The sequence below is a fragment of the Vulpes vulpes genome, chromosome 12 (assembly GCF_048418805.1).
Source record: "Vulpes vulpes isolate BD-2025 chromosome 12, VulVul3, whole genome shotgun sequence".
NCBI lineage: Eukaryota > Metazoa > Chordata > Mammalia > Carnivora > Canidae > Vulpes > Vulpes vulpes.
In genome coordinates this window covers 132386118-132455403 of record NC_132791.1, presented here as the reverse complement: position 1 = coordinate 132455403, position 69286 = coordinate 132386118, and the positions used below count along the sequence as shown (strand labels likewise).

The 69286-nt window shown below is 58.3% G+C and overlaps 1 protein-coding gene and 1 long non-coding RNA gene across 7 annotated transcripts; both read left to right on the top strand.

Annotated features, from left to right (window-relative positions):
* The first annotated feature begins 15297 nt into the window (after window positions 1-15297).
* LOC140594921 (uncharacterized) lies at window positions 15298-22635 on the top strand. Of its 2 annotated transcripts, none has more exons than XR_011996196.1 (3): window positions 15298-15629; window positions 20420-20527; window positions 22089-22635. It is a non-coding gene; the product is annotated as an uncharacterized lncRNA (long non-coding RNA). The 2 variants fall into 2 exon arrangements; XR_011996195.1 differs by lacking the exon at window positions 22089-22635 and adding an exon at window positions 20602-20800.
* Window positions 22636-36086: 13451 nt separating this feature from the next.
* Window positions 36087-66770, top strand: WSCD1 (WSC domain containing 1). 5 transcript variants are annotated; one of them, XM_072730008.1, is made up of 10 exons: window positions 36155-36188; window positions 43889-44044; window positions 44593-45272; window positions 49574-49688; window positions 50852-51036; window positions 52729-52850; window positions 60759-60918; window positions 61337-61501; window positions 62100-62300; window positions 63304-66770. In XM_072730008.1, the coding sequence occupies exons 3-10, from the start codon at window positions 44846-44848 to the stop codon at window positions 63654-63656; spliced, it is 1728 nt and encodes a 575-aa protein (XP_072586109.1). In that variant the 5' UTR covers window positions 36155-36188; window positions 43889-44044; window positions 44593-44845; the 3' UTR covers window positions 63657-66770. The 5 variants fall into 5 exon arrangements, with proteins under 5 accessions (XP_025861016.1, XP_072586109.1, XP_072586108.1 ...); XM_072730007.1 differs by lacking the exon at window positions 36155-36188 and adding an exon at window positions 37172-37310; XM_026005231.2 differs by lacking the exon at window positions 43889-44044 and having other exon boundaries at window positions 36087-36188.
* The last annotated feature ends 2516 nt before the right edge of the window (window positions 66771-69286 follow it).

Below are 69286 nucleotides of genomic sequence, written 5' to 3'. Positions count from 1 at the left end.
TCAGCTTCCTTCCTATGGGCCAACCCTGAGCCCAAAGGGGACTGGCCAGGGCATGACTTCCTCCCGGGGACTCCTCAGTGGGAGGGGTGGGGGAAGGGCAGGGGGCACGTTCAGCTTTGCCTGCACCCCTGCCGTCCTCTGCGCTCCCCGACTCTTCTCTCCTGAAGGCGGGACCTCATGCCTGCCTCCTATGAGGGCAGATGGACCCAACAGGGGGGCTTGCAGAGTCCGGAGTGGGGGCCTCAGCCCAGAAACGGCCCTGGGGCACCCCGCCCTGGCCTTGCTCCTGAAGATCTGACCTTGATGATCCATCCCATACTCTGGCTTATTAAATTTGGGGGTTCCCTGCTTTATGTCTTGTCCACCTTTCTCACCAGAACCCACACTCCGCCCCTCCCAAGGTTGCTGGTGGGGTTGACACCTGGTTGGGAGTCCAGGGATGGGCCTCAGCTCTCTGTGGTGAGCCCTGTTAGGGGTTGAATTATGTCCCCCCACAAAAAAAAATATGCTCAAGCCCTGACCCCGAGTATCTGTGAGTATGACCTTGTCTGGAAATAAGATCTTTGAAGATGTAACCACATAAGAAGAGGTCAAGGGGGATAGGATGATTGGTGCCCTGAGCAGGAGAGGAGGAGCTGGGCAACAGAGGTGGTGGGGATTCTGGGACGTGTCTCCACCCCAGGGATGGCTGCCAATGCCTGGAGCTGAAAGAATGGCCTTGGCCCAGACCCTCCTAAAGGAGCCAGCCCTGCGCACAACCCTGATCTCAGACCTTGAACCCTGGGTCTCCCCCTGGAGTGAAGCCCCCCACACAGCACTGGCCACTAACTTCTTCCATACATTTCTCACTCCTCTGCATCATTAATAGCACTATTGCCCCTCCCACACCTCATCCCACCCTGGGAGTGGCCCCCATGCCTCCTGCACTCAGGGCGAGGCTGGAGACCAGTGCATATCCTGCCTTGGGAGAACTCAGTACTCTGGGTTCATCTGGTGGTTTCGGTCCTAAAAAAATGTAGACTTCCTACAATTTCCACTTCCTGGTTGGGTCCGTCTCTCTGTAGGGTTTTAGGAATCGTGCACGATCCTGAGAAGTCAGGGACTTCGTAGGCTGTGCTTCAACTCCTCACCTCTGAGGAGCATGCTCTACCAGTCACTCTGGTCCATGGATCCCGACCCTGTTTGCCCCTTGGAGGTCCACTCCAGCTCTGGCTCCTGGAGGGAGTGGACAAGGTATGGACAGCAGGTCAGGGATACTTCAAGTAGGGTCTTGAGAGAAGGTGTTTTCAGAGGTGGGGGAGGATGGATGGGCGTTTCAGGCGATCGGATTGGTCCCAAGAAAGTGGGCCTGATTTCAAATTTTAAAAAACTCAGAGGAACAGATGTCTAAAAGTGGGCTCTAGGGGGTGGGGTTGTCTCTGAGACCAGGTCAGGACATCTGTAAGGTCAACACACCTTCCCCAGTGATGCTAAGATTTCATCTTCCCCCCCTTCTCACAGTCAGATACTTGTCGCCATGTTGCCAAAGCAATGTGGGTGAAGTTGGCTGGCATGCTTATAGCCAGAGCACCAGCCTGTGGCAATGAGCTCACACTGTTTCTTCCCCGAACACGCGCAGAAATAAAGCGTCCATATGCCAGTTGCGAGTGTCTTTCAGAAGCAGCTGTCCTTGTGCAGTCATTTTGGTTGCGAGCTGAACGAGCCCCTCAACTTACAAAACACAAGTTTCCCTTTAAAGAAATAAGGGATAGTTGAGTCGCGAGTACTCATTGTCAGGGATAATACTCAAGGTTTCAAAATGAGAGAGTTTTGGAGAGCCTATATTTCCACTTGGTTTGAACTTGCCTTTCCCTGTGATGAATGGCATCAGGCATCTTCTCGTGTGCTTATCTGACACTTATAATAGGTCTTCTTCATGTGATGGAGTCTTTGCCCATTTTTAAAAAAGATTTTATTTATTTATTCATGAGAGACACAGAGAGAGAGGCAGAGACACAGGCAGAGGGAGAAGCAGGCTCCCTGCGGGGGGCCCAATGAGGGACTCGATCCCAGGACCCCGGGATCACACCCTGAGCCAAAGGCAGATGCTCAACCACTGAACCCCCCAGGTGCCTCTTTTGGCCATTTTGGGGAGTCATATTGTTTATTTTCTTCTTATTGAATTGTTGAAGTTCTTTACATATTCTGGACACAAGTCCTTTATGAGACAGATGTTTTGCAAATATTTTCCACCGGTCTCTGTAGCTTGTCTTTTAATTTTCCTAACAATGACTTTCAAAGGACAGAAGCTTTAAATTTTTATGAAATCCCATTCATCAATTCCTGTTTCTTTTATTGTTTTTGCTTTTTGTGTCCTAAGTAATCATTGCCTAACTCAAAGTCACAAAGACATTTTTTTATTTATTTATTATTTTTTTTACAAAGACTTTTTTAAAAAACTATGCTCTCGTCTACAAGTTGTAAAGGGTTAGATTTTCACTTTAGTTCTCTGATCCATTTTGAGTTAATTTTTGTGTATGGTGTGAGTTAGTGGTTGAGGTAGGTTTGTCTATCATCTATCTATCTATCATCTATCTATCATCTATCCATCTATTATCTATCTATCACTCTATCTATCATCTATCATCTATCTATCTGTCTATCTATCCATCTATCTATTATCTATTTCTGCATAAGGATGCCCAATATTTCCAATAAGCATTATTTCTGGAAAAGGACATTCTTCCTCTATTGAATTTTCTTTGACTCTTTCATTGGAAATTGAAGAACTATACATGTGAATGCTTATTTCTGAATTTCCTATTATTGTGTCCCTTTGGTCTCCATGTCTCTCCTTGTGTTGATACCCACTGTCTTGATTACTATAATTTCATAGGTTTGAGATCAGTGTGTGTCCTCCATCACCGTTTTTCTCTTTTTCTTACAAATTTAATTTGTACATTGGCAATTTTAGCTCTTTCCATTTAAATTTTATAATCAACTTGCTAATTTCTCACCAAAATGTCTCCTGATATTTTGATTGAATTTGTGATGAATTTGAGGACAATCAGTGTCTTAATGCTATAGAGTCTTGGATTCATGAACATGGTATAGCTCTCCATTTTGTGGGGGGGTTCCTTTTACATTTTTCTCAGCAAATGTTTTGTCTGTTTCAGGGTACTCTGTCAGCAATATTGTTAAATTCATTTATGAGCATTTGGGAGGCAGGAAGAATGTTTTGCTGCTTTTTGAGATTTTTCTATATTGACAATAATGCATCTGCTAATAAAAAGTTATAGGTATTCCTTTCCAATCTACACGCCTTTTATTTCTGCCTCTTGCCTTTTGCACTGATAGAATTTCCAGAACAATATTGACAAAGGAATTGGTGAAAGGAGACATCTTTAGGGACACCTGGGTGGCTTAGTGGTTGAGCCTCTGCCTTCAGCTCAGGGCATGATCCTGGGGTCCAGGATCAAGTCCCACATCAGGCTCCCCGTGAGGAGCCTTCTTCTCCCTCTTCCTGTGTCTCTGCCTCTGTGTGTGTGTCTCTCATAAATAAATAAATAAAATCCTTAAAAAAAAAAGAAAAAAGAAGACATCTTTGCTTATTCTCAGTTTTGGAGGAAAAGCATTTAGTCTTTTGTCACTGGCATTGTTTTAGCTGTTTTTTTCACAGATGTCTCCTATTGGGTTGTGGAAGTTTATTCTGTTCCCAGATTATGAAAACACTTTAGAGTGTTTTAAATTATCATATATATGGATATTGAATATTTCCAAGTTCCCCCCTTCTATTTACTGAGGTGATTATACAATTTTTATTTTTCAGTTCGTTGTTATCAGGTATTACATTGGTTGGGCTTTGAATCAATCTTGAATTCATGGGGCCATCCTCCTTTGATCATACCATACTGTCCTTTTAATGGGTTTTTTAATTCAGTTTGCTAATATTTTGTTAAAGATTTTTGCACCTATGTGTATGAGGGACTTTGGTCTATAGTTTCCTCTTCTTACAATTTCTTTAAATGGCTTAGGTCCTGGGGTAACCACGGTCTCATAAAGCTTTCTCTCCTATCTTCTGGAAGAGAGTGTAGGCTCATGTTTTCTGATTCTAATGTTCAGGTCGTTTATATTCTCACTGATTTTCCACGTACATGTTCTATTGATTACTGGGAGTGTGATGAGGATTTGTCTATTTTTCCTTATAGTTCTATCAATTTTTGTTTTATTTATTTCGAAGTTCTGTTAAGTGCATGCACATTAAAGATTTTTAATTATGTAATGTCTCTCTTTATCATTGGTAAAATATCTTGTTCTAAAGTCCATTTGGCTTGGTATTAATATAACTGGCCCAGACTTCTTTTGATTAGTTTTCATTATAATTCCCATTATTTCCCTTTTATTTTTATTTATTCATTAAGATTTTATTTATTTATTCATAAGAGACACAGAGAGGCAGAGACACAGGCAGAGGGAGAAGCAGGCTCCTTGCGGGGAGCCTGATGCAGGACTTGATCCCAGGACCCTGGAATCATGACCTGACGTTCAATCAATGAGCCACCCAGGTGCCCCCATTCTTTCCCTTTTAATCTATTTATGATTTTATATTTCAAGTGTATTTTTTGTAGGTAGAGTTAGTTCTTCTTTTTTGTTACTCACATCTGACATCTATTTAAATTGAGTTTCTTAGACTATATTTAATTCACTTATTGATCTAGTTGTATTCAATATACATATTTAAATATGATTTTCTCTCTCTCTTTTTTTTACTTCTTTTACTTTTTCAAAACACCTGATTCTATCCTAAAAACATCTATATTTGAAATTCCATTTCAGCCTGAAAACAAACGTGGGAGTTGTGGGATGAGGGTCAGGAACCAAGCATGAAAGATGAAGGAAGATGTGGAGGTCTACGTCTCCCAGGTGGCATTTCACTTGCTAAGCAGCTCTACACAGGCCCATCTCCATATAATGGGCTTGACTCTCATGCACCCCTGATAAATCAATAACCTTTTGTGAAGAATCTGTAGCACTTGTGCTTCTCTGTTGCTCTGAGCTAATGGATAAAAGAAGAGGATCCACTTCCCCTCACCCACCCAATGGCCTTGGTACCATCAGAAATAATCCAGAGAATGCTGGGTGCCGGTTGAAGCAGCTGTGCTCAGAGGGTGCCGAGCTCTCCTCCCAAATACTGTGTCAGGCTCAGGGGGAAATAGTCAAGGAAAATTGTATTCTTACTAATATTGCTGGTTGTTTGCTATTTGTTATATCTGGGTTTTTTTTTTTTTTTTTTTGCCTTGTTCTCTTTTTTCTGCCTTCTTTTGGATTCATTGGATATTTTTCATAATCCATTTTTATCTCTGCTATTGGTTTATTTGTTATCTCTCTCTCTCTCTCTTTTTACTTTTTAGTGATTGCTCTGAGGTTTACAATATCCGGCTTTAGCTTACCCCAGGCTTCCCTTATATTATATTACCTTATATGTAGTGTAAGAGCCTTACAACAGCATATTTCCATGTCCTCACTCCCATTGTTGATGCTATCGTTGACATATACATCACTTCTATATATGCTCTAGACCCCAGATACATTATGGCTTTTTTTTCTTTTTTGCTTCAGTCAATTATATTTCAAAGCAATTTAAAAGTCAGTTTTGAAGTGTCTTATATATTCATCCACATTTTTACACTTTTTGGTGTATACTTCATTTCTTTGTGTAGATCTAAATTTCCATCTGGTAAATGTCTGAAGAATTTCCTTTAACATTTCCTATACTGCAAGTTTGCTAGCAATGCATTCTTTCAGCTTTTGGTATTCTGGAAAATCTCTATTTTAGTTTCATTTCTTTAAAAAAATTTTTACTTATTTATTTGAGAGAGAGACAGAGATGGAGATCACAAGAAAGAGCATGAGCAGGGAGGAGAGGGAGAAGCAGGTTCTGTGTTGAGCAGGGAGGCTGATGAGGGACTCGATCCCAGGACCCCAGGACTGTGATCTAAGCCAAAGGCAGATGCTCAAATAGTGACCCACCCAGGTGCCCCGAAGTCTGCTGAATTCTTATATTTATTTTTCTCTATATAATCTTTTTTTTCTATATTCACTATTATATTTTTATCTTTGTTTTCAGCAGTTCAGTCTCAGACTTCTCTGTCCCTAGGTGTGTGTTGTAATTTATTCTGCTTGATGTTCTTTGAACTGCTTGGATCTATGGTTTACTGTATTTTATTAATTTTGTGAAGTTATCCATTATCCCTTCAAGTACTTGTTCCACATTCTTTCTCCTTCTTTCCCTTCTTGGACTCCAATTACGGATATCATCTTGCAGCCCTTGGATGCTCTCCTCTGTTTTCTGCTTTGTGTTTTAGTTTGGGCAGTTTTCTGTTGACTTACATTCAAGTCCCACCAATCCAAATGCCCTCGGCTGCATTTACACCACTAAAAGCCCATTGAAGAAATTCTTCATCTCTGACATCCAATTTTTAGATTTATAACATTTTAATTTCCTACTTTTAAAATAGTTTCCATTTCTCTGCTGAAATTCTCCATTGGTTTATGTATCGTCTCCACCTTTCCCCACAGATGATTTTTGACTGTGGTGACGAGTCCCAGGCTGATGTATCCAAGTCAGCATCATCTTAGAGTCTGGTTCAACTGATTGTTGTATCTCTTAAGGTGGATCATCGACTCTTTCTTTTGTGTGTGTGTCTCACAGTTTTTATTTGTGTTGCAAGCAGTGATTTTACTCCTGGAAGCAGCCACACTTCCTTCTCTGTCAGAATCTTGGTTGGGGGATGAGTGTACCTCAGGAGGCATTCAGCTGGGCTAGGGCTTGTGCTACCTGTCCTCTCCAAAGACAGGCCCTCAGAGGTGTGGCCTGCTGCTGTCTTGTGCTCAGTGCCAGGCCTGGGGTGCCAGGGATGCACTTCCAGTCTTCTTGCTTCACCCTCAGCTTCCAGCAGGTCCTGCACACCTGCACCCAGGAGGCATTGCCCCTGGGCCCCCACCCTGACTCCAGCACTTGGCGCTGCTATACTCTGCAAGGCTCATGATGGCACATGAGCTTTTCTTACTTGGTGTCCATCTCCAGTCTTAGGCAGACCTTCTGCACTCTGGCCTCAGAGGTGTGGACTTTATCAACAGCTCTGCTTCTCCCCTTGTGGGCAACCAAACTCTGCCTTGTGTCTATGGCTGGCACAGGCCTCCCCCCCCTCCCCCAGCAGACTTAGTGTCCAAAGCAAGGTCCTAGGCCTGAGAGTGTTTCCTGCCTCTGCCCCAAGGGGCATCTACCCACCCCTCATGACCAGGTAGCTTGGTTTCCGCTTCTCCACCAGCAGTGGAGTGTTTCTGCTCAAGCCTGGGGAGCAGGAGTCTTTTCCTTCACTTCTCCCAATAGCATTGGGCTTTTGCTTTAGGAAAGAAAGTCCATGGGAGTAGGAGGGGTTTATGCCTCTGACCCTGCTGTGGCTGAGCATCACTTGCATGCCTGCACCACTGGTCAGGGCTTCCTCATGCTCCCTGCCCTGCTTCCTGCTTTTCCTGGGAGCCCACTGCAGGAATCTGCAGAAAAGAGCCTCTGAGTAAATGCAGATATCCCTGAGGCTCTGGATTCTACACTGTCACACCAGCCCATGCCCAACCTTTAAGAATTCATTCCAAGTCTAGCTCCTTTGCTCTCTCCTACTTTATGGCAGCCAAACCTGCTCCTCATGTTGTCCAAAGGTGACAACTTTCTTGTGATGAAGGGCTCACTACTGCTTGGGATTCAGTCCACGTGGCTGCCTCACGAGCTCGGCTCTCCAAAGGGCTCCAAAAGAGTTATGATTCGGTAGATTATCAGGCTTTTTCCCATAAGAGCAAAGGGAGGGACATTCCTGGGTGGGAGGGATTTCTACATTCAAAGTAGAAGCAGAGCTTCCCAAGCACATTAAGTCTGAAGTGATCTGGGGACAGTCAAGTGAGCACGTGCAGGAGGCAGTTGACCATATGGGTCTGGAAAGGAAAAACAAGGCTGGAATTTGGTCCAGTTTATCAACTGCTGTATAACAAACCACCCCAAAACACAGCAGCCCCAAACCCTGCTTATTTAGCTCAAGAATCTGCAGTGTAGATAGAGAGTGGTGAGGATGCTTGTCTATGCTCCATGTTGGTCAACTGAAGCTGGAGGAACCATTTCAATATGATGGATTCACACATCTGGCTGGCACAGGGACACTGCTGTCAGCTGGACCTCAGGCAGGCCTGGGAATGGGGGGTCTTCTTGCAGGATGCATGAACTTCCTCACAGCATGGCACAGGGCCTGACAGCAAGATCCCAGGAGAATCATGTGGACATGTTTATGACCTACTCTTGGAATTCGCTTGGCAACACACCCCACCAGGCATAAGGGGATGGAACATGGACCCCACCGCTGAGTGGGGAGACTATCACAATCAGATTAGCAGGAGAGCATGTAGGATGGGATATATTGACAGACTATTTTTAAAAAATACAACCTGCTCTAGATCCTAGGATTTAGATGCCGGCTGGTGAGGACAGGATGTGTCTGGACTGGGATCTTCCTTGGGGGACACACCATAGAGTGGATTCCAAGGCCATTAGTTTTCTGCTTGCTTGAAGAGTATGTTGAACCCCAAAAGATTGTAATAAATATGAGAGGGTGGTAAAGGGTCCCTCGGTGGCTCAGTGGTTGAGCATCTGCCTTCAGCTCAGGGCGTGACCCCAGAGTCCTGGGATCGAGTCCCACATCCGGATCTCCGCAGAGAACCTGCTTCTCCCGCTGCCTGTCTCTGCCTCTCTCTGTGTGTCTCTCATGAATAAATAAATAAAATCTTATAAAAAAAGAAAGAAAGAAGGTGGTAGAGCACAAGGGTTTGAATCCCAGCTCCACTGCTTATCACTGGAGTGGCTTTGGACAAAGGAAACAACCTCTGCGCACAATCTTATTTTCTCCAACTGTAAACCGGGGATGATGAATAGTTTCTACTTCCTAGAATCGCCACAGCATCAGATGAGATCACTCATGTTAAAGATCGTAGCATAGTGCCTGGCATTTAGAAAAGAGATGTTAATCACAGATAACAATATATAATAACACAGAGGAATCCTGATTCAAATGTCTGCTGTGAACTCACATTGGCCGGCGCACATACGAGCCTCCAAACCAAGTTTCACAATTCGGAGTTTGGAATAAAAATACCAGAGTACCTATTTCTTGGCTAATAATAACAGAACATTTGGGCAGCATTTTCTGCTTCAGCCTTGAAGCTCATTCCCTCATGAATTGTTAAAACAACCCAGATGAGAAAGTGGATGCTGGGGGAGGAAATGCGCCCATGGAGCCGCAGCCAGGCAGGGGCAGGAAGGGGCGGGAGGGCAAGGATGGGTCAGGCAGACGGTCTGACTCTGAGTAGCAGACGTCTCCCCCAGAAGAACGAAGACCAGACACACCCCCCGTGTTTTTCCCTGGAGAATTCCACTCGTCATTAATTATCTATTGTAATGCTTCGGGTTTACGGCCTCGGCTGAGAAATGCAGGATTATTCCAAGTTATCACTTTTATTAATGATGATCAAAAGTATCCAGCGATGTTTAATGAGGTTCTTCAGAGAGAAAATTACCAAGGCATTGAAGACTGGGAATAATTCATTACATACTAATGATAAAACTGGAATCGGCTTTAATGAAAAGTTTATAACTTCCAGCCTGAAAGGGCTGGACTCTGCACCTTTTCTCTTCTTGCTGTGAGCTTCTTTTTGGGAGCAGGAGAGACGGACTGGTCTCACTTTCTGGGCTGGGGAACAGTGGGCAGAAAAGTAACAGGGGGGAACCTATGATCTTTGGAAGGCCTTGCTTGGGGTCTTTGACACTGGGAGACAGTCCCTTCGTACCCCCATGGCACGTGGAATCCTGATCACTCACCTCCTACTGTGTCGAGTGTGCAGGGAGCAGTTTGGAGCAGTGTCCAAAGCAAGGGGCTCCCAGTCAGGAGACTGGGGTGGGACCTGCCTCTGCTAGGAAGGCCTTGGGGTTCCCAATGTCTTACTGGCACCCCGAGTTGGTTGTGCCAACCAGCAGGTGCCCAAGCATTCCCTGTGAACAGGGATGTGTTTCACCCCAAGGTCATCGCAGCACAGGGGCCTTCCATGGGGTGGGGAGGGATAGGTAATGGTGAAAACACTGATTCTCCACCTGCCCCACCACTCAGCGCACTCAGCCTCTGTTGCTATCATGGGACTGAGTGTCTGGCCAGCGCCAGCCACAGGCCTGCAGGACAGATGGGGCCAGGGAGGTTTCCTCGAGCAGCTGTGGGATCCTGGAGCACAGAGCTAACCGCTTTCCTGGGTACACGGGTTTGCGGTTTGTCCTGTGAGCGTGCTGGCCAGAGGAAGAAGAAGAGGGACTCCTACCAGGGCCACTGGGACACCCCTACCCCAATCGCCATGCCACCATTCACACCAGGGACCACAGGCTGGCTCGTCCACAAACTCATTGTGTGATCACCAGCACGGCGCTAGTCCTCCATGACCTATCTTCTCGCCATCCCAGAAAGAGCGCACGGCGGGTCGCCACCACCAAGGGCCGGTGACCCCGGACCTGGAGGGTCAGCCTGCACTTTGTTCTGATCCCCCACCCCTCGTGCTCGGCAGCCACATGCATGAACACCACACTGTTGCCATGGCAACACTGATGGGCCCTGGATTCAACCTGTACCAGCATGGTCCTTCCTGTCATATCTGCTGCCCTTGTTGCATGGCCGGCTCGGGGTCGGGCACGGAGGAGGCTGTCCTCTCAGTCCCCTTTTTCTAGGAAGTCACAAGAAGTTCCATCTTTGGTCTGACTGCTCCTCAAAAAAAGCAGAATGTGTCAGTGGAGTTATGAAGCCTCACCTGCTATCTGTGGTCTGGGAACCCCTGGCCCCACTGAAGGTGCTGCAGTGAGTGCCCTGACCCAGGAAGGACAGCCAGCCCCAAAACCTCTCCTCTGAGGCGACCATCAGTCTGACGCCTCTTTAAAAGCGCATTTTGCACGTGTCCCTACACGATCCCACCAACTCGTTCAGATTAAAAAAACCTGATGATAAAATATTTCATACATTCGGAAAATAACATGATGCCTGTGAATCCAATTGCTAGATTGGACAGAATTTCAACATTTTATCAGTATTGGCTTTTTCTCTCATCCTCAATGCCATGAGTCTAGACGTGGATTTACTTCTTTTTTTAAGTTTTTTTTTTTTTTTTTTTTGCATTCAGGATTCTTCAATCTGAAGATTGAGGTAGTTCAATTAGGGAGCATTCTCACCCATCCTGTCTTCTGGGGGTGTTTGTTTCCCTTCTGACCTCTGTCGTGACCTGTAGCACACACAAAGAAGCCCACACGGCTGGAAAGCACGGTCTGTAACTCAAGGGCCCTGGAGGCGGCCCTCAATCCCTGTCCCTCCAGAATCCTTCACCACCTCGCCGTTTGCGGCCATTCCTCTCCAGGTTTTCCGCACGGGTTTACCCCAAGGATGCACATGTAAATACCAGGGTCAGCTCCGTCTGTTTTGCAAGTGTGTCGTTCCGTGCGTGTTCTCCTGAACGATCCCATGTTCTGTAATCCGCCGCTCTGCGACATGCTTTGATAGCATTCGATTTGCGGCAGAAAGCAGGACACACGCGGCTGGGGAAGAGTGTTCGTGCTGGAAAAGCGAACACCCTCACCATCCATCGTAAGCGTTTTTAAGTCAAAACACGGCAATAGCGGTTCACAAAGGCAGAGCAGCGTCAGGCAGTGCCACCACCCCCCAGCCTTCCAGGTGTCAAAGCTTCTAGTGGGTGGAAACAAGCTGACCCCAAAATAACGGGGCTGCTCATCAAATTGAAGAGACACAGGAAACCCCAATGAGCCACGCGGTGTGTTTGCGTCTGTGTCTGCGGCGTTTGCACCTGTGTCTGCAGCGTTTGCACAACGGCCAGCACCCTGCCCGCGGTGGGGAAGGGGGTGTCTGTGGGAACGGTCATTGTGTAGGTTGCGGAAGAAAGTAGATCACGTACAACCCCAGAAATCCCGGAGAGTCGAAACGATAAAGAAAAACAACTCCCTGGCTATGATTTGCTAATATCGCAGAGTAATGATGATAAAATAGATCCGCAACAAGACCCATCAGTCGAAAAACAGGCAAACATCCCCCCCCACCACCACTGCCCCCAATTCTGTGTCGTGTCAAGAAACTCCAAGCAAGACAGCAGAGGGATCGATGAAGATGCCGCGAGTCTGTCCCCATGGGCTTCAAGCTCGAAGTCAGGTTCTGAAATACCAACATCATTCCTTTTTTTTTTTTTTTGAGAAATGAAAATTAATGAATTAAGGCCTCAGCTCCAAACGGCCGGGGGCGGGTAGAGGAAAAAAAAAAAGACATGTGAGAGGAACAAAATAAGCTTAAGAAAAGCAGAAGAAGGAGCTGCCGGAGATAAGAATAAAAAGTGATGCATTACCAACTAAAAAACCAATAAATACACAGACGAGCCGGCGCTTGGGGTGAGATGTGATAAAATAAGTAAACTGCTCGCTCATCTAATTAAGCAAATAAAAAAGAGCAAAAAAGGCAAATATGTTAAAAGAGAAACGAGAGAGTAAGAGGAATCTCCAAAGAGAACACGAGACGATGGAAAGAATCGCAGAGACAGAGGAAATTAAAAACGGATGATTCCCGGGGCCTGGCTCCCCTCGCGCCGCACCTGCTTTGGCGCCAGCACATCAGGGCCACACCCCCATCTGGGCCTCATGGAGATGCTCTGTCCCAGAGGACATGCGTGGATGTTGGCTGTGCACCTGCCACCCTGTGGCCGTGGTCAGGGGTGCTCACCCACCCGCCCCTCCATGGCGCAAGCACCTTCTCTCCTTTAAATGAACAGATAGCCATGGGGTGATGCACGGGGGTGGGGGGGAGCGCTGGCATGAATTTCCTGTTGCCCTGTGTCATGTCCCCCTGTGGCGCCGCCATCCTCTGTGTCCGTCCCTGCGGGGCTGGCTGCAGAATGCGGACTTCAGCCCCAGTTTTGAGAGATGTGGCTCGAGGAGGCCGAGTTCAGCTCCCACCCAGGCATGGGCCTTAAACCTGTGCATCCTGCCACTCCTCCCTGCTGCGCGGGGAGGGGGCGCTGCTCCAGAAACTCTGGACCCGTGAGTTCTGGGGCAGCTGCCAGGACACATGCGTCACCATCAACCCATCCCCTGGAGCTTGGGCTCCTGCAAGCAGAGGGGAGGGAAGCAGGGCTGGCGGGCGTGGTGGGCGGCAGGTGCGGTGAGGTCTGTGACCCACTAAGCGCTGTTGGCCGTGGGCCCTGCAGCCTGCAGACCAGTATCGGGGTGGCCGCCTGTGCTGGCGAGTCAGAGTTAGTCCCGTTGGCCTCTTCTCACGTCTCCACTGACACCTGTACACACGCAGGTGTTCACTTACCCCCTGGGTGCTTGTTTCAGTTGTGTTGATGCTGCAGCAAGATTCGGATATCTCACCATGCACGCCTCATGTGGCTCGTCACTTGGAACTAATGACAAATGTCCGGCGTTTGCAAAATGGTTTCATTTTAAAAAACTAATAAAAACTGGAGGCATCTGGGTGGCTCAGTGGTTGAGCATCTGTCTTTGGCTCAGGGCGGAATCCTGGGATTCTGGGATCGAGTCCCACATCGGGGTCCCCGCAGGGAGCCTGCTTCTCCCTCTGCTTTTGTCTCTGCCTCGTTTTCTGAGTCTCTCATGAATAAATAAATAAAATCTTTAAAAACTCCAATAAGAACTGGAGAGAATTTGAGGTTATTTTGGTAAGATATGCTTTCATGCACGGCTCTGGCGGTGAGATGGGAACCAAACCTACCAAATGCCTAGAAGGTACCCAGAAATCAATCTAATGAAAGACTTGTAAGAAGACAACCTGCCGTGCCGGAGGTCCTTAAACTGCCACATGCAGCAGGGTGACCTGGGAAGTGTATTCAGACACGAATGGGCCTGGGGCCCCAAGTGTCTGACACCGCTGGCCGGGGATGAGGTTGGCAACCTGCGTGAGCCCGATGCTCTCGGCCCCTTGTCCACGCTCTGGGGACCTCTGCCTGCCACTTGCCCTGGAAGCCCATAAGGCCTGCCCCCCTGCCCTCCACCCATCCCCAGGCCAGGCTGTCTGGGAGGTTCTGGGTCACAGTTTTGCCTGCACCCCAACACCTTCAGCTGGGTGCCTGGCTGTGTGGCCACAGCTGAGCATATGTCCATCTCTTGGAAACTTCTCCTCCCATATCATGTTTGTTGTTGTTGTTATTGTTTTTCTTCTGAGGGAGAGCTCCCCACCAACTGAGTCAGTCAGACAAGAACCCGGGGTGCAGCTTGGATAGCTCCTTGGATCCTTCCAGGGGGATTGTTGGGCGGTGGCAGGAGGCCCTGCCATCTCTAGGCTTTGCCTCTTGTCTCTGTGCTGAAGATGAGGTTGAGGGCAGACAACAGAAACCATACAGACGTCGAGATATGTCATCCACCGTATTACCAATGAAGATGGATCAATGAGCTCACGACAGACTGAGCCCCACACACGGCGCGGGCATCCTGTCTCTTGAATTTGATCAGCCACCCGGCGAGGGCTGAGGGCAGGAGCATCTCCCCGGGGGCAGTCCCATCCCCAAGCCTCCTGCGAGGAGGAAGCAGCTGCCGGGAGCACATGGGGGGAGCGGGGTCCATCACTGGTCACTGGCAATGCTTGGTCGGGGGTCTTCACCGTCATGTCTCTGATTTGATGAGGGTTTTCCTGTTCTCGGAGGAAAGGGCTGCAGAGAAGGATGCGAATGTTCCTCCAGCCCCATCCCATACTGGGAAGCCTCCTGTGCTCCCTGGAAAACATGAGAGGATGGTGAGCACCCCCTCCGCAGAAGCCCCTAGAATGAACCGCTGACCTGTGCTGAGCCCCGGTTTCCCCGTCTATGGGTGTGAACCTTTAGAACAAAGGCTGCGAGGGTCTCCTAGGCTTTCAGCTTTGATTGACTCCCGTGGCTGGAGGAAGGCTGCGCTAGCAGAGGTTTTCCAGAGGAGCGGGCAGGCGATTTGTCATTTAATTATGCCACGAGAATTTGGCAGCCCCACCCTCCCCGGGGGCCCAGAGAATATTCCAGCAAACCTCCAGGAGGCTTGCATCCTGTACAGTGGAAAAATGACAAGCGTCAGCACAGCGCAGGACTGTGTGTCATGCTTCCCTCATTCCTTCTTTGCCCGGGGCTGGGTCAGGCATCTGGGTCCCTCACTGGGGTCAGGGGGCCGCAGTCCACATGCAGCTGGCTGCCAGCAAGGTCACCCGCCAGCCAGGACAGAGCCGATCATCAGCAAAGAACGCAGGCGGTCAGGTCACAGGGGAGAACCAGAGGGTCAGCACCAGAAGGACAGCGCAGCAGGGAGGGCTTCCTGGAGAAGGCGACGTGTTAACTAGTGGCTGGCGGTGGAAGGTACCCGGGCCTGCGGGGTCCGCCAAGAGGGTTTTCCAGGGAGACAGAGGCTTGAGGACCAGAAGTCACCTGCTTGACTCAAACAGACGGTGTGGAGAGAAGAGTCGAGGCAGATCCAAGACAGGACATCGTCATCATTTCAGAAAGTTCTCCCCTCCACACTGCCTCCAGCCTGAGCCTGATCCACATGGGTGAGTCTGCCCAAACTGGGACCTCACGTCAATGGAGGCGCACGTGCACTGTGGTGTCTGGCTCCTTGGCGTGGGAGGAAAAGTCTAGCTTGTTGCAGAATGTGCCAGCAGGTGCGTAAAGCTACTGCTTTGGGCTGCCCTGAGGAAGCATCGAGCACTGTGCCCTCCTCGGGGTCGCGGCCTCTTTCCTTGGGGATGACCCCCAGGGGCTGAGAGAGCGGGTCCAATGGTCAGTTCTGCTCAGAAGAGGTCTGTGCGCTTCTCGGGCACCTGGACACACACTTCTTACCTTCTCTGGGCTTCCCCCAGGCATCAGCAAGAAAATGGAAAAATCTGGGAAAATGTCAGAACATCTCTAAAATCAGGTTTCCTTGCACCGTGCAGCCTAGCTGTGAGGCTCAGCCCTGAATCCCCACCTGTGCCCAGAACATGCCACCTGAACACCCCAGGGGGTTGGTGTGCAGCCTGAGCTCCTGCTCTCAGAGGAGACCAGGCAGGTGTGCAAGGCTCCCGTGGGCCCGTGCATGCCGGGTGGCCAGTGGGTGCTGAGTGGACCCCTTGGTGGCAACTCCGAGTCCCTAGAGAACCGGCCTGTCCTGCCAGCCTCAGTCCCTGCAGATCTGGTCTTGTCTGGTCTGACTCTACACGCCTGCCAGGCTTTTACCAGGCTCTCGGGCCGAGGTCCCTTGGGGTCATTGCCAGCCCGCCCCGGGGGGGGTTGTATGGAAGAAGAAGGGATTTGGAGCCGGGAAAGGTGCAGCGTGGTGGCACGGGGACTTCCTGGCAGGGCTCATCCCTTCCCTGAGCTGTCCCGCTTAGGCTGTTTCTCTGCTGCTGTCACCAGCGTCACTGACATGAGCTTCTAACCTGTGTGAAGACGTCACTCCGGGCCCTGCTTCTAATCACAGCTCATCCCCTGCACATCAGGGCTTCTGTCCCCACCTAAGAGCTGGCTGGGCCGTCCAGGGGGTCGTGTGCACATGCCCGGCAAGTGGGCCCCACAGAGGGAGGATCTAAATGCATGGCTGGTGGCCGCGGGCACCCTCGGCCGCAGCCTGTCCCTGAAGGCCGACCCTGGTGTCACTTCGATCTCCTAACTCCCATCCCGAAGGAGGTTCCAGAAATCTGGGCTCCCCACAGCCCCAGCACAAGTGGAGGTGGGTGGTTGGCCCTGGGGTCCTAGGGCTGGTGTCCCTCTGTGTCCTCCCAGGAACAATGAAAGCTTTGTACTTGTGACCCGGAGCGTAGACGGATTCGTGAATGGGCAGCCCCATGGACATCCCAGTGCCCGGTGCAGGCCGAGGGATGGACAGCTGAGCTCCTGTATCCCACATGGAGCATGTCTCCGGGTGGGCCGTCTGGGCAGGGTCTGCTGAGTCTCCCTCGGGGTCCCACCCCTCCCCAACCCACCAGGAGAGTGAGGGTCAAGGGTCAGGTGGAAAGTGGGCGCCTCCCTCCCCGGATGGTGAGGCCCTGTCTCCTCCGTCTCAGGCCAGAGCCCCCGTGCTCAGCTGTGTTCTCGGCCCCCGCTCAGTCTGCATTGTCCATGCTGCCGTGTGCATGACTGGTGAGCTGCCCGCCTTTGGAAGCTGCATGCAGAGGTCAGGGCAGCACAGGTGACAGGAGCACGAGAAAGCCAGTTGCCTCTGGGGCAAGCACACACCCAGTCAGAGGGTCCTGACCACCAGCCACCGGCAGCTGCACAGTCGGCATCCGCACCAGGACTCCCACGTGCTGAGTCTCGCCTGCCCGGCCTGCGATTCCCACAGACCAGGCCTCGTGGGACTTCTGGTGCCTGCCTCCAAAGGAAATTTCATATTATCCTTTACGTGAAGGTTTGTCTTGTGTTAGAGTCAGGAAATTGCACCCCTTGCTGAGCAGCCTCTGCGCAGATGGGAAGCCAGGGGCCGCCGTGCCCAGAGTGGTGCTGACCCAGCAGGTCACCACAGTCCCATGGACACAGGCAGCTGCCACACGCACATTGGCCCAGAAGAGGCATAATCCTCAGACTCCGGCTTCTCTGCCTCTAGGGAGGGGGTCCCTGGAGCCCCTGCCACAGTGAGGGCGGCCAGGAGTGCTGGGGTCCTTGTTGACTCAGGGCCCGGGCGGCCCTTCCCAGTGCACAGGGTGCTCGCCTGCAGGGCGGCTCCTCAGGAGGGTGCGTGGCCCCTGGCCACTGACCTTGCCAGGCCAGCTATGGCCTTCCCTGGGCACCGGCTGGACAACGGTGTGCTGTGGCAGGCATTTGTATCTGACAACTTCAGGTGTCCTTTCAACCTCAGGACTTGTCACCACAGGTGGAATATGAGGAGTACATGATGGAGGAAGTAACAAGTGCATAGGTGAGGCAGGCTGGTGGGGACGGGAGGACAGGTGCCTCACAGGGCTGCCCCGCCTGCACCACTCCCCCACCCGAGAGAGGGAAGCTGCAGATGCCAGCAGAGGGAGGAGCTGGAGCCATGAGGCCAGGTCCCATGCGGACTCTTCTTGATCCAGAGGTCATGTTACTGAGCCCTTATCAGCATCAAAGGGCATTCAGCTCTGCCCTATTTCATCCTGTGCCTGTTTGCTTCTGAAAGAGCCAAGGGGATCCAGAAAACTGTGGTCTGGGGTTTCAGTGAGGGGCCAGGGATCATTTTATTCAGTCCTTCATTGGGCAGGTGGGGAAACTGAGGCCAAGAACATGGCAGGAATTGGTCACTCAGCAGACAGATGTCCAAAGAGGACTCAGGGAACAATGGGGAGAGTGCAGGCTCAGAGTCAGGAAGTGTGTGCATGTGTGCATAGATAAGTACACGAATGTGCGTGTGTGCATCTCTGTGCATGTGTGCGTGCATATGCATACACGTGTGCATACATGAGTACATGCATGTGGGTGCAGGTGTGCAGAAATGAGTACATGAATGTAAGCGTTGTGTGCATGTGTGCATACATGTACATTTCTGTGCATGCACCTGTGTACTCACAGGTACTCACACAAGCACACACGAGCATCTGTGTGTGCTTGTGTGCATGCATTTTAGTGTGTGTGTGTGTGCATGCATCTTTGCATATATGAGCACACACATGTGAGTGTGTGCATGCACGTGTGCGCACAGGGGCATTTGTACAGGCGTATCTTGGAGATACTGTGGGTTCAGTTCCAGGCCCCTGTAGTAAAGCAAATATCACAATAAAGCAACGCAAATGAATCCTTTGGCTTCCCCACGCGTGTATGAGTTATGTTTGCATCGTACCATTGTCTATAAGAGCTCTTGTGTGCAAGAGCATCATGGCTAAAAAAACAATATATGCACATTAATTTAAAGATCCTTTATTGCTAAAAAATGCCAGCCTTCCTCTGAGCTTTTAGCAAGTTCCTGATTATTGATCACAGATCCCATCACACCAAAAACATAATAACAAAAAGTTTGAAATACCGTGAAAATTATCGAAATGTGACCCAGAACAGGATGCGAGCAAATGCTGTTGGATACATGGTGCGGACAGACATGCTGCATGCAGGGTGGCCTCAGACCTTCACTTTGCAGAACATGCCGCATTTTGCCTGCATGCATATCTTGCCACCACTGGAGGAAGAGCAGCGTCTACACTTCGTTCCACTGTCTGGACCCCAGTTCTAGAAACCGCTCGGCGACAGAAAGTCCCGCGGTCAGACCCTAAACCCTGGCGGCTTGTCCACCCCTCTCAGCGGTGGCTGTTTGGCCCAGAGCGTGGTGAGACAGTCAAGGCAGCAAAAAACAGGAAGCAATGCTCTCACCCCCATCGCAACGAAATCATGGCTAATTTGCTGGGATGCAGACGTTTATTCTCAACAAGGAAGCCATTCCTGAGGGCCTGTGGTGAATACCAACCGGGGAAGAGCCTGGCTGACGATTTCATGTCCCGGAATGTGGGGGAGAAGCCGGGGGGGGCCCTCCAGCCCCTTCCCCGTGTCTCTGCCATCCCACCTGGCCCCAGCCCCGGGACCATCTAGAAGCTTTCTGCTACCATACCTGCTTGTTTGCCTCACATCCAGATAGGTGCAGTGTGTTCTTTAAAACATACGTAGATAAGCCGAATTACCGGAGAAGAAGTGTGTTCCCAAAAGCACACACACGTGGCAGGCCATTTGTCGCACGTTCGCTCAGTGAGCATATCCGCACCAGCTCCACCCCACGGAGAGAGACGCCGCCGCCAGCCCCTAGAAGCCCTCTGTGTGTTCTTCCCTGTGGCCATCAGCCCCTTGGCCCCCCACGCCTTGGGTTAGGTTAGCCTGATTTTGAATTTTACCACAGAGACCACAAAGAAAGGGGACCACAGAGCACATGTTTTGTGTCTGGCTCTCTTCTCAGATTCCTTCATGCTGTCGCTGTCTCAAATCATCACAGTTGCTTGTGTAGTTCACCATTTGCTACTAGTTCACAAGACGAATATGCTGCAATTTATTTACCCAGGAGGATACATAGCATAAAAAAACAGAATTCCTTCTGTTCTACTGGACTTTGCAGTCGCTTCTAGTTTTTACCCCTCGCAGGTACCATATAGGTGGCGCTTCTGGTGGTAAATGGGTTTCGGTCATTTCAACTTGGGGAGGCCCACCAAACTGTTTCCTTAAAGGGTTTGCACAAACCTATGTTCCCACGAGTGGCGCAAATGCATCCCATTCCTCCACGTCTTTGTCAGGACCCTAAGTCTCTTTATTTTGGACTCAGAGTGAATGGTGGTATTAATGTGTTTCCCTGATTCCCGATGACCTTGATTGATTTTCAGTTTATTGGTCACTTAAATATCCTTTTTCTTTCCCCCAGGGAGGCTCCGTGCCCAGCATGGAGCCCAATGTGGGTCTTCTCATGATCCTGAGATCAAGACCTGAGCTGAGATCAAGAGACAGATGTTTAATCAACGGAGCCACCCAGGTGCCCCTAAATATCCTCCTTCTAAAGCACCAGTTCAAATACATTGCTGGTTTTCTCATCTTTTTCACTTACAGGTTTGCAGGTGTTGCCAGCGCATCTTCTCTCAGTCCCAAGTCAGTTATGAGTCGAAAACGTCTTTTCCACAGTGGCCTTCCTGCTTCCCTGTCCCCACCCCGATGGTGTCATTAGATATACAGAGCTCATTGCAGCCCAATTTGTCTGTCATATCTTTCAAATTTAGCGATTTTGTGTCCTGATGAAATCTTTGCTGACTCTGGCGTTATAAAAATAGTTCCAGCTCTATTGTATAAACAAGTAAATCTGTATAAAGTATATAAATAAATTCTTAAAAATAATCTTGACATCTAAGAGCATAAAGATCATCTTGTACGTTCTCAGCACTTTTAATTTCTGTATGAATTTTAGAGTTGACTTACCAATTTTTACACACTCACTGCACCTTCTGGGATTTTTACTGGCCTATGTTGAAACTGCAAATCGATTTGGGGGAAATAGCTGTCTTTATAATATTGCGTCCTCTGGTCCATAAACACAGTATGTCCCATCATTTATTTAGGTTTCGTTTAATTCACGTCAATAATATTTTATAGTTTATAGCTTGTGGCTTTTAGAGCAGAGGTCTCTCACATTTTCTGTTGGATTTTTATGTAAGTATTTGGGTTTTACACCATTATAAGTGGTAGATGTAAAAATTCTCTCATTTTCTCTTTGTGGTTAGCATATGGAAACATAATTGATTTCTGTGTATTGACCTTATGCTTAGTGATCTGGCTAAATTCATGTATTTACTCTAATAACTTATCTGTAGATTCAGATTTTCTAAGTATGCAATTATGTCATGGCTGAAAAATGATGAGTTGATATTTTTCTTTCTAATCCCACACATTTGGAAATACTTAACTTCCTCATTGCAGCAGCTAGGACCTCTATGCAGAATAGAGTTTTTTTAAAGGTTTATTTATTTATTCATGAGAGACCCAGAGAGAGAGGCAGAGACACAGGCAGAGGGAGACGCGGGCTCCTTGCAGGGAGCCCGATGCAGGACTCAATCCCAGGACCCCGGGGGTCATGACCTGAGCCAAAGGGAGACGCTCAACCACTGAGCCACCCAGGGACCCCCAAAATAGAATTTTTGATAGCAAACTATCACTTTGTTACTAAGTGTGATATTTGCTGGAGATTTAGCAGGTTCAGGACTGTCTTCTGATTCTTTTTCTAAGTCAAAATGGGTCTTGGACTTTGTGTGCATTTCTTGCATTTATGGAGATGATTATGTAACTTTTCTTCTATATCCCCTTGTATGGCAGCTTGATCCTGGACACTGACTGTCAAAAGCTCGGTCTGTTTCGGGTTAGCCATTTGTCCTTTGAAGTGTCCCCAATGATAAACCTGGGATAGTTGTGATCCTGGTGTACCCTGAGTTCCAATTTTTGAGTCCGCCAATCTATGAGGCCACGGAAAGCTCTTGACCTCATATTTGCTATTTTAGACAATGCTTTGGTGACCTTTCTTTTGCCTTTAAAGTCTTTTTTTTTTTTAGGGCAATTTTAGTTTCACAGTAAAATTCAGCGAAGGGTGCAGAGATCTCCCGCACACGCAGAGCCTCCCCACCAGAATGCCATGCTTGCTGGAGGTGATGAACGTCCGCCGACGTGTCGTGATCACCCACAGGCAGTCACAGGATGTGTTAGGGTTCGCTTGGCTCTTGTATGTGGGTTTGGGCAAACATGTAATGACATGTACCATGTACCATACAGAATATTTTCCTGCCCTAAAATCCTCCATGCACCCCGCTCACCCCTCCCTGCCCCACCCCGTGGCCATACCTTTCTGCAGGTCCTTTGTGACCTTGGAGAAAACTCCCATGGGTGAGGTTTGTGGGTTCAGAGCAAGACCCCCTGGAAAGTCTCTGTGTCCTCTTCCCATCAGTTCCCCAGAGGCGCTCTCCGGTGGGCCACGTGCAGGATCCCTGCAGGGTTCTAGCACATTCTAGGGAGGCAGCTCCAGAGAACCAGGTGCCTGCAGCTGAGGGCAGGAGTCAGGAGACACTCACCGGGCTCCGAGGTGTGGAGATGAAGAACCCCCCCCCCCCCCCCCCCCCCCCCCCCCCCCCGTGAGTGGGACCAGGCCTAACCCTGAGGCAACCCATCCAGGCGCCTCCCATGAATTCAAGCAACAAAAACATTCTGTTTTTCCGAGATAAGAAAACTATCCCCCCCCTCGCCCTGACTGGAAAAGTCCCTGAACATGGTCGTGTTGACCTTCAAAGAAATCAATCATGTCATAACCCGAATGCTATGCTACTCCCGCTGTTTTTTGCCTTTAAAAGATGCCTGTAATTGCTAATCGGGGCGCTTTGCCACCTCTGAGGCGGAGAGCCCGTTTGCACAAACGTTCAATAAACCCTCTTGCTTGTTGCATCTGCCTGTCTGGGGTCTGAGTCTCTGGGGCGTCCACCGGGACACGTTGGCACCCGTGAGCCTGGGTCCAACAGAGAGAAGCAAGCTCACGGCCTGGCCAGCGGAGCCCAGGGCTAAGTGACCACCGAGTGCAAAACACCCTCCTCCCTTTTGTCACAAGCTCCCAGAATCCAGCTGAGACACCAGAAACAGAATAAATTCACTCACAGAATAATTTGTTGTCAAATTCAGTTTTGGTGTTTCGAACAGGGCAATTTTCCCAATCGCATCAGCTTGTTTAGCGTTTAGACGGCTGCCTGGACACCAACACTGACTTGGGTTTATGAATAATTGAAGAGGAACTGCAGCAGGCGTAGCAGTAATCAGCTCCTCGTCGGCCTCTCGAGCCACGGTTCCTCCTTTCTTACTCCCTCCCCCGACTCCGGAGAGGCTGTCTGCTTTGGGACTGTGGTCTCAGGGAAAGAGGACCCTCCCTCTGTCCGGGAGGCAGGACGGAATCTCCCTGTTGGCAGCTATCTCCGTGAGCTGCCGAGAGAACCGGGTGTGACCTCCACGCGGCCTGGGTTAATGGGAAGGCACCGAAGTTTGGGACACAGAGCCGCAGCACAGAGGGTTGGGGGTAGAGCCGGGGCGCATGCCACAGCACAGAGGGCTGGGACGCAGAGGTGCAGCACAGAGGGTAGGGGCACACACTGCAGCACAGCAGAGTCATACCCCCAACCTCACAGGCTTAGGTGTGTGTCCTCACCTACACTGGGACGCTCGGCGATATTGCACCGGCTGGGTGGGATAAGGCAGGGGAAATCGCCAGCTCACGACAATGAGGATTCCCAGCCTCCCTCACCAGCTGGAGGTCGACTCTGGGGGAAAGTGGTGGTTACCCTGGCTGCCTGCCCGGCATCCGGGGGGTCCTGCTTCGGTGGAGCTCAGGGAACAACCGTCGAGGACACTGAGTCAGTGAGAATGGGCCTCCAGCCCAGACCCTAACCTGAAGGGACTCCTCAAGAACATGCAGGTGGCAGGGCTGAATGGCCGCTGGGCTGAGGGTACAGTGCTGCAGCCTCCAGGAGACCCTGGGACAAGAGGCACCAGCTCTGGGCTCCTAGTCCCAGGACCAGAACCCCTGCTGAGCTCCTGACTTGTACCTGTGCTGGGGCCGGAGCCTGTTGGATGGACTCTGAGAGGTCACAGCAGTGGAGGAGGAGGGAGGTGGCCGTGAGAGGGGGGATACTGGGCTACTTTTGGACGCTCACATTACATGCAGTGGGCAGGCCTTACTCACTTAGGCTTCCTGTTTCCTGCCCAGAAACGGGGAGACATCATGGTTTGATGAAACATTGTTGGTCTTGGGGCCACGTGGACTAGGTTTGTATACCAGGCTCGGGCCTGTTCAGTAAAAACATGGTGTGTGCCTTCCAGGGGGGCCAGCGGTGGAGAAAAACATGGAATATGTAATTATAAAAGAAGGAAATGCATGAATGTGCACATGTGTGTGCCTGCGACAGCAAGTGTGTGTGCCTGTGTGTGAATGCATCTGCATGTGTATGAGCATGCATGTGTGTCATGTGCCTGCATACGTGGGTGCATGTTTGAGCATGTATGTGCACCTGGTTGGGTGTGTGCATGTGTGAGCATGTGCATGTGTGCATGAGCCTGTGTGAGTGGCATGTGTGCTTGTATACGTGTTCCTGCAGGGGTGTGTGTGCATGCATGTGTACATATGCGCGTGTGCCTGTGCTGGTCCCGTCACAGCAAGGGGTGGCTGGGCCTCAGGGCCGCGGCAAAGGCAGCCCAGAGTGCAGGGGTGGCTAGTGGCGCAGAGCCAGGGATGCGTGGGCTCCTGTATCTGCCCGGCCTTGCCCGGTGCCCAGTGCGGCTGCCACCAGACCCCAGGCCTGGCAATACTGCCCTGAGGGGTTCATGTCCTGGCGGGTCGGGGGCCGTCGTCTTGCCGTGCTTGGGCCCCCATGGGCTGCTCGTCCCCGATCCGAGGTGAGCCCTGGGTGGCTGGGAGTCCAGGTGGTGGTGCCTCACCCTGCCAGGTCCCACTGCAGAGGTGGGGGTTCCTGACGTGCTCTCCGTCCCCTCTCGGGTGGGCCCCCCATGCGAGGGCATTGTGGGCAGGGTAGCCCACGTGATGGTCCCGGCTGGAGAGTCAGAGCCTGGCAGGTGGGTGGAGAGGAGCTGGTGGGGCCGGGAAGTGAGGCCTCCTGGCCTCCAGGAGAGGCGGGCGCGGGAGCTGGGTGCGCAGGTTGCTGGCGGTGAGCATGGCGGGGCTGTGTGCAGAGCCCCAAGCTCCCGGCCTGCGGTCTGTGTGCACATGGTCCCTCATTTCATTGAACTCTTACAGGGACCTTGGGAGGGAGGCTTTTTAATGCCTATTTTCCAGACAAGGAGACTGAGGCTCAGAGCGGGAGAGTCAGTGGCAGGGCCAGGGCCCCAACCGAGATTGCAGTGAGAGGGGGGTCACCTGGGACAGGGTGGGGCAGGGGGTCGGCCAGAGACGCTGCCCTTTGTCCTTCACTCTGGCCCGCACCAGTGAGTCCCTGGAGGGTTTATAACAGGATTGCTGTGGCCACTGTGGACGATGACTGCATGGACAAGGACACGTCCACCTCAACGGCGCTAATCCCAGGGTAGCATGAGGGTGGCTTTGCTGGTCCAGGTGTAGGAGCAGAGCAGGTGGCACTCAGGCTCTGGACGGGCTGTGAGGCTGCAGTGGAGTTTGCTGACGGGATGGACACCCAATGGCATGGACGGCAGGATCAAGGAGGACACGGGGGGTGGGAGGGTGGGGTCTGAGCGCCCGGGGAAACGGAGCCGCTGTGAACAAGAGCCGCCTGGTTCCAGGCTGTCCTGGCCGAATCAGCGGAGAGGAGGTTGCTTCCAAGGTGCCGGCCGTGACATGGGTGCCCAGGTGCCCAGCCCCTCCCCTCCCCTCCCTGGGCAAGGCAGGCCCCCCAGCAGGCCCAGGGCCCCAGGCTGAGCCTAGGGGGGAGCCCCCCATCCCCTACCATCCTGCTCCTCAGCGATCCCCAAGCAACCCCGACAGCCGTGCGTTCCCTCTGACCCCTGTTCCTTCCACGCGGCTGGCCCGGGGCTTGGAGCAGACACTGATTGGAGTGATGCCCCAGCCCTGGGAGGGGGGGTGCCCTGCCCCCTGCACACAGCGTCTCCCCTGTACTACCACAACCAGTGGGAACCAGCCTCCCTCAGGGCCCAACACCTCCTTCTCTCGTGACTGCAGAGGACATGGATGTGCTCCGGGCACACTCTGACCCGAGGGGTGGGGGACCAGCCTGGCTGTTCCCTGGGCTGGACCCCAGGATTTTATTTGTTCCCTGATGGCGACTAGAAGGACTCAGCTCCAACCCCGGGTCTCAGGCCTGGGCTTCCCTCCTCACTGGCCCCTCCAAGAGGAGGCTTTCCCTCTGGTCAGAGCCCTGCCTGGAAGAGGAGGCTTTCCCTCTGACAGGGATGCAGCCACCAAGGGGACCCAGGACGGGGATCTGGCCATGAGGACACGAGTACCCTGACCAGTTGCTCCACGGGGAGGGGGTGGGGAGGCTGTGGGAGGAGCAGGGCTCAGGCTGTCCCTGCCCCTGAGCTGGGGGACAGTTTCTACCAGGAGAGACTCAGCCCCAAGGTGAGGAAAACACACATGGATATTCAACCCTCCGTGGCCTTTGGGGCCCCTGGGGAGCAGAGCAGGGAGAGAACTTTCGGATAAAGTCCCAATAATCCTGCTTGGAAGGCAGTTGCTATGGTTACTCCCAAAGTCTCCGGGGCTGTTCCTCACTTGGGCAGGCGCTGGCAGGTGTTTGCCCCAGGGCGAGGCCCACTGACCAAGGGGTGCGCTGGGGGGGGGTGAGCACTGGGGGCCCCCCACCCATGTCGAGGGAGCAGGAAAACCGAGTCCTGATGGCGTGGCGGTCAGGACCCCACCCCTCTCTGGGCACCGGACAGGCACCCATGTTTCACCGACCCTCACTCACAGCGTCAGAGGGAAGGAGGTGATGCTTCCAGGTCACAGCCGCAGCCACTCGGGCCCTGCAGAGGCTCAGGCCCTGGCTGATCCCACAACAAGAGGTAGAGCCAACCCCAGCCCGAGCGCATGGGGTCAGCTCTCCAGGAGCCCCGGCCCAGCACATCCTTCTCCTTTCTCTGGGTCCTTTCCTGCGGGGTTAGTAGGGGGTCGGGGACCAGTCCTGCAAACACCTCTGATGTTGGGAGGCCCTGCCCACTGCCACACACCCCAAGGAAATAATTCAGGAGCATCCCAGCTCCTCCTGCCAGGTGGGCTGCCACGGTGATGAAGTGGAGGTTCTGCTGGGGATGGGGTGTTTCCAATGTTCCCTGGACTCTGACCCCAGAGAATTTAATTCTGCTCCTTTCATAACTCCTAGGAGCCTAGATTCTGTGCACGAGCAGGTTTACTCCTGCAGAAACCAACCTGGATCCTGAAGCTGCAGGCTGTTGGTGGGAGCGGTAAGCAGTGAGCTTGGGGCTGGGATGGGAGGGCTCCAGGGGTTGGAAGTGCGAGCCCCTCCTCCATCATTCATGCCTTTCGCTTGATGCAAGAAAATTTATGTTCCCGTCACTGGATGGGGTTCAGGAGGAGGCAAAGAGGAGAAACGTGTGGTCCCTGAGGGGAAGACAGACATGTGTGGACAACAGGTATGGTGGGAACAAGGTGCTCCAGAGTGTAAGGTTGTCCTGCCGTCCGGGCTGCACTGATGCGCACCTGACCCTGGAGGGGCCGCTCAGGCCCCCGTCTGTAGAGCCCTGGGACTGAACCGGGAGCTTTGCTGGGTGTGGTTAGAACCACACGGAAACATGAGAAGGGGAGGAAATACCTTTCTACCGTGTGGCTGAGCTGAGGAAGACATTCTGCAGAGACAGAGACTGAGAGTCAGAGAGGGAAAAGGGGGGAAAGAGGCTCTTTCCTGGGTAGAAGGGAGTGTCCCGCGTTCCAGGTTTACACTCCGAGGTTTAGACCGAGGCCTTGCCCTCGGGATTCTGAGGATGCCTCAAAGGCTGGTAACCGGACCCTCTTTCTGCCTGCATGGGCTTCTGACCCTGGGGGCACAGGAGTCCCTGTGATTATGCTGAGGGGCTCGGGTGTGTGTCGGCCGCGGGGGCGGCCTGGGAGCTGGAGGAGGGCACCAACATCTCCGAGGACAGTTGGCTTGTCAGAGGATGGTGCTGATGCCCAGGCTCAGAGGACAAAGGGCAGGGACAAACATCGTCAGATGGTCCTTGTGCCACATGCTCCCCGAAGCGCTGGAGGGGAGTGGGGGTGGGGTCTGCACACGGCCCTTGGGGAGGCCTGGGAAGCAGCCCCCCCACCACGATCCTGTTCCTCAGACGGAAAACTGAGGCCGCGGGGGACTGTGGTGTTCAACCGTGAGTGGGAGGGCAGAGATGTGCTCCAGGACCCTGGCTTGTTCAGACGCTGGGCTGTACGGAACCCCTCCCAGTACTGCCCGCCACCGGCCAGGTTTATCCTGAGGACAAGGAATGTGCAGCCTGGATCTGGGGCAACTGGATGATGTGGGGAGACCCTTAGTCATGCATGATTGAGAATTTTAAGGGAGGGGCACAAGGTGGCTCAGTAGTGGAGCATCTGCCTTCAGCTCAGGTCATGATCCCAGGACCCTGGGATTGAGTCCTGCATCAGGCTCCCTGCTCAGTGGAGAGTCTTTGTCTCCCTATCCCTCTGCCCCTCCTCCTGTTCATGTTCTCTCTCTCTCTCTCCCTCTCTCCCTCTCTGTGTCAAATCAATAAAACCTTAAAAAAAGGAAAAGAAAAGAAAGAGTTTCAAGGTGACAACATTAAGGCAGATGCTGCCCTTCTCGCCACCGGGCTGCCCAGGAAGGCGTCTGGAGCCTGTTCAGCTACACCACCATTTTGAGCCTGGCACTCAGCGGGGAGTGTGGTGGGCATCACAGACCCAGTGAGGGCAGGCTGGGGGGCTTAGCTTCATCCTGGAAGAGCCAGGGAGCCGGCAAGGGGCTCTGAGGCACTGCGATTCCGTCAGAGCCTGTACTCACACACGGCCGCAGGCCGTGCGCGTGGCAGGTGGGCTGGGAGGGCGTCGTTTCCATGCAGGATTCTGACGAGGTCGCCTTGATGTGGGCTGCTCGGGGCCTCGGACTGCGTAGGGGATCCAGCCAGGAGGGTTCAGAGGCCGGGGTGGGGAACGTACCCACGTAGGGGGATGCTGAATCCATTAACACAGTATTTTTTGAAAAAGCCTCAGCTGGAGGAAAATATTTAAATAGAAGTCATTAGTGAGCATATTTCTGAAGCTGTCGATGCCTAATAAGCCAGAATTGCTTCCCCTAAAAATGAAACCTATTGAAAGTTTCCAGCCCCCTTTCTGAAGTCCTCAATAAGGAAGGAAAAAAAAGAAGGAAAAAAATCCCTGTAGCTCTCCCTGGATTGAAATTGCTGAGAGGTGGGAGTGCTTTCTGGTCAGGCACTGTCCAACCACACTGATACAAGTCAGCCCTTTAGGGTAATTTATGTCTTGGAGAGGACTTCGGAAGTGGGTCTGCTTGGAGCTAAAAGCATCATAAATAAGCTGCGCCAGCTGCAGTGGGAGATGTGGACTGGCCTCCCCACCTCCCTGCCCAGCATTCAGGGCCTATCCACCTGGGGCAGGTGAGCCTACTGCCTACTGCTGCACCGGGCCGTCCAGGTAGTCTGTGCTAGGTGCTGGGTCACTGAAGGACGGAGAGGCCAGTGAAAGAGGCACCCAGGATCTACTGTGAGGCTCACCAGAAACACATGCAAAACCCATCTGTATGCATGTGTGCACTGTACATACATATGCAGGTGAATGCGTGTGCACCTCTGTGTATTCACTCATGTGTAGGGGTGTGTGTATGTCTATGTGGGGACTGGTGGCACTGGATCCAGCCTGGGGGAGTCAGAGGATTTAACCCCGGGGACTGACGGTGGGTCATGTCCTGGGTGGGACTGGCATAAGGTGGTCGCAGGTCTGGCTGGATCAGGCTGCGTCTGGCTCATGCGTTCCCCACCCTGTAGGACCCAGGAGGGTCCTGAGGAGGGGAGTGACTTGGCCAGATCTGTGTTTTAGAGAATGCAAAGGCCCAAGTCTAAGATGATGTTAGATTTCTCTAAGTTTTCCCTTGGAAAAGATTCCTCCTGAGGTCTGTTGGGTAACAAACGGGATGCCGTTCGGGTTGTTAGGAAAAGCAGGGCCGTTTGGAGAAGATGCAGTAGCCGGGAACCCCTCAATCTGTCACCAAAAAAAGGGGGGAAGGAAATAAATGAAATGCAGATGGAGCGATTCATTGCTCCCAGGAGTCTGGCCCCAGACGCGCCGATGCAGACGCAAGCGCCGCTTTGAGGGGTTCGCTCTGGGGAGCCAGAGAGAGGAGGGCGGGTTGGGGGAGACCCCGTGATGTGACTGGGGTGAGGGAGGGCCAGGCCAGGCTGTGGGGGCAGGGTCTGGAGCGGGACAGGGAGCCTGACCCCCGGGAGGGAGGCCGGCAAGGGGCCCGGGGTCCCTGAGGGGCTGCGTCCACTTGAGTCAGCTCCACCCGCCTGGACAGCTAGGTGATGGAGACTTAGTGGCGGGAGGGGATTCCCTCCCCTCGTTTCCTCGTTCAGTGGAGCCAGGCAGGAGGGGGGCCGAGGCGGGAGGGGGGCCAAGGCATGGGGGCGGGGGCGCAGCACAATGGTGCACCTGACACACCTGAGCCCGCCGGTGGCTCCTGCGGTGGCACCTGCTACGAATCCAAGAGGCGTCCGCGGCCGGGACATCTGTCTGGATCTCAGCCTGAGATCCTGTGGGTCAAACCTATCTGTCCAGAACCGCAGAGAAGGCACCTCGCCTGCCCCCCCACCCTGCGCCTTCTCACCTCCCCCAGCCATCCAGGTGGGCCTGCGGCCTGACGGGACACCAGCACGGCTGTCACCCCGGACCCTCACCCCCCTCCATCCCTCCCAGGTCCCCTGGGCGCTGGCGGTGACCCTGGTCACATCCTCCATGACTCAGCCATGTCCTTCCCAGCATGTCCCTCAGCCCTTGCGGGGGGCACATGCGGAGGGGGTGCCCACCATTGTGGCCACAAGGGACAGGGCCTGAGGGACACGGGGACGCTCTCCCACTGGCTGGTGCTGGGATCCGGGCTCAGCCGCTGATGCCTCTGAGCCTGTGTTCTCACCTGGAAAGCAGGGCTAACATGTACCTCTCCCCAGCCACCAGGCTAGCAGTCAGCGGGAGGCAGGGAGGCTCCACTGGTGCACACACCCCTGTGCCGCCCGCTCGCCCCGTGTCTCCCCATCCTGGCTTCTGCTCAAGCACAGGCTGGGGGGGACCCTGGTGGGCGGGGGCCGTGCCCCTGAGAGTGCTGGTCACCTGGGAGCAGGCATGCCTCAGGACCTTGCTGACCCTGTGGGGGATATTGGGGCCTCCCAGCTTGGGGGGAAGAAACCCACAGAAGGGCTCGAGTGTGGAGCAAAGAGACGTGGTTTTTCCCACATGTGTCCAGAGGGAAGGGTCCTCTGTCGGCGCTGCTGCCCCCGTGCTCTGTCCCCTTACAGAGGGAGAGTCCCTGGTCCCTGGTGGCCTCCGAACGGCCACTTGGCTATGGGGCACAGAGGACGGGGCGCCATGTGGGAGGGAGGTCCTGGGAAGGTTACACGCTTCCCCTGGGTAGGATCCATCCAGCAGAGGACGAGGTGCCCCGACCAAGACATCTGGTTTCCTTCATGTGAGGGCCACGCAGGTGGATGATGGGGGCCCCACTCGGGGTGGAAGAGGGCGCGGGGGCAGTGGGCAGGGGCTGCGAGCATCCGCAGCCCGACCAGCCTGTCCTCCAGCGATCATTTCAGCACCGGCCACCTGCCAGCCCCTGTCCTTCCACAGTGGCCTCTCCTTCTCTTCCCCTCTCCTCAGGAAGCTGACCAGCCGTCCGGTGGCAGAGCTTGGCCAGGAGGCCTCACACACTGAGAGACGGCATCCACACCCCCCCCGGACCCTCTGCAGGGGTGGGGGCCTGGCCGGTACCTCCCAAGGCTGCCAGGTCCCAAAGAACAAGGGAAGCACAAGGAGCTGTCACAGGCCAGAGACCGGGGGGCATGGCCACCAAGGCCACGTGGGTCCTAGAGCAGGGAGACGGCATTTATGCAGGTCAATTCTGGAACATGGTCACTGGCAGCAAGCTGGTGCGGGGTCGTGTTTGGCAAAGGTGTCCTGGTACCATGAGAATCCACAGTCACTGCACGGTAGGATGTGCTCGGAAGTGGACGTGCATCCTCTTGCACTGAAGGAGGAAGCCTGGGCTCCACCCGACCGAGAGGACCACCTGCTCCTCCTGGACCTCTGACGAGTGATGTACAGGGACATTCATGGAAATGGAAGAGACGAGGCAGGTATTTCTTCTGCCGCGCACCCCCGTGTGCGGAGCAGGTGCCACCCGCGGTCCTCCTGCCCCGGGTCTGCTCCCCAACCTCCGCCATCCAGGTGACAGTCGCCCCCGTGAGCTCAGCATCTGACCCAAACCACAAAAGCTGGCCTCTGCTCCACCCAGAGGGGCCTGTGTGCTGCGGGGAGGGCGGTCGGCTCAGGCAGCTGCAAACCCGCCCCAGTGAACCTCATCCCGCACCTGCCGAGCCAGACCTCACGCTGGGGCCATCGGGGGCCACTGGGTGAAGGGTCACCGTCGCTACCGTGTACTGTGCCAGGAGCTTGGCCCTGGAACCTTCTCAGTCTGGCAGACTATGAAACCACCCGGAAAGGGGGGGCAGGGGCGGTGATGTGATTTATACAGCTAGAGGAGTGGAACTGACCCTCAAGCACTGCCCTCTGCTCCCCTGCATCCCCCACAGAAAGGCCCTTCCCTGTCACCCAGACATCGTGCCCTCTTACCGCGAGGCAAACCAGTACCCGGTGGAGGGGGTGGTCTGTATGAGGCCAAGCAACCGGCTCAGGTCAGCCCAGAAGGGACCCTGGGCTTCCTCCTCTGCTACCCCCACGCTCCCGAGACTCCGGGCTCCCCTGGCCAGGCCTGCACATCTGGCTGCCGGGCAGAGCTGGAGTCCGGGGGCGCCTTTCCAGGCAGGTGAGGTCCTTCTTCCCACTGCAGGCCCCTCCTTCCTCTGCAGGCTCCTCCATCCCATAAGGGTTACAATTCCCGGCTGTGTCTCGGTGGCCTCGCGGTGGCCTGCCAAAGCCTGGCTGTGGCCCCTCCTCACGGGGGAGACCTGCGAACAGGCAGCCCAGCCAAGCGCAGAGCCCAGCCTGGCATCTGAGTGCACAGAGCGTGCCCCAAATGGTTCACGGCGCTGCAAACCAGCACAGGCGGGAAGAGGGTCCCTCCAGGTCTCCAGGTCTCTGAGGGCCGCGGCCTCTGGTGATGTGGATGCCATGCTCCACAGGAGTGAGGGCAGCCTTCCCAGGCCACTCCAGGGTGGTGGAGCTGATCGCCCTGTGGGTCAGGGTCTCCTGGAGTGGCAGCCAAGGGCTCCGTGGTCAAAGGGGAGGGTGCTCACAGGCAGGCAGCCAGGCGCTGGTGCCTCATCATCCCACCCTGGCCCGTGGTGGCTGGACCCGGCACAGTGAGCCACCCATACTCCCTCCGACCCAGGGCCCCCCTGGTGGCCACAGAATCCCACAGGTGACCGCAAGACGTAAGCCGACTGGGTGGAAACGGGGATCAGTGTGCAACCTGAGTGGGAGGGCGTGGTCTCTGAATTCCTGGGAAGCACCATGGCTGACCACTGGGGACCTGCCCGGATTCATTAAAAATATGTCATGCTAGACTTACTGCATTTTTAAAAAAATCAATCAATTATTTATTTAATAAATATTTAGTGAACAAGCCTATGTGCCAAGAATTAAGCTAGACCCCAAGGATGGAGTTGTGAACCATGCAGATGTTTCCCCAGGTTTGCATTGGCAACATTCTAAATGGGGCACGGTTGGGGGCTGTGAGGGTCAGGAAGGAGATGACAGACAAAAACCATGTGCCCCGGGTCACGATGGGGTGAAGGTTTTGTGCAGCCCAGGAACTGGCCGGCAAGGTGGCTGCTTTAAGTGGGACATCAGGATGGCCGTGCTGCGGGGGAGGCACGCCATGAGTCTGCTGGGTCAAGAAAGTGCCCATGTGCGGCATTTCTGGAGTGCAGAAGCTTGGGGAGAGCTCCTCAGATGGTATTTGCTAAAACACATTATATGTTTATTCTGTGGCAGACCACAGGCTACACATGCCATGACATCGGGTCACCAGCAACCCTTCCACCACACTGTGTGTTTCATGCTTCCCCTGCCTGGAATGGCGTCTGCTCCCTAGAGCCCCGATAATGCCGACTTCTCCTCTAGGAGTCCATGGAAATGTCACCTCCTCCGTGAGGCCTCCCCTGAATTCCTCCAAACTTTTGGTGTCATATGCATCCATGCACACCCTGCTATTTGCCCTCCCAGCAGCCATCATCCTCCTTGTGCTTTGCTACCCCCAGAGGAACACTTTTGACCACGTGGTGATGAGCTTGAAGCTACAGCCTCCCAACGGACACAGCAGAACTCCTTCTTTGTTGCACATGCTCACTTTGTGCATTATTTCATTGTCCTGTTCTTCACACTGGAAACTCTTTGAAGAGATCCCTCCTTCTTTTCAAAGAGGCTTCAGTGTTCAATACTAATGCAATGGATGTCTTGCTCAGTGAATAAGTGAAAAAATGGGTGGATGGAAGGATGGGTAGATGAGTGGATGGATGCATGGATGGGTGGATGATGGATGGGTGGGTGGATGGAAAATAGAAAGGATGGATGAAAGGATGAATGGAAGGATGGATACATGGGTGGGTGGAGGGATGGAAGGATGGGTGGATGGATAAGCCAGCAGGTAATATGAAACTAGGAGACAATGTAAATACTTGGGGTTCAGTCCCTGGATCCACAAAGAGAGGAGAAGATGGGGTCTAAACCCAAAGACAAGAGGTGGGATTGAAGTGGGAGCAGATGGTCTGGTCCCTAGTCCCAGACCTGCAGGGAGGGAGAGGCAGTGCTCTGCCAGGGGTAACTGGATGTGTCAGTACCACGGTGGGACCCCCACAGAGGTCCCCGTGGTATTAGGTACCTCCTGGGATGTGGACAAAGATGACATGCGACCACTGTCAAACAGTTCTACCCGTGCAGACGTGACAGCTGTGAGGCAGAGCTGGAGAGTGGTCAGGAGTGACAGCTAGTCCAGGTGGCCTCCTCATGACCTCTTGTCTGTCACCTCGTCCCAACTCTGAAACACCCCTGGCTGTCTGGACACCTGACAGGTGGTCCGAGCCCCATAACCAAGCCCTTGTCCACCACTTCCTGGCTTCCATCCTCCTCCTTCCTGCTCCACATGTCTCCCAGGTCAGCAGATGCCCCTACCTGTGCCCCCCGAAGAGGCTGCATGGCACGCCCCTGGAGGGCTTTGCACAGCAGGTGCAGTGTGGCATGGGGCACAGAAGTGGCACACACAGTGGACAGCTCTTCTCTTGTCATGAAGCAACTCTCCTCCCTGGCAGTGGCCACAGGGGACTTCCTGGCTGAATGCTGTCCCCGGTGACCTCCCAGAGGGGCTGGGCTAACAACACTCCCCTGAGCTCTGCTTGCTGGGAGCGTTGGGCATTTATCCGCCTTCGGGCCACAGGAGCTTCCTCTGTAAAATGAGCCGGTGAAGGCAGACCCTGACCTCCTGTGAGCCCCCAGGGAGATAATGGGCAGGGGGAGGGGGCCTGGACCAGCGTCGCCAGCATGATCCTCTGCACACATCCGCATTCTGGCAGGGATACACGTGGGGGCTATTCTGCAAAGCTGGGAATGCCAGGGCAGTGCCGGATGTGGGTCTCACCCCGGTACCCTCGCCCAGTGTCCTCAGGGCTCCAGGGGGGGCTGACTCTATTCTGACTCTGGGGCTTGGCTGGGCGAATGTCAAAAAAGTCGCCTTCCCCTCTGGGTGCCGCTTGGCTGACCTCCATGAAGCGGGGCTCCAACGGGTCCCAGTCTCATCCTCTCCTTGCCCGCCCTGCACCTGTTGCAAACAGCCTCCTCGGAGTCTTGCCAGGCAGCTCTGCCCCTAGTGGTTGTTGGAGGCATGAAACTCCCCTTTCAGGAAGACAGGGTTGGAGCCTGGCCACCGCCACCTGCTCCTGCAGCCTCTGCTGCTGGTCCTCAGCCTCCTGGAGCCTCTAGCCGCGGGTGCCGGGTGAGGACAGGGCCCGCTGGTACATCCGCAGGGGGTGGCACTGTGGCCGGGGGACTTCTGAGGGGCAGGGGCAGGGGAGAGGCGTTGAGGGGAAATCCTTAGGGTTGGATCCAACCCTTATTTAGAGGGGGATTGTGGATAGCAGAGTGATTGTATACCTGTGTGTCCGTATCAGAGCCTGTCCGCCTCGTGTGTCACACACGAGTGCCTGTGGGTCAGTGCCTAGGCCGACTCCACACCAGAGTGTGTCTGTTAGTGGTCTCTGGTGTGGGGCATGGCAGGAAGGAGTGAGTCGGCCCTGAGGGTGGAGGGTCGGGGTGGGGGCAGTACAGTAGCAGGTGGCAGCACCCTGAGTGTGCAGGCTTGGGAGGTGGTGTCCGTGTGTCTGCTCGTGGGGTGGTGATTCCATGTGTCCGAGTCCAGCTGTGGATGGGACAGTGACCCAGTGTGTGTCTGTGTTGGAACCAGAGTACCACCAAGTGTGTGACCCTGTGTGACCCTGTCACAGAGTCCTGGGTCGCCTGTGAGTGAGTGGGACAGAGCACAGGGTGTGTCTGCGGGGCTGGGACCAGGGATGCGGTGTGTCCTGCCGGGCGGTAGTCTGTCCTCTGTCTGAGTGAGTGTGGCAGTGCCGCGTGTTGTGTATACGTGTGCGGAGTGTGAGCACCAATGCACTGCTGGGTGTGTGCATCACGGGGGGCCGCGTGCGTGCGCGTGTGCACCCGTGTGCACGCGCCCGGGCAGCTCACGCGCGTCCTTGCTCCGCCTGCGTGGCCGGGCTCGCGGGCCAGGTCCGGGCGCGGCCCCCGCCCCCAGCCCGAACCCCCCTCCCACGCGGCGGCCGGAGCGGCGCGGGCGCCTCTAGGACCCGGCGGCGGCCGGCCGCGGTCCCCGGGCCGCGCGAGTGAGCATGTGCAGAGCCCGCCGCCCCCCGCGCCCGCGCCCGCCCCCCGCGCCCGCCCCCCGCGCCCGCCGCCGCCCGCCGCCCGGAGCCCCGAGCCCCGAGCCCCTGCCTGGAGGCGCGTCGGGCCGCTCGCGAGGGCGCGGGGGCTGCGCGGCTGCGGGGCCGGCGCTCGGACTCGGTGCCCGGGAGCGGGCGCCCCAGCCGGCCGCGATCACCGGGTGAGTCCTGCCCCCGGGCGCGCCGCCGGACCCCGCCCGGACCCTCGTCGCTCCTTCCCAGCCTCCCAGCCGCCCGCGAACAAGTTTGTGTAGACGCGGCCGGCGCGCGGCAGGGCTGCACCTGCCTGGGCTGGGGCGGCTGGCGGGGGCGCCTCTGGGGCCGGGGCGGGGAGTGGGGTGCGCGCGGGCGCCCGGGGAGGGCGCGGGGTGCACCTGCTTGGCTCGGGCGACCGGCCAGGGCGAGGAGTGGGGGAGCACGCGTGGGGCAGCGGTCGGGGCCCCGGGGTGGGCGGGGGCGCGCAGGGCAGCTTTGGATGCGTTCCACACCGCCCCTAACCGCCCGTGTCCGTGTCCGGTCCGTGTCCGTGGAAGGGAGGCCATGGGCCGCGGCAGTGGGCGAGCGCGGGTTGGGGTGCGCGCTGCCTCTCCGGGAGGAGCCGCGTCCCCGTGGCAGCTCCCCTTGCTCCGCGCCAAGCCAGGCTTCCGGCCAGCGGAGGGCTCCGTCTGCCTCTCCGGGAACTTGAACGGAGGCAGAGAAGAAGGCGAACCGTATTGCTGGTGCATTTGGTCCGGAAAATACCCCCAGCAGAGCCCTGCGCCCCCCCAGGTGGGGACCGACACGGGACTGGGGCTGCTAATTGTGTTTCTCCTGTGTGTCCTGAGCCTCGGGGTGGCCAGTCGATGGGGGGGGTCTGCTGGTCCTCCCCAGGGAGGTAGGGGCGCAGAGGTCCAGCTGTCCATCTCTGGGCAGGGGGAGGCTGGCACCGGGGTGGGTTCCCTCCCCACCGGCAGGGAGTGACTGTCCACACGGGCCCTTCCAGGGCTGCCCCCAGACAGACAGACTGGGAAATCCACTGTACTTTCCTGACCGCAGCAGATGCCACCACCCTTTATGTGGCCTGAACCGCGTGCTTGGGTTTGTGGAGTCACTGGGGCCATCCCTGCTTGGGCCGTCCTGGGTCAGGTCAGGGGATGGGGCCTAGGATATGGAGTTAGGGAAGCGAGGGCTGGGGTGGGGGGGGTGGGGAGAGGACGGAAAGGCTGGCCAGCCTTGCTGTGTGCAGCAGCTCCTTCCTGAGGGCTGCAGGTGCTGGACAGGAGGCAAGGGCTCCCCCAAGGATGCCCCTCACCCCCCATCACATACTGTTGGCTAGGGTCTCGGAAGTCCCTGGGAGATGGTGCCCCCATGGGCTGGAAGAGCCCCGGGTCCTGTGAGGAGCGGCAGGGAGCACGAATGTTGGTCTCCAGAGCACACTCGCGGTCAGGGCAGCTGGGCAGGCTGCTGGGCTGGTGGGCTGAGCCGGGGCGTGGGGGTGCCCACAGCCCCCACATGCACCTGCACCTCCCATCCTCAGCATGAGATCTCCTAACTCCTCTGGAAGGATGCTCAGTTTGGGGGTAAGCACACCCCGCTGTCCAGCAGGTGTGGGGGCCCTGCGGGGTGTGGCCCATGGCCTTGCAGCACACCGGGCTAGAAGTGAAGTGAAGCTTAGGTTAGGCAGAAGACCAGGCCCTGTCCCTTCCCTCCTGTCCACCTCACCAGACAGAAGGGGATGATGCTCTGGGGTCCCAGTTGGTGGGCCACCAAAGTCCGAGTGTCTGGCCAGGTCATTGAAGGGCCAGCACTGGGGAGTGAGTCACGGAGCTGGTTCCCATGGAGTTGGCCTGCAAGGCCCCCAGCACCCCATGCCTGGAGGCCGCACTGAAATCCTGCTGAGCAGGCTGGTGAAGGGCTGCTTCCCTGGTGGGCGGTCCGGCCTATGCTTCCATCCGGCTCAGCCCCAGGGCCGCCCGTCCCTGACGGGCTGCACTGAGGTCAGGGCCCAGGAGTGGGCTGGGTGCAGGGTGGACCCTCGGGGACGTCATCCAGGGATGCACCTGACCAGCATGCCCACCAGCGGGCCACCCTGCTCACCTGGGGAGTGCGTGCGTGACCATACCCTGTCCTTGGGCCTCCAGGCCTTGTTGTCACATGGTTTCTTCTAACCTTTCCTTGCTGGTGTTGATGGGCTGCCTGCACGGTATTCATGAGTGTGCCACTTTTGGAGAATGTGGTTGGAGAGGAGCTGCCTGCCCTTGTGGATGGGGGACGCGGATGGGGGAACAGGCTGGGTTAACTTAGGGGGTCAGAAACAAGGCACACCTATTGGCTACGGGGTCCCCCTCCTTCTGCGTGGCTTCTCTTCCCCGTGAAGACGCTGGGCAAGGTGAGCCCCTCCAGGAGGGTGGCCGTCTTGGCCTTAGGCCCGCAAGGTTCTGAGGGCAGGAGCGCCCCGGGCACCCCATCCTGTAGCGACTGCAGGGCGGGGCTGAGGTTGCAGGTTCCACACACTCTCCCAGGCACTTCCGAATCGCTCGAAGGGATTTGGAGAAGCATGTGAACGAACAAAATGGGGTTCTCCAGGAGCAGGGCCCCGCGGTAGCCCAGACGGGTTGTGACGGGCTGCTTCGGGGGAGCGTTGGGCTCCTGTCAGCCTGCAGAGGAGGGGAGTCTGCAGCCCCCACGGTGGCTCCCCGCTGTCTTTCCGGATCTGCACGGTGGGGCTCGCCCGGATGTGGGCTGCGTGGTGTGTGCGGCACATCGGGCAGCGCGGGTCTGGTGTAGTGAGCCCTCAGTGAACGCTGGGTGTGGACGCGGGCCCTCTGTGATTCCCTCGTTGGGGGCTGAGGTGGCTCATTCATGCCTGAGCGAGCGGGTCATTCCACGCACGTGGAAGCACCCAGTGGGCTCTGGGGCTGGGTGTGAGCCGCGCTGGTGGGAACCTCAGCATCCCTCCTCCCCGTCACGGTGCACACAATCTCCACCTTTCTCTTAACGTTTTATGCCCTCTTAGCAGCTTTTCTTATTTTGGGCTTTTTCATTGAAGTCCTGCATTCAGATCAAAGTACCTGGGTCTTCAAAGCTAGGGATCCCCACCCCATTCCCATTTCCCAGACCTTGTCCCGCCCGAGGGCCCAGACATTTAACGTCAGGGAGTCCTTTGCTCTTTGGTCTGAGCCTCCAAGATGCAGAGGCGTGGGCACCAGGGTGAGGGTGGCTGGGGGCACAGATCTGCTGGGGGTCTGTCCTGCACCCCACCCCGAGCGGGGGGGCCCCCAGGCTGGGAGGAACCGTGGGGAGAGCAGCGTGGAGCCCTGACTCCAGGCAGGATGCATCACCCAGGTGTGGTTTACCCAGCATCCCTGTCCCACAGTGGGGCTCTGGGGGGGCGGCTCTGCCACAGATCAGGAAGGCTTCCTGGAAGGGGTGGCACTGAAGCTGAGCCTCGATGGTCACAAGGCATTTCAGAGTTATGTCAGGGTCACAGGCCCCCCCAGCCCATGGAAGAGCATGTGAGGGGACCCCACGTGACACAGCTCACGCTGGCCAGGAGACACTGTGCTCGGGACGCAGCCTTTCCAGAAGGGGCCCCAAGGACCTTGGGCTGGGCCGTCCGAGTCTTGGGGAGTCGCCACGAGGGGCAGCAGCACTGGTTCTTCCTGTGAATGAGGCCACCGTCCTGGGCTTTGGTGATGGCAGGGAGCTGAGTGCGTGGAGGCTGGGCTGGAGGCGGGGACAGGCAGTGCCTGGCTGGGGGCTCCCCAGTGCGGCTCCCCACCCCCCGCCCTGGTTCCCGAGGCTGAGGACACCCCCCATCCTGCAAGCTGGAGCTCTGAGTGGCCGGGACCCCATGGCCCATCTCCTTGGGGACAGTAGCATGCTGGGCCCCGGGCCTCCATCTGTACAGCCCTCGCTCCCTGGGGAGGGTAGCTCTGAACCCGGGGTCAGGAGGGGACCCCTGCCAGCTCTCCTTCCAGCCCCCAGGTCCCAGGGGCTGCCTGCTGTCCTCTCCCCATTGCCCCCACCCCCCGAGAGGCAGGCACCATGGGCCTGACACCTGTCCACCCACAGGCTGGGCACCTGCTGCCCCCTGAGGCCCAGACAGCAACAGAGCAACAGGAGAGGGCGCCCGCTCCCCCAGGATCCCCAGGAGCCCCGTGCCCCCTTACCCTCTCCTCCCCCAGGCCTGCCCTGGTCTGGGCGGGGCAGCGAGCATCCACCTGTGTCCAGCCCCGGGACAGGCTGAGCCCCACACCCCCTCCTGATGAGGGCCTGGGCGAGGTCCCTAGAGCACCTGCTTGATTCCAAGATGGGAAAACTGGCCCAGGCCCCCAGCGGAGGGGCCCAGGAGCTGGCACGCTCACCCACACACTCACTCACATGGCAGCGTCTGGGACGCTGGGCTTGGGGCACACTGGGCACGACACCTGCGGCTCGGACCTGGCGTGATTTTAGGGAGGTGCTGATGGAAGCGCGTGGGAGTCCTTGCATGCAGCGGGCGCAGGGCGGGCTCCAGAGCAGGTGGCCCAGGTGGGGGGCATGCGGCCCTGTGGTCCGATGGCAGGCAGTGGGCCTCACCCCACGGGGCATGGGGGCTGCAGCTCTGGGGTAGGGGAATGCCGGGCACCCATGGCGGTGGGGTGGGGGTGACCGCAGCCCAGCTGGGATGTTTCCTCACATGGGAGCAGCTGCCAACAGCTGGGGGTGGTTTCAGGCAAGGATGGGGCACCAGGCCTGCCCCAGGGAGTGGAGGTATGAGGGACACCAGGGGATGGGTCATACCTGCCGCGGCCCCTCCTCTGGCTCTTGCTCCCTCATTTGCCTCCTTGGTGTTCGTAACTTCTCAGGAGCAGGAGTTTCAATGGCAGGGCTGAGCTAGCTGCCCCACATCGCATTGAGGAGCCTGGGCTCTGTCCTGAGCAGCACCTCACCCCCGGGGCTGTGGGGTGCCGCAGGCACCGCTGATGGGTGCTGACCTGGGCGGGCAGGCCGTGCTGTGGGGCTGACCCTGTGCTCCCCCCACACTCCTTGGAGCCACCCTCCCTGCGGGCTGCGTGCAACACATCTGGTGAGATGGGTGCCCTATTGGAGGGGCTGCTGGCCTCAGGGAGGGAGGGCATGGGTGGGGAGGAGTGCAGAAGTCCAGGGTGGGGGACCCCCCCACAGGTGTCTGGGCTGGGAGTCGGCCTTATAATGGAGAGTTTAGGATGACGGCCTGCTTTATAGGACCTCAGGGGCCGTCCCTGCCCCCAGGCGCAGCCCCTCCCTGCCAGGAGGCCCTCTGGGATGGGTGACTACAGAGGTGGGGTCCTGGGGGAGCCTAGGGGTGATCCCTGGCTCTGCGAGCGCCCACCCACCATGTGTGGCTTGTGGGAGCTCCAAGCTGTGACCGTGCATTTACAGTGCTAACCCGCCACCCCCGCCATCTGCCCTGACCCCTTCCCTCCACAGCCAGAGTCTGGCTATGTTCATTTTAGAGGGGTTTTCACAGACAAAACCCCAGGTTCATCAGCAGAAGCCTTTTGCAAGCAGACCCGAGACCCCCTCCCTAGAATGACAACACGGACAGGGGTTGCACCTCGTGGCTCCTGCTGCCTCAGGGTCCTGGCTGCTGGGTGTCGGCGCTTGCCCCAACTCCCCCACATTCAGGCGTGGCCTGAGAGCTCGGAGCCCCTGGACCCCACAGGGGGAGCAGCTTCTCGACCTGAGGATTTGCCTCTCAGGTCATCCTCTCCTTCACCTAGAAGAGCGTACTCAGAAACGAGGATAGCTGCGTGTACAAGGCCAGGCAGGCTCCGCGCTGGGGTCGGGGTTGCAAACATGAGCGGGGCACGGGATCTTGCCTGGAGCTGGTCACAGGCCAGCGTGGGTGATCCACAGCTTTCTGGGCGGGGTCAGCTGTTGCTGGGTGCCAGGTGCTGGGTGCTGGGCCAGGGGTCAGCCCAGGCTGTGGGACGGCAGAGGAATCTACCCCAGTGTGTGCATGTGGTGGCAGTGGGGTGGTCAGGGAAGGCTCCCTGGCGGAGGTGGCACCCAGGCTAAGCCCTGGAAGATACCCGGGGATTCACTGGGCCTAGAGGGTGGATGAGGCCCAAGAGGAGGCAGCAGAGACTGTGTGCTCAGGAGGCTCCCTTCGTCTGGGTGCGTGCATCCCTGTGCGCGAGCCCCGGGCCTGGGGCGGGATGAGCTGGTTGGAGCCTGGTGTTTATCCCAGAACCCTGGGGTGGGGGTTTTGAGCACGGCAGCGCCTGTGAGCAGGGTGGCCCTGGCGGCCTCTCGGAGCAGGAGGCACAGAGATCAGCGGCGATTTCTGGGGATATTCTCTGTGGTCTCAAATCTGATGGGGCAGGGAGAGCCTGGGAGACCTGCTGCAGCCCCCCACCCTGCGCCGATGGCCCAGGACCTGCCCACACCCCGCCCCTGGCCCCCTGGCACAGACCCTGCCCCCTACCCCAGGACCTGCCCACACCTCCCCACCCCCTAACCCACCCCTCCCCCTCTGGTGATGGGAGGGGGTAGGGGGTGGGAGGGGGGTGGCCCCATGGGCTCTGGGGGCGGGCTGCTCTGGCTGCAGAGTCTTCTCCCGGGATGCCAGCCCCTAAGAGCCCAAACGCCTCTTTTCTGCTCATGCTGGGCTGGCTGAGCCCCACGCACAGAGCGACCATTGAGGGGCTGCGGGCCTGGCGGGGGTCCCGGGCCATGTTAGTCACGCTCCCAGGAGCTTTTCTTCCTGGGACAAGACTATCCTTGTGCTCAGGGCCACCCTCGCGCGGCAGCCCGGCTCCCGGCAGCTGCAGAGCCCCCGCCGCCCCAAGCAGCAAGCAGCGCACTTGAGAGGCGCCGCCGCAGGAGCCTGGGCCAGCGCGGGGCGCCCTCCTGCCTTCCTGCCAGGTGCCCACCTCCGAGATAGCAGGTGCGTGCCCACACCTTCTCCCCTGCTCAGCCCAGTGGCCACTGCAGAAGCAGTTTCTAGAACAGTTTCCGGTTCTGAGGCACCCCCAGCGGGAACTTGGCAGGCCGTTTGCATGCATGGGGCACCTGCTGCATATGGGTACCTTGGCTCCTCTGCCGGCTGAACGACTCAGCAAACTATCTTTGCCTCCAATCACCTTGCCTGTAAAATGGGGCTCCTACCCCTTCCGACTCACTGGGCTGCCCCGGGGTCAGTGCTCAGGTCAGGGCCTGGCTGGTGGAGTCTGTCACAGTCCCTCTGTCGCAGGATCTGCTCAGTTATGGGGGTGGGGGGTGTCATTCCCCATTGGTGGGGAGGCTGAGGCTGGAATAACTGCCCAGGGGCACACGGCCGGCAGCTCACAGGGCTGGGCCTGGAGCCCTTCACTCTGTTGGTGCATCCACAGCACAGGTGTCCCATTGGTAAACTGAGGCAGGAGCCTCAGTGCCCAAACCACCCCCCCCAAACACACACCGTGGCATCTAAGTGTGCTCTTTCTGTTCTTCCAGATTCTGCAGCCGGGGATGTGTGTCCGTGAAGCTCAGCGATGGTGAAGCTGGTGACACAGGGGCAGAAGCCACAGCTGCGGGGCTCTGTAGCCGGAGACGCGTGATGCTGCCCCCAGCGCACCTGCTGACCCTGAGGAGCACAGGCGGGCACCGGGACGCGGGGATGAGGCCTCTGGAGGCCCCGGCCTCCCTCCCACCCGGGCGTTAGGAGCCGTGCCCAGGCTCTAGCCGGGAGCCCTGCTGTCCCGGGGGCATGGCCAAACCCTCCTTCCGGCTGCAGAAGCTGCTCCGCCGCACCCAGTTCCTGCTCTTCTTCCTCACGGCCGCCTACCTGATGACTGGCAGCTTGCTGCTCCTGCAGCGAGTCCGCGTGGCCCTCCCGCCGGGGCCTCGGGCACCTGGCCCCCTGCAGGCCTTGCCGGTGGCCGCCGTGGCTCTGGGCGTGGGCCTGCTGGACAGCCGGGCCCTGCAGGCCCCCCGTGTCAGCCCAGAGCTGCTGCTGGGCGTGGATGTGCTGCACGGGCCCCTGGCGCGGCCCCGGCCTGGGCCCCGCTGGCTCCGCGGCCGAAACTCGGAGCTCCGCCAGCTGCGGCGCCGCTGGTTTCACCACTTCATGGGCGACCCCCAGGGGCCACTCGCCCCAGGCCCCGAGGCTCCCAGGCCCGCCGCTGGCAGCCGAGGTAGGTGCTCCCCCAGGGGCCCTCCCCTGCCCGGGGCGGCTCCCAGGACCCCGTGAGGCCCCGCAGGCCCACTGCTCCCAATTACATCCTCAGGAGTCCTGCTGTCACCCGCGGGACAGGCCCCACATCCCGGAGCGCGTGTCCCGGCTTTGTGGCAGGCTTGACAGTCAGATGGACATGTCCCTCAGCATCCCTGGGGCCCCGAGGCAGCAGGGACAGAGACTAGGGCCCCAGGGCTGCAGCTTCCCCCCAGAACTCGGGGCACGAGCCGCATCTGCACAGCAGTGTCAGCAGGTGATGGTGGCTCCTGCAGGCTGAGACCCCAGGATGGGAGGGCCTGGAGCATCTGTGGGCACTGGGACCTGGCAGCTGTATCTTGTCTGTAACCAGCTCCATCGTTTGGCATTTATGGTGCGTTTTTAAATGTACCACATGCGGGAATTACCATAATGGTTGGATCCCGATCCTACGGGGGAAAACTCTGGGGTGCAGAGGTTCAGGCAGGTCCTGCCATCACCCTCCCCTGAAGCCCTGGCCTATCTGGGGTGTGACCCCAGGTGCTGGCAGGGAGTGGAGAGGGAGTGGGGAGGGGAAGGTGGCAGAGGAGGGATATGGAGGGCAGAGTGCGTATCTGGGAGTGCAGCCTGGAGGCAGTGGGTCAGGAGGAGAGCCAAGCCTGGCAGTCTGGCTTTATCCTCAGGATGATGGGAAGGTCCAGGGACAGGGAGGAGCCCTGTGGCCCTCGTGATGGTGAGGGAGGCCCAGAGGACGGCGGGCTCCTGACATCACAGAAGGGTGTTTCTCCGGAGGTGACCTAGGTCAGAGCCCTGTGCTGTGGGATTCGTCAGTGGGGCTTTCCCCAGGCTGGGGGGGGACACCGATGGTGCCTGCAGCCCACTGTGTGCAGGCCTGCCTGCAGAGTGTAAGCCTGCCCTAGCACCTGGGAGTCTGGGTCTCCATGCAGCCTGTATTACCCTGCCTCGCTCAGACTAGAGTATGAACGACTGCCAGTCAGCATGGAGTCCTTGGGGAGCCGCCGTGAAGAAGCACAGGTGTTGACAATGGACCTGAGCTTGTCTCTTGGTGCTGGGGTCACTGGCTCTGTGACCCTGGGCAGACTGGTCTGCCCTTCTTGGGGTTCCACGTGTGAGTCTACTAGGCTCTGTGCACTTGAGACCTGGGGGGAGGTCTTTATGACCTGGCCCTCAGAGGGCAGGGCAGGGGTGACCCTGTAGAGCCCCAGGGATCTCCCCCTAGTGAAGGGGTGGACGGGGTACACCAAGCCATGCTCAGGCCCGGAGGGTGGCGGTGCACTGCGGGTGTGGGATGGTCAGCACAGTGACTGCCAGGAGCCCCCGGGACCAGTGCAAGGAGGGTGAGTGGCCGGCTCAGCAGGAGCGTGTGGGCGGCCCCCCACCCCCACCCAGGACAGGAGGAAGCGTGTGCGCCCTGGGGGTAGCGGGGGCATCCTGCAGAGCAGGGGACCACTGGCCTGTGATCCCCCCCCCACCGGAGCTTGTCACGAGCATAGTGCGCCCCCGGGCCAGCTGCTGGGGCTACAGACAAAGAGGGCGGCTCTTTGCGGCTGGGCAGGCGGCCACGCTCCTGGCCAGGGATCCTGCGGAGCGCGGAGGCTGCGGGAGGCCCATCCATCACCCGGCATTTCATTATACCTTGGACAACGTCCATAATGGAGTAAAATGTCAGGAAGTTTACTAGGGGAGAAATAGTAACTTCCCACCGCCAGTTTGTTTTTTATTGATAGTGATTCCCAAAGACGTTCCAATATCTCCAAAGCCATCGTTAACGGCCTCGCGGCGTGTCCGTGTTGATGTGCAAATGAACAGTTGCGGAGTCACAGACAATAATGCGCTGCCTCCGTTTTAGCTGAAAGCAATAAATCCGCCTCAGAATGTGTCCCAGCGTGTCCCCCGGATGTCCTCTCCCCACCGCACACCCTCGCCTCTGTCAGAGCTGGAGGAACCATTCGGTATTTTTCCAGGAGGGAGGGCTCACCTCCTCTTCCAAACAGAGCCGGCACGTGGGTCTCAGGCCTGGTGCGCCGCCCGGGGTACGGCGAGTGGAGAGCCCGGCCTTGGAGTGTTTCCTCCCATCTCACGCATGTGGGTCATGGGCCGAGTATCCTGCGATGGTTTCCTGTCCCGGGAGTGGGCTAGGTCCCCGTCGGGTGGCACCAGAGCATGGGGAGCACACCCAGCTACACCCACTGAGTCCATCCCTGGAGTGAAGGAGGTGGTGCCCCTATCTCAGGGAGAAAGGAGTCCAGTAGGGAGGGGACGGCACCCCGTTTGTCATTCACAGTGAACCCAGTCCCATTGGGTGCCACCTTGCGCAGACCCCGCCTGCCCGTGACCTCACCCTCTCCACCCTCCTGCGCCCGCCCCTCACAGGTGGGAGCAGACTCATGCACAGACTCATGCCCTCCTGCCCCCAGACACGTCCCACCTCTGCCAGCCAGGCCCGGGGCCTGGAGCCCTGACCCCCGACTTGGTCTTGGGTGATCTCCCATCAAGGGCGACAAACGTTCGACGTGCCGTGGGCTTGGGTTTGGGGTTTAACTGAAAGCTGTAATAGGATCTCTTTGCTGAGCAACTCTCTAGAAATGTCTTCAGTGAGGGTTTTCTCTCCCCAAGTAGGTGACTGGGAACGGCACTTCCCTGCAGTGGGGGAAGGGTGGTGCTGGTCTCAGGGTTTCCCCATGAGGCCATGACCCCAGGGGCCCACATCCCGAGTGAGAGCCGGGGCCTGTGGATGCGCTGGGTGAGGGGCATCCCAGGGTGAAGGTGAGGGTGCACGACCTGCGGGAAGACACTGAGAAGGTGACCTCGGCTGCACCCTCCACGGCGTCCCCCTCGGTGACCCTGGCCTGGTGGGGTCCTGCCCCTGGCCACCCACTCACCTCCCGCTGCTCTGCATCTATTAGTCGGGGCCTGGGAGCCGCGGGCAGGTGGCAGGCAGACCCTCTGGGCCCCTCCCCATCCATGCAGGACTCACTTAACCCTGGGGCCCTGACCCACCTTGGACAGTGGGCGCTTGTGCCAACGGTGTGCCGGGCCCGGTGGGGACCCTGGTGGACACAGTGGCGCCCGTCAGGGAGGAAACATTCCAAGGCCGGGCTCTCCACTCGCCGTACCCCGGATGCCCCTCACTCAGCGCGTCCACAGGCCCCGGCTCTCACTCGGGATGTGGGTGCCTGAGGAAAAGGCAGGAAACAGAGGGCAGTTATGGGCAGGAGGAAGGCATAGGTCCATGCTGGGGGCAAGGGAAGTGGCTCAGGTGGGGTGGGGCAGGTGGCAGGCCTTTATCCATTGGGCCGCGAGGGAACCGGAGGGAGGCACAGAGCATTGCCTTTCGTAGCGGAGGTCGGAAGTGGAGTTAGGTGTGACACTCACAGACAGGCGATTGCCCTGGATTCAGCCCCGGGAAGGAAGGCTGGGACCTGCATCTCCAAACCCCTTGGCAGGAGGCCTGCTCCTGCTCCAGGCTGGGATCCCAGGGGCTGTGGGCAGAGCATCTTCCTGCCACAAAGCTGTCCAGGAGCCGCGGGCCGTGGGGTCGCCTTGAGCGTCACTCCCCAGAGGCAGCGTGTGCTACATGAGTGCCCTTCCAGACGTCCCAGGGGTGACAGGTAGCATCTGCCCATGGGCGCTCCATCCTCGTCTCTGCACAGCACTGGCATGCGTGGCATGGGACCCAGCGAGCTCCCGCACAGCGTGGCAGTGCCTTCACGCGCCCCATGCGCTGGCTCTGTGCTTGCAGTCTCTGGGCATCTCTGGGAGACTCCGCTGTGTCGGGAGACAGCTCCCTCAACCCCGTAACTGTGGGGTGACACCGGCACCACCTGGCAGGGTCACACCCCCCAGTTCACCTTCCAGGGAGGGGCCAGAGGTGCCCGACTGCCGCACTACCGATTCCCACCAGGGACTGCTGTCTCACAGCCTGGCAGACACATGTGGACTCCTCCAGCAACAGGGCTTCTGTCCTCCCCGCCCAGGACCACAGATTTTTTTCTTGAACTCACTTTTTCCATTTGCGGGATGTATTTTATTTCAGGGAAGGTCAGACTTTCCATGCCTGGCTTCTTCCCTCAGGGTTGTAGGGAGGCGACGTGACCTGCCGCAAGACCTTGGTGGAGGCCGGGCACCTTCCACGCCCGGGAGGTGGGCTGGCAGTGGACAGTGGTGTCAGGCCAATGCTGAGGGATGTGGGACCTATGCCCGGGGCCCTCTGAGGTCCCTGTCTCCCCCGGCCTGAGTCTCTGCTGTGCTTTCTGCCCATAGGAATGTATGTTGGCTGCTTCAGTGACAGTGGCCGGGACAGGACCCTGAAGGGGGCCGTGTTCTTTGACCTGAGAAAGATGACCGTCTCCCACTGCCAGGATGCATGCGCTGAGCGGTGAGTAAGAGCTCCAGGCCGTCCAGCCGCCGGGAGGGAGGACAGTCCCCAAACCCACCAGGTGGCCAGGAGCTGGACCATCAGCCTGGGCTTACTGATGCTGCAGCGCTGCCTGCGGGGACAGGGCCCGCTGTGCGGGGCAGGGGGCTTAGTGGGAGGTTTCTCACCCTGAGCCTCAGGTTACTTGTGTGTCCAGACATCGCCCAGGCCCCTGTCCTTGTGCCAGAACCAGCAGCTCCCCGGACTCAGCCGACACCCACCTCTGTGAGGGAGCGGCTCCCAGGTCACAGGTGGGGGGTTGGGTACAGGCATGTGCACTTGCACATGGGACACGTGTGTGCCAGCATCGGGGGGGGCGTGCACTTGGCTTGTTTACGCCACATCACATTCCTCCTCGTGTGTGGTCTTGAGTCCCCATCACCGGCCGATCAGTCAGCTCCCATCAAGCCCGTTTTATAGACGGAGAAACTGAGGCCAAAACAGACAGGATGGGTCCTGGGTCAGCCTCGCAATATAGACAGAATTGAAAGTGACTCTGGCAGTTTGGGGAACAGCCTACAGGTAGTAGGTGCTGGTCAGGGCCAGGAGGCCAGCAGGTGGCCACACAGGCACTGGGATTGTGTGGGGGTGGGGGTTTCACCTGAGTTTTCCGTGTTGGCCTGTGGAGCTGGGGGTGGGAAAGAGCAGGCCTCTTGGCAGGGCTGACATCCCAAGGGGCACGTGGTCGGTCCCACCTGCAGTCTTTCTTCACCTGTGCTGTTGCCACACCTGGTGGAGTGGGGACACTGGGGGTCGCAGTCCCAAGAGGCAGGTGGTAGTAGCTTACAGCCATGCTGGCTAGGGGAGGACCGACCATGGATGCTCCAGTGTTGGGCTACAGCAGCACTGCCACCAAGGCGCTGACCCATGCCACAAAGCAGGGCCCCGTCCCCTGGCCCAGAGCCCATTCAGGACACCCAGTGGCACCTCAGGGCAGAGTGCAGGCTGGCGAGGGCCCCGCGAGGCTGGTCGCTGCCCCACAGGGGAAGGCCTGCTCCCCACCTCGCTGGTGGCCCTCCAGTCTGGCTGACAACCAGCCCCTCACCCCACCTGACCCCAGCCCACAGTCGGTGCTGCGGGACCTGGGCCGTGCCAGGAACCCAGCGGGGCTGCTCTCCCTGCAGGTCCTATGTGTACGCGGGCTTGGAGGCTGGGGCAGAGTGCTACTGCGGGAACCGGCTCCCGGTGACCAGCATGGGGCCCGAGGCGTGCAACCACGAGTGCAAAGGAGAAAAGGGCTCTGCATGCGGGGGCGTCGGCCGGCTGTCTGTGTACCGCGTGGAGGAGCTGCAGCCCGGCTCCAGGAAGCGTGAGTGTGCCGGCCTGCCCTGCCCTCTGCCCTGCGGCCTGAGGCACACGCCGGGTGCGGCCCTGCTGGGGGGCTCACGTAGGGGCGGGGGGGTCAGGCTCAGCCAGGCCGCCTGGGCCTCTGGCCTGTGGGTTGATCACGCTTCTCTGGAGGCCTGGCCCTGCCACGTGTCGGACATGCTGTGTGGCCCTGGGCACCCTGCCTGCCCACTCTGGGCTCTGGTTCTTCGTAAAGCATGGAGGCCCACCTGGCTGTGCAGCAGTGAGGCGGGCCTGGCGGCCTGACATGCCCTGGCTGTGGAGCGCCCAGATGTTCCAGGCAGACAGGAGCAATCCTCAGAAAGCCCAGGCCCCAGGAACAAAGGGGGGGCCTGAGGGTGGCAGGGAGGCCCACACAGGAGGAGGTGCGGGGCCGCAGGCACAGAGTTGGAGTCAGAGCTGCCAACAGAGAGCTTCAGTTCTGTGGGAGAACAAAGCCCTGGAACTTTCTGTTCAAAAGCAAACAGGGGATCCCCAGGTGGCTCAATGGTTTAGCACCTGCCTTTGACCCAGGGTGTGATCCTGGTGTCCTGGGATCGAGTCCTGCATCAGGCTCCCTGCATGGAGCCTGCTCCTCCCTCTGCTTGTGTCTCTGCCTCTCTCTCTCTGTGTCTCTCATGAATAAATAAATAAAATCTTAAAATAAATAAATAAAATCTTTAAAAAAACAAAAAACAAAAGCAAACAGCAGCTGCTGTGCAGGGAGAGAGGAAGGCGGAACTGACCTGAGCAGGAGGGGAGGGGCAAGCAGACCTTGCAGGGAGCGGTGACCTGCAGGCCTACATGGAGGGGAGGCATCCAGTGGGCATCCAAGTGATCATCTGGTGGGTGTGGGGATGGTGTCAGGGTGAGCCTCTGGGTGGGCGTTGGAGGGGCATCCAGGTGGGCGTCAGGGTGGGTGTCGTTGGGGGCATGGGGGGGCGTTGGGGCAGGTGGGGGGGGTCAGGGGGGCATCGGGGCAGGCATCCACGTGGGCGTCGGGGGGCATCTGGGTGGGCATCGGGGGTGGCATTGGGGCGGGCGTTGTTGGCGTTGGGGTGGGGGTGAGGCGGGGATCAGGGCAGGTATCAGGGCGGATGTCCAGGGGATGTGGGCTAGGGGCTGGACCCTTCCACCTGGCCTGGAGGACAGCCTGGCAGGAGGCTTCCTTGAAGCACGGGCTCCAGGAGCTCCTGGCGGGAGTTGGATCAAAGACAAGAGGGTCTGACACGGCAGCACAGTGAGGTGATTGTGGTGGGATTTCATGCATTCGGGTCTAGTTCCTCCTCATGCCTGCACTGCAAAGACATGGAATTTTGCAGAACATCAGCCTCTTGGGTCACAGGGTGCAGAACCTGGCCCATAAGGGGCACAGAGTCCAGATCTGTGGAAGGAAGGAGGGAGGGACAGAGGACTGGCTGGATGCCGTCCCTGAAGTGGGTGGGAGACGCAGACCTGAGTTCCACCCTTGATGGCAACCACAGTGACAAGGTTTGGGCGCCTGGGGTCTCAGGAGTCTGGCCTGCCAACCCCCTGGCCGCACAGTCTGCTCTCTGGTTTAGAACCCACCTGCTGACTGCGTGGGCAACCAGGTCAGACCCCGAAGCCACCTTTCCCCCTGCCCGTGACAGGCATCAACAAGGATCCTCATCAGCAACCCATTTTGTCCCTGCAGGGAGGACCGTCACATACCGCGGATGCTTCAGGCTGCCAGAGAATGGCACCCACGCCTTCCCCGATTCCCTCGTGCAGGCCAACGCAACAGTGGAGGCGTGCTCGAGATTCTGTTCCCAGAAAGTAAGGCCACCTGTGACAGGTGCGCGCGGGATGGGCTGCGCGGGGCAGGTGCGCAGGTGTCGGGGCAGGAGGGGGCAGCGAGGAGACCCCGGGAGGGCCTTGCGGCCCGTGCTAGCTGACAGCAGGGCCGCATGCCTCCCTGACGGCAGCTCTTGGCAAGGGCGTCGGGTGCTGGACTGACTGGTTTGTTAGTGAGAAGTGCTGGCTGGCTCAGAGGGAGTGGGAGGGTCACCTGCTGCGCCTGAGGACGGGGCAGGGTGCTGAGCCTGGCTTCAGGGGCCATGGTCACGGGTATGCCTTGGGCTCCGTCCGAGCTCAGGGGTGGGACGTGGCTCTGCAGAAGGTGGGTGGGGCGCCTGGCACCGCAGCTCTGGGTGGGACACAGTGGTCAAGGCCAGACAGGACCCCCAGAGCGCTGAGGTCTGGGGCCGGGTCCAGCGTCCCTGCAGGTGGCCCCTGTGGGGGGCAGTAGGCTGCCGTGGGGACTGTGACCAGAGGCTGATGGTGACATCGTTCATCCAGCTGCTATGGGTCCCTCACCAGGCAGCAACCCCGCCTGATCCTTCTGCCCCCTCCAGCGGGCACTAGGATGTGCTGCGTTTTTGGGTGAGGGAGCAGAGGCAGAGGGGCTGGGCGTGCTGTCAGAGGTCACACACCCCTACATAGGCGAGCCGGGATGTGGACCCAGCCAGTGCCTGGCACTGTAGGGAACCCCGAGGGGCGCGCCCTCCTTGGCACCCCTTGAGATGTCCCCCCTGGAGGCCAACACACTGTCTTTCTGCACTTCCCACCCAGGCTCTAGCCTTTGAGGTGGGTCTCTGCGTCTGCAGCAGCTTGGGATTTCTGGGGCGTTCTCGGGGCTCACACCATCCGGCTGCTCACAGCTGCTCAAGAGCACCCACAGGGACCAGACCTGCAGGTGTCTTATGTGCTTGGGGACCTGCGGTGACCTCTCAGGGCTCTGGGGGGACACTCCACCCCCCCACGTGCTGCCATCCCCTGGGGCATCAGGGGAGGGACGGACGGCTCCATGTCCCCGACCCACAGCCCATGGCAGGCCCCAGGGACGTCTCCATCCATATTGGCAGGGAGAGCACTTCCCTGCTCTTCTGCTCTGCTGTGTGGATATCCTGTTCTTCGTGTGACCAGTGCTCTGCTGTGGAGTGTTTCGGTTGTCTTCAGCGTGTGGCGTTTGCGAGCAAGGTTGCAGTGACCTCTTGGTGGGTGGGTTGTTCTGTGTTGCTAGATCCGTAGAACAAGACCCCAGGGGGATGCTGGGTCAGAGTCTGTGCATCCTTGTCCCAGTGGTCACCTCGGTCACGCTGCGCTGGGCACAGAACGCGTGGCTTTGATGCCCTCGCCGCCGGTGCATGAGAGGCCAAGGAAGTGGCTTTGTGACGTCCAGGGGGAGCGGCTGCAGAGCAGTCCTGGGCCGAGTGCTCTGACCTGGGTAACCTGGGACCTGCACGATGGCTACAGACACAGAGTGTGCAGACTGGGGACCAGTTTCACCCTGACGGGGGCGGGCTTGCACTGTCCTGAGCCATCTCGGGCTTCGGCACCTGAGGGTCTGCCATCCAATGGGTCTCATGGACCAGGTACCTGCCTGGCCCGGCTGGTGCTGCTGGGGACTGTCTGGGTCAGACTGAGGCTGGAGGCGCGTCTTGGGTTCTCAGAAACGGCCACGGGGCCCCCACTGCACACACAGGCCTGCCTCCCCCTCCCCTGTACCGTGGATGTGGCTGGAAGAGGGGGTCTGGAGTCCTGTTGCCATCCACAGGACTTCCAGCTTTGAAGCTGAGGGCAGGTCTTAGCAGGACATGTATAGTGGATGGAGGCCCACAGGGTTGTGGGCAGACCCTGGGGTGGGGGGCACACAGCTCAGCACCCGGAGGGGCTGGGGCAGGCCCAGAGGGTCAGCGGCCCCCGCGGGGGATGGTGGCCTGTTGAGGGGTGCTGCTCCTGGAAGGGACGGAGCTGGAGGACATGATAGGAGCCGGCCGGCAGATGAGGGCGAGCAGAGTGCACAGAGCGGGGGCTGCATGTGTGCAGTGGGCGTGGGGGCCGCGGCCGGGTCCAGGCATGTGTCTTCGGGTAAGGGGGGATTGTGACAGCCTGCAGGGAGGGCTGGCTGTGGTAGGATGCTCTGGAGATGTACTCTGGAGACCCGGGGGCACCTGACATACCACGGAGGGTGGCCTATGACCTGGCTCTGGACCCGGGGTCCAGGTGGGCAGGGAGGACACAGAGGGTCACGCAGCCAGGTGAAGCTACCTTTCTACCCAGTGTGGTGACCTCTGTTCCCAGCCTGCTGTCCCCCCCAACCTTGTGCCCCGTGGCATCCATGTAACTTGTGCCTGGCCTCTAGGCGGCCGCCAGGTTGGATTCCGCGGAGTCTAGGGGCACCCACGTCAGCCTGCAGCAAGGGCGCTTCCTGGTAGATTGTGTCCCCATGGACGAGCCCAGCACCCCCAGTGCGAGGCCAAGGCTGGGCTCAGATGGGGCTTCACAGGGACCAGCCTATGCCGTGGCCACCTTGCAGCACCCCGCTTCCCAGTGCCTTGGGAGTCCTGCTTGTGGCCCTGGATGAAAGCCTCTACTGTTGTTCAGTGGTTACGATGGTTCGGGAACTCCAGGATATGGCCGGACAGGATGCCTGGGGCACCATCAGCCCCCCAACATCATCTGAACCCAGAGAAGCCATCTTCTCTGACTTTCTGCAGTCGTCGGGAGAGACCTGCCTTGTCTCCGTTCCTGGATCTGGGATGGTGGTTTTGGGCCTGGTATTTATGTGCAGGCCCCACGGTGGAGCCCAGGGACTCAGGCACCATCGGCGATCCAACTGCTGACACCTGCTGCTCCTCCAGCAACCCTGCGTGCAGCTGACACCTGCTGCCCGACCCACCTGGATCCCCGCAGACGCAGTCTGTTCCCTGGGGGCAGGTGGGGGCACTGCCTCTGTGGCTCTGCCAAGGGTCAGGTCAGTAAGGGTCTGGGTTTTGTGAATTAACTGCCTGGACATTCGCAAGTTTTCCCTTTGCGAAAACGCTGGACAGTCCTTCATGGGGGGACAATCCCGCACAGCTTTGGGTTTCTTACACTGTTTCTGCAGTAGATCTGTCGACGTTGTACCATGTGTATCTTTAAACAAAATGTATTATTTTTCGGGGGGTTGGTGGTGACAAAGGCATATCTATTTTAGAAAATTTTGAAAATTTTGAAATGCAAAATTACATGAAAACTCACTGGTAACTTTACCACATCGGAGAAAACCACCAATAATATTTCACATCCTCTGGTCTTCTAAGTGTACGTTTGTGGAATTCGCTTCTCAAAAATTGATGTTTGGGGGCCCCTAGGTGGCCTCGTCGGTCGAGCGTTTGACTCTTAAACTCAGCTCAGGTCATGACCTCGGGGTCGTGGGTTCAAGCCCTGCATTGGGCTCCGTGCTGGGCATGGAGGCTGCTCAAAAAAAGAAGGAATGTCTCCTTCCATTTCCCCCCTCTGTGATACGTGCACCCTGTGGCTGCAATGCACGCCTCCTCCTGTTGGGCCACCTGCTGTCGCGACCCTTCCTGAAGGTGGACCCGTGAGCAGGTGCACAGCCGTTTGCTGCGTCATCACACGTGGAATCGCTGTTGTGAAGGAGTTGTGCGTCCCCATCTCCTAAGTCACCCCTGAGACTTGAGGTGTGTTTCCAGGAGCGAGTCACCCGGCCTCGCTCTGACCTGGGTCAGTGACCCGGATGCGTGTCCCTGTGCAGCCATGTCCTTGCTTTGCGGTCCTGGCCAGTACGTGGCCTTGAGCCGTGGCATTCTCACTGACTGTCATGGATGCGATTCGAAGCTGTGTGTTCCTGGGGTCGAGCGTGGGCTGGTCCCGCCTCTGGACCTGCCTCTGCGACCCCATGGCCCCCACTTTGCAGCCAGACGGCAGGAGCCTCAGATCAGCAGGAGACAAGGGTGCGGTGTTGTGTTCCACGGACGGGCTCTGGTTCACCCTGACGCTCGCCTGCCAGCAGAAGTCCGCCCTCCACTCCCATCCCCGCAGCCACCCCCAAGTACCTCCTTCCCTTTGGGCCTCAACATCCAGGCCTGCCTTGGAGCGAAAGCAGGTGGTAGATCCATCCGGGTGAGCTCCGTGCTGGTTCAAAGACTTCACCAAAACCTCCCACCTTGCACTCATCTGTGTCCACAGAGTTGAGTGTGGAGTGTGGCAGAGCCCTGGGCAGCTCTGTCCAGCTTGGCCTCACGGTCTGAGGTCCTGGCCTCCTCGCCTCCACCTGCCCTCCTGAGGCATCGAGTCCTGATTCTGGACATTTCTGGGAGTCCCTAGAATCCTGGAGACTGACAGCAGGGGAGATGCTCAGGGCCCGGGACAGCCTGGCCGGCTGGGACGTCACTCCCCAGCCTAGCCACGACCATGCTCTGCACGTGGGCCCCTGGCACCGAGGACCCGGCCCCTGCTGTGCCGTGACCTGACGCGGGGCCCAGGCTCTGGATGCAGTTCCAGGCAGCAGGAGGACGTGTCCCCCACCCCAACCCTGACAGGCTGAGCCGGTCCCCTCTTCATGCCTGGGATGTTAACAGTCCCACGTCCGCGTCCCGGATTCCTCCCTCCGCCTCCCCTCCTCTGATCGTCTTCTTGCACGGGAGCTGGCAGAGAGGAGCTTCATCAATATTTAATCTTTATGGAAATCACGTCCTAGAAATCCCCAAGGGGCTGAAAATTGTTCTATGTTTTCAGAACCCAGGGATGTCGCTGAAGCGAGCACGTTGTAAATAAAATCACGTTAGTGTCTGCGGCTCCCCCTGCACTGCACACGCCTGGGAACTCGACTGTCTCATCCACTCGTGGAGGCCGAGGGGCCGGGGTCACTGGTGGGAGCAGCCCAAGCCGGCCCGGGGGTGCGGGGTCATGGGGTGGCCCTACGGCCAGGGAGGGGTCCTGCGGTGGCATTTTGTTCTCTGAGCAGAGCCCAGGATGCTGGCGGGTGAGGCCCTGCCTGGGTTTGCTGCTGTCTGTGCGTCCCTCCAGGAGGCTGGTGCCCACGCACACTGGAGGCACCTCAGGGGACACTTGTCTGCCCGCCGGTGTATTCGCCAGACACTCACGGGGCGTCCACTGGGTGCAGACCTGCTGGAGCACACAACACAGCACGGTGCGCCCGCGGCACTCGATCCTGCCAGCACGCCCGTGGACGTGGGCCCAGGGACCACCCGATGCATGGGAGCCAGTGGAGCGCCCGATGGCGCGTCTGTACATGGACTGTGACGCCGCAGTAATAAGGAACTGTCCCAATGGAGGCATCAGCGCACGAGGACTGGCACCTAGACTTGAGTGAAGGGAAAGTACATGCTTCGGGATCCTGTTCTTGGGACTGGACTGACCAGGCGCAAGAGTCAGAGCCGCAGCTGTTACAGGAGGGAGCGGGGGGCAGGAGGGAACGGCAGTGCGTGCGTGCGCGGGCGTCAGAGCTGTGCGAACGTTCCTGTGGGACTGAGCTTTCCTCTGGGTCAGTAAGTTCTGCCTCTCAGGGAAATAACCAGAGGGCTCGCCCAGGGCATAGGGGGCTGGTGAGGGTGGGGAGGATGTGTCGATGTGAAACAGGGTGGCCAGTGGAGGCCTGTCAGGGAAGGGAGCTTGAGAACGTGAGGCGGGGCCTGAGCATGGAGGGAGCTGCAGGTGCAAAGGTCCTGTGGTGCACAGCCAGGGACCATAAGGACCCCAGTGTAGGAGCTCGCCACAGCTGCCCCAACAAAGTGCCATGGATGGGGGCTTGCCCTTCCTGGGGTTCTAGAAGCCAGAAGCCTGAGGTGGGGTGTCGGCAGGGCTGGTTTCTTCTTAGGCCTGCCTCTTGGGCTCACAGGTGGCCATCGTGTCCCTGTGTGTTCATACGGCCATCTGTCCATGTCCTAATGTCCTTATAATGACACTAGTCAGATGGGATCACACCTCCCACCCCGTGGCCCATTTTCACCGAATCACCTCTTTAAAGGCCCTGCCTCTGAAGACAGCAGCATCACGGGGAGCGGGAGGGGGAAAATGTGGGTTCGGGACAGATTCCGTGTGTGCAGAGCACCAACTCGGAGCCCTGCTGGTGCTGCTGACTGGCTTCCAGCCTCTGTGACATGCCACCCCCCCAACACCAGCCCCGCTGTGGTGCCCAGGCATGTGACCAGTGTGGGCTGGGGCCACTGGGGCCACAGGCATGCCTGACAGGTATCCTGTGGTGAGACTTCCAGCCTCTCTCCATACCAGGCGCAGGGGCCTTGGAGGGGAGCCCATGGGCAAAGTTCAGGGGTCAGACCCTGGGGTACCCTACACATGTGGGGGGACAGTGGAGGTCTTGAGATAAAAGCGGGGTGCCTAGGATGCATTGGGCTATCATCCCTTGTCCTCCCAACAGCAGGGAGGTCCTGCCCCCAGCTTGCAGGTGGGGAAACCGAGGCTTGGATGGGGCAGCTGTTGAGCTGTATGGCTTTGTGTCAGGGTCTGACAAGTTACACACCTGCTGCTTCCTCCCTGGTCCCTGCGCTCATGAAGACCATGGACACCCGGAGCCACTGCCTCCCCCGTCCTCCATCCTCCAAAAATCCACATCCTGAGCCTCGCCTAGCAAAGGCATGGAGAGCAGGGCTGTGGCCCCGGGAGAGCGGGGGAGCTGTGAGGAGATTGGAGGGAAGTGAGGTCCTCCGCCTCTTCTAGGCAGGCCACCCGCAGGTCTTGTCTGTGTCACAGATGGAGAGGCTAGGGTTCCAGGAGGTCCCACAGCTGTTCCAGGGCTTCTCCAATGTGAGAAGGAGCTCGGTGCTGGAGCAGGGGTGGGCATGCGTGGTGGGGGTGTGCAGGGATGTGCAGGGGTATGGGGGGTGCACAAGGGTGCATGGTGGGGGTGAGGAGTGCACGGGGGTGCATGGTGGGGATGAGCAGGGGTGCATGGTGGGGGTGAGCAGGGGTGCGTGGTGGGGGTGAGCAGGGTTGCATGGTGAGGGTGAGTGCATAGGGGTGCATGGTGGGGGCATGCAGGGCATGCAGGGGTTTGTGGTGGAGTGTGCAGTGTCAGAACAGTGCAGGGTCTCTCCCGTCCCTGGGGTGGGGACCCTGGGAACTCCTGGCAGGGGCAAAGCCACCGCAGGCATGCTGGAGGAGGAGGGAGGCAGGGAGGGGCTCTCGTGGGGGCCGCAGGGCACTGGGGTCACAGGGGCAGGCCCCGTGTTGCCCTCCTGTTGTCCGTGGGGGGGACTCAGCCCACGGTGTCCTTGTGGAGATCCCGGCTCTGCCAGGCCTTGCTCAGAAAAACATGATTGATTGTCTTTTTACTTATTTATAAGACTTTTGTTGTGAGCGAGAGACGACGAGGCCTGTGTGGCACGGCTTCAGCCGTGAGGGGCTTTCTGGCCTTCCGCCTCCCCCTCTGCTGGTGTGGCCGGCCTTCCTGTCTGCAGGAGGCAGGACGGGCAGGGGCGAGTGGGGCTGGTGTCCTTCCCTGGTGCCCGTCCCCCAGAGCATCCGCCTCACCACCCAGCCCCCCACTATGACCTGGCCCTTCACCCCTCCCCCCCCGCAGCAGGGTTGGGCTCCCCCCCTCCAACATGGCCCCATGCTGCCCCATCCTGCCCCCCCCCAGGCTTCTCCATCCCATCCTGACCCCCCACACACACCCCTACCTGCTCTTGCCCACACTCCTGCTGGCAGGAGGACTCCTCTGGGATGGCCATGCCCGGCTCCATCCACACGGGGACTGCTGAGGGGTGAGAAAGACCACCGCAGCCGCTGGAAGCTGCTGGGGGCAGACGCCGTGTCCCCCCGGCTCGTCATCCCTGTGGATCCCGCGTGTACCCCCAGCCCTGGGTCCAGGAGGCCTGGCCCCCCGCGCCCCAGCTGCTCTCACCCCTCACCCCCCAGGAGTTCCCTCTGGCCGTCCTCCGGGGCTGGGAGTGCTATTGCGCATACCCCACGCCTCAGTTCAGCCTTCGGGATGCCGTGGACAGCTCGCTGTGTGGCCAGGAGCCGGAGCTACAGAGGCTGGCTGAGTACTGCGAGGTCTACCAGACGCCCGTGCAGGGTGAGTGGGGCACGGGAGACGCACTGTGTGGGGCCCCCACCCCGTGTCCACCATGGTTTGCCCTCCAGGGGTTTGGGGATGCCAGTGTGGCTGTGTGCAGTCCTGGGGAGGGCAGGGAAGGGGAGGGCAGGGGAGGCCACCACCGTCCCCGGAGGCACCTGACCCTTTCCTGAGTCGGGGAGAAGGTGGTTTGAGGACGGGCAGGGAATGGAGAGGCAGGGCCCGGCCATGGCCCTGTTCCGGAGCTTTCTGTGCTGTGGCTCAGGGCTTGCTGAGGCCACAGAGACCAAGCAGCAGCGGAGCTGCCCTGGGCGGAAACCCCTTCTTCCCTGGGCCTGCCTCAGCTTCCCCAGTGTGAAGCAGGGTCTGGGGGCAGCCAGTCCCCTGGGCATTCGGTGGCCAGCCTGTGCACTTGCAGACACCCGCTGCACTGACCGGAGGTTCCTGCCCACCAAGTCCAAGGTGTTTGTGGCTTTGTCGAGCTTCCCAGGTGCCGGGAACACGTGGGCCCGGCACCTCATCGAACATGCCACAGGCTTCTACACCGGAAGCTACTACTTTGATGGGACCCTGTACAACAAAGGTGAGCGACAGCTGCCAGCAGGGGGTCCCCCCGGAAGGTCAGGGAACCTGCACAGCTAACATGCTCCCAGCTCGTGGGTTCCCAAGAGCCCCTGTGTGCAGTGGCCCCACATGCAGCCCCCTCCACCCCCAATGTCACGTCCAACTGAGCACAGCAGCATCCTGTGGGTGCACGTGTGGCTCTGTGATGGAGGGTGGGCCCGGTATGGGACCACGGCATAAGGGCAGAGGACAGGGCAGCCGTGGCTTATGGCCTGGCCCCTGGTGCCTGCACGCCGGCCCCACTGCCAGAGGTGGGAAGGAGACAGGCCTCCCAGGGAAACACGTGCCCTGGCTGTGCCACTGCACTGCTGTGGGATCTGGGGCAGGGCACGTGCCCTCTCAGGGCCACACCTGCAGCCACGACTAACTCACAGGTGATTCACTGTGCTAGTGTGGCATCGCCATGCAAACGCCCCCACGGACCACGCATCTCTGCATCTAGGGGGCATTGGGCTCCTGTGCCCTGACCTCGGGGTCTCCTGGAGGTGCGTTCAGCTCGGCCTGCTGCCGTGGCGGGCCCCTGGCGCCTTCCTCAGGGGCCTCCCCTCCCCGTGCAGGGTTCAAGGGTGAGAAAGACCACTGGCGCAGCCGGCGCACCATCTGCGTGAAGACCCATGAGAGCGGCCGGAGGGAGATTGAGATGTTCGATTCAGCCATCCTGCTGATCCGGAACCCGTACAGGTCCCTGGTGGCCGAGTTCAACCGCAAGTGTGCCGGGCACCTGGGCTATGCGGCCGATCGCAACTGGAAGAGCAAAGGTAGGCGGCAGGGGCAGGTGAGGGGCGTTCCATGCAGCTTTATCTGGTGCAGACACATGTCCCCTATCCTGCTGGGGTCGGACTGGCAGTCCCGGCCTCTGCCTGCCACCCCAGGCACCACAGTGCAGCCAAAACACGGGGGTCTGCATGGCAAGTGACAGGATACCAGGTGGTCAGTGGGGACTCTGAGCCATAGGGTAGGCAGGCCGTCACCACAGACTCCAGCCCTTGCCTCCCGGTGCCTCCTGCCACCTCTGCCCCTTGCTGACCTCCTGGATACAGAATGCTGAGCTCCAGTCCCTCCTTGGCTCTCACAAGCCTCGGTTTGCTCATCTGAGAAACCAGGGAGACCCTGAGCTCAGGGTCATCGAGAAGGCTCCTGGGGCACGTGAGGTGTGCTGGCGGCTCGGTTACACCAGCTGTGTCGGGGCGGGTCTTCACGTTTGCACCTTCCCACCAACACGGAGAGCCTGCCAATCGAGCTGCACTAGGACCCCCGGCATAGAGTGTCTGTGAACATCTGCAGCTGTCCCTCTGGTCCTTCATGGTGCTTCCTGCCACTTGGCAGGGTCATGGGGTACACTGACGATACTGCCACCAGACACGGTGGGGGCCTCGTTCACTGAGCTTCCCAGGAGGACCCAGGGCAGGCGATTGGGCCGGAGTGCATCCTTGCCGCAGCCCTGTTCATCCCTGTCACCCACGCTGGACAGGCATAGCTGGCGGGGGAAAGGTGAAGGCAGCGAGGGTCATCTGGTTTCCCAGTCATCCCTAACGCCGCTGTGGCTCCCCCGGCCCCAGCGTGGGCCCAGCGTTCAGGGACTCCCGGTCCACAGCAGAGGGAAGCAGTTCTGCTGGTCTCGGTCCACATCTGTCCTGGCACAGTGCACCCGCGGCCGTGGCCAGCCCAGGGTGCTGCTCGCGCTCCCTGTGGGTTGTCGCAGGGCCTTGTCTGTCGGGTGCCCGGGAGGCTGGCCTGACAGGCACCGTCTCTCCCGCGCAGAGTGGCCAGACTTCGTCAACAGCTACGCGGCGTGGTGGTCGTCGCACGTGCTGGACTGGCTGCGGTACGGCAAGCGGCTGCTGGTGGTGCACTACGAGGAGCTGCGCCACAGCCTGCTGCCCACGCTGCGGGAGATGGTGGCCTTCCTCAACGTGTCTGTGAGCGAGGAGCGGCTGCTCTGCGTGGAGAACAACAAGGAGGGCAGCTTCCGACGGCGCGGCCGGCGCCCCCACGACCCCGAGCCCTTCACCCCTGAGATGAGGACGCTGATCGACGGCTACATCCGGACGGTGGACAAGGCGCTGCGTGAGCACGGCGGGGCCGGGCTGCCCGGCGAGTATGTGCCCAGATGACGGCTCGGCAGCTCTGTCCGTGCCCGCCCGGACACTGCAGGACCCTCGGTGTGTGCACATGCCACGGCGTGCTCATGGGACCACGCAGGGGGCTGGACACGCTCGGACGTGCAGGCGTGGGCTCCCGGGCTCCCTGGCTCCTGTTTCCCACTGCGGACTTGCTAGCCGGGCTCCTTACCCTGAATGCAGGGCCAGGTGGGCGTCGGCACCGTGGGCAGGTGCTGCTGGGCCCCACAACTCTGACAGCACGTCTGACACCCAACAAATGCATGTGGTGTGACCACCAGGCACCACGGTCAGCAGCCCCACCTCTCCCTCCTCTGCAGACAGGCCGGCAGCACTGGACACCGAGCAGGATCCCCCAACACTGACCTCAGGACCTGTGCCAAGCTCTGCACCCCCACCCTGTCCACATCTGCAGTCCCTGCAGGGCCCCCTGCCTGGCTCCCAGAAGTGGTCTAAGGGTGCGGGGACAGGAGGGGCTGGCTTCAGGGGAGCCCCAGGCCTCAGGTGTTGCAAGGGGTTGCAAGCCCCCCTCAGGGGGTGCTCAGGGTGCACGTGGAGAGACCTGGGGGCTGTCCTGCTCCCTGTGGGGTCCCACAGGCCGTGTCCCCCTGGACACACCCCTGGGGGGAGTCTGCCCTGCGGCCAAGCCCTCGGTGTTCACCCCACGCCGTCCCCGGGCCTCCTGGTCACACCCCGGTCTCTGTGCCCCTCCTGGAGGAAGGCCCCTCAGGGATGCTGCTGCCTGTGGTGTGCCAGCCGGGGCAGGGGACAGAGGAGAGGCCCCCAGCTCACAGCCTCAGGGACCAGGCAGGGCTCACCAGAAACCGCAGTGACCTGCTGGCAGAGGAGCTTGTGTGCTGTGTGGGCAGGGCTGGCACCTGGGCTGGGGGCTCTGCAGGAATCATGCAGCACAGCAGAGGGAAGGGTGAGGAGGCTCAGGAAACAGAGGCATGAAGGACAGGTGGGTGGGGTGTGGCCGTGTATCTGAGTCCATGCAGTGAGGACGGGAGCAGGAGGGTGGGGACAGAGCTGGAAACGCAGAAGGGGACTGTGCGCACACCACCTGGCACTCAGCCTGGAGCACAGACGGCCTCCATCATGGGCACCGCGGGTTCAGAGTGAGGCTGCGGAGACCAGGGCCCGGGCCAGAGGTGGTGGGTGTGGACCCCTGCGAGGGGCGTGACAGTGACCCCGGCTGGGCCCTTGGTCTGGCCTCCTGCGGCCTGAGCCAGGTTGCACCCAGGGGAGAAAATGAGGCACGAGATTTGGGAGAACCAGCACTGGAACACCCTGACCCTGCACCCTGCCAGCCACCGGAAGCCAAGAGCCACTGCAGCGAGGGTGGGTGGGGTGGAGGGCCCAGCAGGCTGCCCTTCCGAGAGGGAGGCTTCCATGCCCGCCCCGGCTCTGCCAAACCCACACTGGTGCTGAGCCAGTTCTGGGCCCTCTCATGGCCGTGCATGGCGCACAGGTAGACATGCCAGGTCTTCGTAGATGTTTATGGGTGCGGCTGTGACTCTGCAGTCCAGCCTGGGAAGGGCCCCGATGGCACTCTTTCTCTGCAGTCGCAGGAAGGGGGGACCTGCCAGGAGTTAGACCTGCCGTGGGAGGCAGCCAGCACCAACGGGGTCCTGCAGCCCTGGGCAAACCTAGTCTCCAGGGGATGAGGGCCAGAAACTGGCCACCTCCTGTGAATGGCTCCCTGGCTCTGGTCCTCACTCTTCCCAGCCAACTGGATGGTTTGGGGAGAAGACCTAGATGCCAGGGAGACCGGGAAGTGCAGCGGTGTGGCTGGAGGGCCACCCACTCTCCTGCCCACGCCGAGGTCAGGATAGCAGCAGCCCACTCCCCCCCACCCCCCCCGTAGATGGTCCATTTCCTGCTGCCAGGGGCCCAGAGACCTCCTCTCCCTCCAGGTGGAGAGCCACCTGCTCAGGTGCCTCGTGCTTCCTGGGCACCTTAGCCAGACATGCAGATGAGTAGAACGAGGGGATCAGTCTGCACCTGGGTCATGCCGAGTTGGTCCACACGGTCAGGCACCCGATATGGGGCTGCTGCTCCTGGGTGTTGGATGGGCAGGGACGTGCCCGGGACCTGGAAGTTACACAGACGTGTTAAGACGTGTGATTTCCATGGATTTCACCTCCCGTTGTGGATCAATTTGGAAAAACCAAAATATGTAATTTTAGGAAACTAAAACACATTTCTGATAATCCCAGTGATGTGCAAATGAGACAGAAGAATAGACAGGCTCCCAGACCCCGGGAAGAAAGCTGCTTAATTATGTGAGCGTCTCGTAATGAAGCCTCTTACAGCTAAAATTAGACCACAAGTGTGTGAATATGTGATGATGTTTGCACACCAGAATGCATTTCCCCCTTAACGGGAGCTGGAGCTGCTTGGTTCCCCAAGGGGGCCTGGGTGGGGGACGCGAGAGTGCTGGGGGTGGCCTTCGTGGCTGCAAGAATTCTGAGGATGCAGGTTTGCTCACTTGCGGCTGGAAGCTCATCGGGCTGTCACCGCGTGAGGCCTCCGGGGCTGGGGTCTGGGGCGGGTGGGTCAGGATCCACACTGATCACTACTTTGCACAGAACTGGCCGGCCCGGACAAGGTCCGAGTGAGGGGAAGTCAGCCCGCCCACCGGGCAAGGCCGCATTCCGTGTGGTCTCAGCTCCCAGGCACACAATGAGGGGTGTGGTACACGGAGTCGGTTGCCCTCCCCCGTTCTCCCCATTTCTTTCCCCAGCAGCCCCGGTTTAGGTGGGGGGACCCCCAGCCTGGACGAAGTCAGAGTGGCTCTCCATTTCCCTGGCTACTGGCCGCTTCAGGGATGGTCACATGAGCTCAGGCGGCCAGAGGGCACCCCAGGACACCCCAGGACATCAGGAGTTGTGGGTAGAGACTGCGTGTGTGCATGTGCGCTGCTGCTGGGACAGGAGGCAGGCAGCCCTGCGCCTGGAGAGGGGCCACCCCCAGTGTGAAGCTGGTTCTCCCGCAGGGGCCATTGGGAGGCACAGTGAGCACCGATGCACGCTCCAGCTTTGCCTGCGATCGCCCTCCCTCTGGGCGGTTTTATTACACAAGCCAATAAACCCCCTTTATTATTCACATTGTGCTGAGTCCAGCTTCTGTTGGCGCTGCGTTCCGACGGTCTCTGTGGCTGACACAGGTGAGGGCTGAGCCTCAGCCCGGCTCCAGCTGGGGGCCTGGGGATGGTGCCTTCTGGAACCGGGCCGGGTGTGTGCTGCTCTGCAGGATGCTGGGCTCTGCCAGCCAGGACCAGCTGCAGTCGGTCACCACTCAGTAGGTCGCCCATACGTCCTCATAAAGTAACTCCTGTCATGTGCCCAGTGCCGACCAGCAACTGGATCGTTTAACCTTTAACCAATCCTTGTCCCCTGGACAGTATGAGTGACCATGGAAGCGTGGCACTGTCGTGGTTTCCATACCTGCTTCTGTGGGGGATGTGCTGTGGGGCTGGGGGGAATCCTTTAATTAGTGGTTTTGGCTGGGTGGGGATGCATCTGTGCCACAGTCCCTCGGGAGTGGGAGGCAGCCACACAGCTTCAGGCAACTGCGAGGGGCATGGGAACGTGAGAGGGCAGCGTGGCTGCCGTTGGAGGCAGGTGGGCTGATGTCAGTGAGCAGCCCCTCCTCTGGCCCCATCCTTCCCTCTTCAGATCGGAGGACAGAGTGCGCTCTGTGTGGCCCGTCTTCAAACCCTCCTCTGTGTCAGCCTATGACACAGGGCCCCAGAGTCCCAGGAAATCGCCAGGATCCCCCACCCCCACCCCCATGCTCCTGTTTGTGGCTGAAGGCAGATGCGGCCCACCGGGGAGCCCCTACTGTGTGCACACTGCAGGATCCTGGGCCCCTGCCCGGGCGAAGTGAGCAGACACCCCGGAGGAACAGTATCACTGCCCATGTACAAGGAGTCTCCACCTCAAAGATAAAAGCAGCCCCAGCAATCGCGAGTTGGACACGCAGCCTTCCCGAGGGGCCTTGGGTCCCTTGAGACGTGCTCAGGTGCAGACGTGACAGGGACGGGCCTGCGGTGATGGGATGTCATGGAGTTACAGAGACCTCGCCCCAGGTGTGCCTTGGTGGGGTGCACATTGTTTCCATTCCTGGGAGGAGAGAGCTTCTGAGCTGAGCACCCCAAGTGAGGGCTCTACTTCACAGACAAGGGAAATGGGACTCGGGGTAGGCGGGTCTCCCATGAGGTTGCCCTGGCAGGATGAGCCAGCAGAGCAAGGGCGGGAGTGTGGGCTCCTTCTGCAAAACCACCTGACCGTCCTGCTGCATCCCTATAACTCTTGGAGGCGTCGCCACAGACGGGCAAGTGTGCACACCCAGCTCATCTGAAAGCGACCCCATTAATCTCCCTGCTAGTTCTGTGCCAGGATACACTTGGTGGGCGCCTGAGCTCAGCGACCAGGGCCATTTTAAATTTTTTTTTTAAATTTATTTATGATAGGCACACAGTGAGAGAGAGAGAGAGGCAGAGACATAGGCAGAGGGAGAAGCAGGCTCCATGCACCGGGAGCCTGATGTGGGATTCGATCCCGAGTCTCCAGGATCGCGCCCTGAGCCAAAGGCAGGCGCCAAACCGCTGCGCCACCCAGGGATCCCCCCAGGGCCATTTTATCAGCGCACTGCCAGTACTTGAAGACCTGCCCAGAAGGAGCAGTGAGAAGGACTGTGACGTGCCTGGGGCATTCATCCACCGTCCCAGCATCCCAGACCGCAGAGGGCCCGCCCCCCAGGTGTGTCCACCAGCAGGACAGGCAGGTGACCCTCAGCATCATGTGCCAGCCCTCCTGACCATGAGACAGGTGCCTGGTCACCTGCACTTTGGCATCAGGTCCCTCGATGATCTTGTCCCCATAGACCAAGCCCCACACCCAGCTGATGTGACTCACACCCGCCTCACAGGCAGGCACACCCCTGGGGTGGCAGCGGAGCAGCGGCTGCCTTCCTTCCTGCTGCCTTCCCCCCACCACCCCGTCCCACCTGCACCATAGATCCAGCTGGGGCTTGAGATCACACCACACCAGCGTCCCCTGGCTGGTTTCCGCTGCCACGTGACACATTACCTCCAAGCCCACAGCTCCAATTCCTCACTCTCTGGCACTGGGACTCCAGGGCCCAGCTCCATCCATCCCTTGTGGCAGCCCTTTCCCACACATGCTGTCTCCATCCCACCACGCCAGGTCCCGGGGCCATTCTGCACTTTGATCCTCAAAAGTTATCATTTGCTCTTCACTGCATACAGCTCCCTTTAACCTGTCCGTTTCCATATGTGGGTTTTCTTTTAAATTCTTCGAACTCCTGGTTGATGCTGACCGCAATCTGCACTGGCTTCATGGGTGGTGCCTCTTCACATCTACTCGCAGATACTAAACACACTTAGTGCTCCACTGACTCTGTTTCCTTGGGTGTGAGCTCCTCTCTCCGTTGACTTCATGGCCTCTTTCATGAGGCTGGTCCTCATCGGGGTTTGGGTGGCTCTGCCCTCATTACAGAGAGGAGGATGGTGCAGGGCCGACTGTCCTGGGGCCTCAGCCAACGACCCCTGAATCACCCCAAGGCCACCTTCTGCTCCCCAGTTCCACCCACTCCTG

What these genes read in the sequence shown, in the direction of transcription:
- WSCD1 (XM_026005231.2), top strand. Translation starts at nt 44,846, where the DNA reads ATGGCCAAACCCTCCTTCCGGCTGCAGAAGCTGCTCCGCCGCACCCAG. An exon ending in CTACCAGACGCCCGTGCAGG is followed by an intron (nt 60,919 to 61,336) that starts GTGAGTGGGGCA and finishes GTGCACTTGCAG; the next exon opens with ACACCCGCTGCACTGACCGG. An exon ending in TGGGACCCTGTACAACAAAG is followed by an intron (nt 61,502 to 62,099) that starts GTGAGCGACAGC and finishes CTCCCCGTGCAG; the next exon opens with GGTTCAAGGGTGAGAAAGAC.